The sequence below is a fragment of the Thamnophis sirtalis genome, unplaced genomic scaffold, assembly GCF_051295495.1.
Source record: "Thamnophis sirtalis isolate CommonGarterSnake01/CBP01778 unplaced genomic scaffold, rThaSir2_p1.2 scaffold_4, whole genome shotgun sequence".
In the NCBI taxonomy this organism is placed as follows: domain Eukaryota; kingdom Metazoa; phylum Chordata; class Lepidosauria; order Squamata; family Natricidae; genus Thamnophis; species Thamnophis sirtalis.
The window spans coordinates 108,025,641-108,097,128 of record NW_028261384.1 but is presented as its reverse complement, the minus strand read 5'-3'; the positions used below and the strand labels follow the sequence as shown (position 1 = coordinate 108,097,128).

The following is a 71,488-nucleotide window of genomic DNA, read 5'->3' as shown; positions in this document are numbered from 1 at the left end:
TTATTTTCTAGGGTGAAGAAGACAAAGATTGCGGTGAGGGTTCTCTTGGATCACAACCCAGTTTGGACGCAATTGGGAAGTGTAGTGTAGGCAAGAAGGTCTTGGAGGTCGAATGGGAGCTTATTTTGATACAGAAAGCATATTAATGGCTGTAAAAATTGTTATCTGAATACACTGTTTGGAACATGAATAAGGGCATATCCAGGGAATTTGTAGGAGATCTAGGTAAAGCATATATGAGAGGAGTACTGATGAATATAGTGTGTGTGTGTGTGTGTGTGTGTGTATGGACACAAACAAAGGCAAAAACGAAAAGAGTTGGAAGAGGAAACCAAAAGAAAAATTTGAAATGTATCTAAATTGTGTTGTAGAGGAAGGAGGCACAAAGGGGACAAATTAAGGGTTTGGAAACAGATAGATATTTAGATAAAGAGGTAAGACCCCTAGCTAGAGAAGAGTTCTACTTGGTTAATTTATTTGGTTTTAATACATTTTGAAATCCTGCGGGTAATTAATTAATTAATTAAGATTAGGAACAATGTAAACTGCTTAAGTTTGTGTAACGGTAAGAAGCTGAGTTCAATGCAGAGATTTTACTGACTTTTTCTTTCTTATTCTTTTTTCTTTTCCCTGTTTTTTCTTTATCACTTCTTTTTTCTTTTCTTTTTTCGTAACTTACTTGGTTTTAATACATTCTAGACTGTGTTTGATAAAAAGCTATACCGGGTACGGGCTCTGGGAAGTCGGAAGGGGGGAAGGGAGGTGGGGTCATAGGGGGGAGGGGGAGGGGGAAAATATAGTTTGTGCCAGTTTTTAAAACAACATGAATGCACTTGTATACTGTTGCCTTTTTAAAAAAAATTTAATATAAAATAAAAAGCTGAATATATCGATGAATAGTAGAAATACACCGAAGTGAGGAGCAGAGGGAAAGAAGAGGGAGGGGCAGAGAGGGAGTGAGAGAGGTATGGAAGGAGGGTGAGATGGAAGGGAGGGGGAGAAAGGAGCGTTAGAGGGGAGGGGAAGTAGGAGAGGGGAATGTTGGAGGGGAGAAAGGAAAGTTGGAGGGGGGAGAACGAAAGGGTGTATGGAGGGTTGAAGCGCTATATTGGTTTTGTATTTTGGGGAATACAAGGAGGGTTGTGTTTATTGCTCAATGTTATATGGCCTCAATCAGGCACAGTATATATGTGAATGTATGAAATGAAAATGAAAAATGAAATAAAACATTTGAACATAAAAAAAGGCCTCCTTTATTTACTTCCTTAATCATTGGTTCTTCACTTTTCTGGATGTAATCATTCAAGCTGTGTTTTTATTCTTCCACAGTCTGCTTTACTTGTAGGAGCCCTTGACCATCCTCTGCTCTTAGTAGATATAATCGGTCAACATCACTTTTAAGGTGCAAAGCATGATTGATTGTCATAAGCTTCTTTTTTTCTGTCCAAATTGTCCAACTCCATCTGGGTCCAGTCAATTATTCCTACAGAGTATCAGATCAAAGGTGTAACCCAGGTATTTATGGCTTTTATGATGTTTCCTCCACTCAGTTTGGACTTTAATATCTTGCGAATTCATGAAATGTACTTGGCTGAAGTTAATTCTTTGACTTTACTATGCATTAAGTCAGAGGCCTCTAATATACCCATGTACTTGTAGCCCAAGCCTTCTTCTGGTTTTACTGCTTTTATCATTTCTTCATTCTCAAGTTCTGTTCCATCATCTTCTATGACCTTGCCTGCTTTGGTTGCCATTTTTGTACATTTGTCAATTCCAAACTGCATACCAATGTCTTGGCTAAATTCTTTTGTGCTTTCAATTAATAAATTCAGTTCAGCTTTTGTTTTACCAAACAGGTTCAAATCCTCCATGTACACCAAGTGCAAAATTTTCAGTCCTTTCTTTGCAAATTCATACCCATAGTTCATCTTCTTCAAAATGATTGTCAGTGGTAGCATTGAGAATATAAAAAGTAGGGGTGAAAGGGAATCACCTTGGAAAATTCCTCATTTAATTTCAACTTCACCCAGTACTTCTTCATTAGCTATAAGTTTCATTTTCCAGAGGTTCAAGTTTTCATGAATTTTTGTATGTTGCTGATGATGCCAAAGATTTTCAGGCATTTCTTGATCCAGCTATGGGGAACTGAATCAAACACTTTCTTATAGTCTATCCAACCCATGAACAGGTTGGTTCATCTTTTCTTTGAATTCTTTAGGATTAGTTTGTCAATCAGCAGTTGGTCCTTTGTTCCTCTTGAATTTTTTGCAGCATCCTTTCTGTTCTACAGGAAGCAAGTTATTTCTTTCCAAGTATCCATAAATTTAGTTTGCAATGATACCAGTAAAGGGGCTTGTATGTTGTTTGCAAACAGGTGATTGGACTATAATTTCCAGGATCCTTTCCTTTTTCTTGCTGAGTATGCTGAGTAGATGAGTATGTGATCAACAGTTTCATCAACTTCTTTGCAAAGTCTGCATTTGGCATCATCAGAGGATTTTTCGATTTTGGCCTTAATGGCATTTGTGCGGATAACTTGTTCTTGTGCAGCCAGGATTAGTGACTGGATCTCGGGCTCTTGGGTGGGAGGTCTTGGACATTACTCCCTCCTTGGCTTTTTCGGACTATATTCGATCAATTTGCTATATTGCACAATTTTTATAATTTTTATAAATTTGTAATTTTTTGTAATTTTTAATTGTATGGAGAGTGCGTGGTATGACTGTAGTTGACTGAATGATCCCACTTTTACTATGATATTGTTGTTTCCCTTGTTTTAACTTGTTTGTGGGGATTGATTGATTGTATGTGTGGTGGGCCGGGAGCACAGCTGAGTACCTCCTGCACTGAGTGCTCTGGCAGAGGCTTAACCCGGCCCTTGGATGTGTGTGTCGAAGGGCCTGCTGGTGAATCTGGCGGCCTGAGGAGAGGATGGAGGGACCATAGATGAGGGAGTGGGCTGGAACATTGGGGTCATATCAGGGAGGGGCAGATATGGCGGGAACTTCAGGGTGAGCCATTACCGGGGAAGGAGGGTTCCCTACGTCAGAGGGATCCCTCCTTCCGGCCCTGTTAGTTCCACTCCAAGGCCAGATGGCATGAGTAGTCAGGACCCTGGTCTCCGGTTGTTGTTGCTAAATGCCAGGTCTGTGGTTCACAAGGCTCCCCTCGTCCAGGACCTAATTTAGACGAGGGGGCAGATCTGACATGTATTACTGAAACCTGGCTGGGCCCGGAGGGAGGAGTTCCCCTCACTGAAATGTGCCCAGAGGGTTTTCAGGTGCTTTATCAACTGCGACCCCAGAGAAAGGGGTGGGGGAGTGGCCATTGTTATCCGAAAGTCCTTAGTTCTTTGTAGGATCCCTGCTCCGGAGCTTGTCGGGTGTGAGTCCTTGCTGATGAAGATGGACCTTGAGGGTCAAATGGGCTTGTTGTTAACATACCTGCCTCCCAACAGCCCTCCCCTCGCTCCTCAAGTCAGTAGCTGAGCTGGCAGTTGAGTTCCCCAGACTTATGATACTGGGGGACTTCAATCTGCCTTCGCTCGGTGAACACTCTAATGGAGCGCAGGAGTTCATGGCTTCCATGACAGCCATGGGCTTGACCCAAGTAATCCAGGGCCCAACTCACTCAGCGGGTAACACACTCGACCTCGTATTTCTCTCAGAGCAGTGGAGTTGTGATCTTGGTTTGAGGGGTAGCGAGATCTTGCCCCTGTCATGGTCGGACCACTTCCTACTGAGGCTCGACTTTCGGAGACCAATCCCCCACTATAGGGAGGAGGAGCCGATTAGGTGGTTCCACCCCAGGCGTCTTATGGATCCTCAGGGTTTCCAGATGGTGCTTGCTGTTGTGCCTGATACTCTCGCCTGGTGGAGACCTTAGTTGCTGCTTGGAACTCAGCAGCGTCTGAGGCTCTCCACCAGATTGCGCCTTTACAGCAGATCCACGGCAGTGGATCCAGGAGGGCTCCTTGGTTTACCGAGGACCTCCAGGAGATGAAGCGCCAAAAAAGATTCCTAGAGCGCCACTGGAGGTCCAGTAAATCCGAGTCAGACTGAGCACTATTAAAAGCTTGCATCGGAGCATACCTTTCAGCAATACGGACAGCTAAGAACACCTATATTGCCGCTCTGATTGCGTCCACTGAGTCGCACCCTGCCACCTTGTTTAGGGTAACCCACTCCCTCCTGAGTGGGAGGGTTGTGGATAATCCCTTACGAGGTAGAGCGGAGGAGTATGTCCAGTTCCTCACAGACAAAGTTGCTCGGCTTCAGATGGACCTGGACTCCAATTGCGCAGAGCCAGCCGAGGTACTGAGGGAGGGTCTTGAGCAATATCTCTGGACTGACTTTCAACTTGTTACTCCTGATGGACAAGGCCATGGGAGCGGTGAGTGCTGCCACGTGTGCACTGGACCCGTGCCCCTCCTGGCTGGTCCCGAACAGCAAGGAGGTGATGTGGGGCTGGATCCAGGCGATGGTGAATGCCTCCCTTCAGGAGGGCTTCTTTCCTCTGCCATTGAAGACAGCGGTGGTGAGACCCCTCCTGAAGAAGCCATCTCTGGATCCAGCCATTTTGAATATCTACCGTCCAGTCTCCAACCTCCCCTTTGTTGGGAAGGTTGTTGAGAAAGTGGTGGCCTTTCATCTCCAACGGTCCTTGGATGAAGCTGATTATCTGGATCCCTTTCAGTCTGGATTCAGGCCTGGCTTCAGCACAGAAACCACTTTGGTCGCACTGACCGATGATCTCTGGAGAGCCAGGGATGGAGGTCATGCCTCCGTCCTAGTGCTTCTTGACCTCTCAGCGGCCTTTGATACCATCGACCATGGTATCCTTCTGCGACGGTTATGAGAGGTGGGGGTGGGAAGCACCATTCTTCGGTGGTTCTCCTCCTACCTCTCGGACAGGTCGCAGTCGGTGTTGGTCGGGGGGCATAGGTCGATCCCTAGGCCCCTGAAATATGGGGTCCCACAGGGTTCGGTCCTGTCCCCCCTCCTGTTTAACATCTACATGAAGCCATTGGGTGAGATCATTCGGTGGCATGGGATAAAATACCATCAGTATGCGGACGATACCCAGTTGTATCTGTCCGCCCCGTGCCAACTCAGTGAAGCGGTTGACATGATGTGCCAGTGCCTGGAGGCTGTCAGGGTCTGGATGGGGGTTAACAAGCTTGCGCTCAATCCAGACAAGACCGAGTGGCTGTTGTGTTTCCCTCCCAAAAATTTGGCTAGTACACCATCGCTCAGGCTGGGGGGTGAAATTTTACGCCCCTCAGACAGAGTTCGCAATTTGGGAGTCCTCTTGGACCCACAGCTGACCTTAGAACATCATTTGTCAGCTGTGACCAGGGGGACATTTGCCCAGGTTCGCCTGGTGCACCAATTGCGTCCCTACCTGAACCGGGAGGCGCTCGCAACAGTCACTCATCCCCTCATGACCTCAAGACTGGACTACTGCAATGTGCTCTACATGGGGCAGCCCTTGAAGAGCATTCGGAGACTTCAGCTCATCCAGAATGCAGCCACACGAGCGATTGTGGGTGCACTTCGGTACACCCACGTTACACCTATCCTCCGCGAGCTGCACTGGTTACCGATTGGTCTCCGGATATGCTTCAAGGTGCTAGTCATCACTTATAAAGCCCTTCATGGTATTGAACCTGGGTACTTGAGAGACTGCCTGCTGCAATTACCTCCCAAAGACCAATTAGATCACACAGATTAGGCCTCCTCCGGGTTCCGTCTACTAGCCAATGTCATCTGGGCAATACCCGGGGGAGGGCCTTCTCTGTGACGGCTCTGGCCCTTTTGAACGAGCTCCCCGCAGAGATTTGGACCCTCACCTCTCTCCAGGCCTTCCCAAAAGCCATTAAAACCTGGCTGTGTCGGCAGGCCTGGGGTCGATGAGTTCCCTTCCCCTCTCGAATCGTGTGGTTGTTGGTTGTTTTAAATGCCCTGTACTTTTTGTTGTAGTTTTTGTGTTTCCCTTCCCCTCCTTGGGTTTGTGCACCGCCCTGAGTCCCGCTGGGAATAGGGCGGCATATAAATAAAATGAACCTCAAACCTCGACTCTGTTTCTTTCTTTAATGTACCTGTTGTTAACCATAACCAAGTTTGTTCAATGTCCACTTTATCTTTTTATTTTTTCCAGAAATTGGCCATGCAGTGCTTTGTTCTGCCAACTCTCTATTCTTGATTTTATCACATCTTTTCTGTATTCTTGTTTGGTCTGTTGGACCTTCAGTAGTTTTTTGTTCTTTACTTCAATTAATAGATGTTCTTGACTTTCTTTTAAATAATCAGCCAGCGCATGTTTTTCTTCTTCAACTGTTTGCTTCACTTGTAATAATCCTCTGCCACCTGATTTTTGGGACAGATATAGTCTATCAGTATCACCATGTGGATGTAAACTGTAGTGCATTGTCATTAGTTTCCTGGTTTTTTGGTCCAAAATGTCCAAATCAGCTTGTGTCCAGTTAACTATACCAGCTGTGTATCTTATAAATGGTATTGTCCAGGTATTTATGGCATTGATTGTATTTCCACCATTCAATTTAGATTTCAAAATTTTCCCAATTCTGTTGGTGTACTCGCACCTGACAATAGTTTTTACTTCTCCATGCTTGATGTTATGCAACTGCGGAATGCCTAAGTATTTGTAGGCTTCATTTTCATTTATTATTATTATTGTTGTTGTTGTTGTTGTTGTTAATCACTTATTTGACTATAACTATTGTTACTTCATTTTATGCGTAATATTCTAAGTTTAACTAAGTTTTATTATAGCATTTCATTACATCATCCTGTATCTATCCAATGGTAGTGCAATCTTATATATCTTGCCATTTGTGGGATGTGTGTTCTAATTGCAGTGTTCTAATCTTAGTATGTGCGATCTTGTATGTGCTTCTCTTGGCAACTTGTTTTTCACTGCATATCTTGTAAAGGCTCGAAACCCCTTATCTGTTCCATCCATCAACTTCCCTTTGGTTATCACTGATGCTTCTGCCAGAATTTCTATCATTGCTTCTGCCAAATTTTCTCCCTTTTCTTCTCTTATATTCTGGAATCTAAGGTAGAATTCTGATCTGTCGCTCTCCCATTCCAATATTCCACTTTTGTCTTTTTCAACCATGCTCAATTTATTGTCAATATCTCCAATTTTATTATCTCTTTGTTTATTCTTTTCTTCAATTTTTTGAAACCTGTCCTTATATTTCATCATCATTTGGTGAATAATTTCAATTGTTCCATCTGTTTTCCTGTTCTTTGTTCAATATTCTCCATTCTCTTTTCTATAATTTCTATTCTTACTTGTATTTTTGCATAATCATTTGCAATGTCAATTCCTTTTCTTTTTTGTGCTGTGACATCATCAATATTGATCTTTTCATCCAGATAGTAAACAACTGCCACCTATATAGAATCCAAGGCTTTTTTTATTAAGTTCCAAACAAGTTCACTGCAATCTTGTCTCTTTCAAGACCCACTTTCTTTTCACTCCAGTCTTGCTACTGATAGTACCCCAAAGGAGCACCTGTATAAACAATCCATGCTCTTCCCCCACTATCATTTAATAAACAAGCTGCAAGACCTTGAAATATAGATCAAATGCTCAAAGGAAAAAAAAAATATTTCCAAGCCTCCAAGCCTCTAGGTGGCAGTGTTACTTCCTTTCCTCTACTTTTACACCCCTCTTCATATTTCAAACTTAAGAGAAAAAAGAAAAATTCTTAAAAAGAAATAATGCAATAGAACATTGAAAAAGAAAAAGAAAGAAAGTCTTAGTCAATAAGTACTGGAAAAAGGGAGAAAGAGTAGAAAAAAAAGTCCAGTTTAAAAAAAATAAGAAGCGTTTGTAAAACACTAAATTTGAAGCTTTCCTTCCGGTCAAAAGCTGTCCCAACCTTCAGCAGCTTCAATGCTTGCTTCTCTGCTGCCCGAAAAAAGGGTTTCTCCTGGATCGATCAGGGACTTTGTGATGTCCCTGAGATCAGCAGGATGTGCCCTTCTCTATCACCATCTCTGTGGGAGGGTTTAGGTCCAAAAGGAAGCCCATAATGATCTTATTGTTTAGTTCTGGGAAAGCAAGGTCTTTTGGGGCTTTCTGAACATGTATGTTACCGGAATTTACCTGGGAAGTTCCTGTTTGTACTGTATTTTGTAAGTTTAATGTACATCTAAGTTCTCTGTGTGTTTATTTTGTATGTTTGTAAATAAAAAATAAAAGAAGAAAAATGGAATCAAGATCACATGAATAGTCTGTATTACTTCTAAGACCTTGGTAAGACCACATTTGGAATATTACATCCAATTTTGGATCAGGAGGGGTAGGTGGTTGTATTTTGTGATAAAGCCTGCTCATCGTCCCCACTTAACTCAGTTAAGTAGCAATAATAAAATATCAAGAATATAAACTTAATATCAAAAAATATTATTCACTGAAAACATATCCATATAATCAAAGTCAACATATTCCCCAATAATTCCTCAATAATGAAAAGGAAAAGTCATGCCTCAACCTGACATGTCCTATAGTAGCAGATTTTTTAAAAATTTGTTTACTAAGTGAAACAATTGTGTAAATACAATGATGATAAAGCAATGTAATCTCTTTTCCATTTTTCTGCAGACTTTTTCTGAGTTATCCAGTTACATTATTCTGGCTCCTACTCACTTTATTTCATCATCATCACCTTCCATGAAAAATAGAACAAGAACATGAAGATGTGTCAACTTTTTGTAGACATTATCTCAAATCCAAAGGTCAATCAATGGCATGATGCATTCTGTTGCCAAAATGTTTCCCCACTAATCAATCTGACATTTAACAATAACGTAAGTAGACCACTTGGAAGCAAACAGTCTATTGGGGAGTGATGATAAATTACAATGACAAAAGATGCTAAAGTAATAGAAAAACAAAAATAAAAAATAAACATAAAGTTAAATATGAATTTTAGTGATGATCAAATAAAATATAAATTTGCTTTTCTTCAGAAAGCAGCTATAGGTGTGACATGTGTATTCATCCAGTTCTCTCCAGTTCAAGTGAACTGGTAGAAGTAGCTGCAAGAGCCCCCCCCCCCCAAATTATGTGTGCACACTGCATATGTGCAGGAGGCAGCGCACATGAACAGATGCAGCACGTGAGAGTGAAGAGAACCAGTAAGAAAGGTAAGTGAATCCCATCTCTGTGTGAAATCCAGTTTGTCCACAAGCTAGTAAAGGTAGTAAGCACTGTTCTGTAGGAAATCTTGGAACCAATTTATGTTATCACAATGGTTACCTTTAAGTATTATTCCAAAGTTATTATTAAATAAATAGTTATATTTTTTAAAGAAAAAAATACCTTTTCATCTTTAATGACAACTGAATATTCAATGCCACAGCATTCTGCAAGGACACAGATGACACAGAAGATGTGATAAATTGGTTCACCGACAAATGCGCACCCGACAAAAGTGCCCCGACCAAACCACGGTGAGAAAACCGCGAGGTCGAATCACGCCCACAGAAACATGCCGACAAATGCGCGCCGACGAAAGCGTGCCATCAACAAACAACGTGAAAACAACGTAATAACTCTAACCCTAACCCTAACCCTAACCCTAACTCTAACCCTAACTCTAACTCTAACTCTAACTCTAACCCTATCCCTATCCCTATCCTAACCCTTACCTTATCCCTAATCACGCTTTGGTGGGCGCGCTTTTGTGGGCGCGCTTTTGATGTCGCGGTTTTCTCGCTGTGGTTTTGTTGGCACACTTTTGTCGGGCGCGCATTTGTCAGGTCACGGATGAATTGAAGTAGGAAGCTGACTTAGCAGGAGAAGGAGATGTATTCAGAGGAATAAAAAACATCTCAGTCCAGATGTCATATTTGAGAAAAGAGGGTTTAGAAAACGCTTATTCATTTATTTATCTGCTTGATTGCTTATTTGTTTAAAACATATGTATAGCCACCCATCTTTTCAAAAGTTAAAAGATATATACAATCATTTTTAAAACTATAGATTTCAACCAAGGAAAGCATAAATCATTAAAAACAATGAAACAACTGGTGCCAATTATTTCTAACATGACTTCTAATCTTCTTCCAATGCTTTCTGAAAAGACAGATTTTGGAGTCTTACAGAAGGCTTAAAGTTCCTACAAAACTTCAGTGGGTAAGGTTTTCCATAGAACAGGGCTATCATAGCAATCACACACTTCCTAGTTTCCCCTACATCAACATTATTTGAGAAAAGTGACCAGAAACATACCTATCTTACTTGACCTGATAGGATGGATAGATGTAGAATAGATTGCATAGAATTCTTTATTGGCCAAGTGTGGTTGGTCACACAAGGAATTTGTCTTTGGTGCATATGCTCTCAGTGTATATAAGGAAAAATAAAATAGAATATATTTATCAAGAATCATAAGATACAACACTTAGTGATAGTCATACATTACTAATAAACCATCAAATCATACTAGGAAACAAACAATATAAATTGTAAAGTTACAAGCAACATGGTTGTATCATAAGTGGGAAGAGATAGGTACTAGGAAGGATTAGAAGAAGAATAGTAATAGTGGCTTAATAAAAAATTTGACAGTGTTGTGGGAATTAGTTGATTAGCAAAGTGATGACATTTGGAAAAAAAAACCGTTCTGGTTTGCAGTGTCCTATAGCATCGTTTTAAGGGGAATCTTTAGGAAAAAGAAATATATTTAGGAAAAAATATATTTTTTCCTAAAGATATTTTAGAAAAAAGACATTCAACATATAGTGCGGCCCTGTGCCATATACATACGCAGGAATTATATCATTCATAAAGCAATTTCAGTGATGGAGTCAAAACTTAAAAATTTATTCTTGAAGAAAGTAAAAACAATTATTATCACTAAACATATCTATATGCATAACAGCCAATGTAGTGCATAGTTAAGGTGTCAGATTAGGAGTGGGGAGTACAATCAGACATGAAAATCAGCTGGGTGCCTTTGAGCTATTAACTGTCCTTGAATGGCTTTTAGTGCAGGCAATTTTTTTCTAATTTAATTGTATTTGTACTTTATCATATTTTCTTTCTCAAATTAAGACATTAAAAACCATTGATCCACCAATGGTAGAGGTTTATTGGGGATGATGATAATCATAATACACGTACACACATAACATAGACACGCAAACATATGTAAACATATGGGAAAGAGAGAGAAAGAGAGAAAAAGAAAGACAATGTTTTGCACTATAAGCAGGGATGTAAATATGCATGGAAGTTAGCTGGATGAGTTTAGACTTGTCATTTCTCTCAGCCCTATACTGAAGAAAGTCAAAAACATTTCAAAAACATTGTTCCAATACCTCAGGGGCTGCCACAAAGAAGAGGGACTCAAGCTATTCTCCAAAGCACTTGAGGGCAAAACAAAAAGCAATGAGTGGAAACTAATCAAGGAGAGAAGCAACTTAGAACTAAGGAGAAATTTCCTGACAATTAGAATAATTAATCAGTGGAACAACTTGCTTTCAGAAGTTGTGAATGCTCCAACACTGGAAGTTTTAAAAGAGATTGGATAACCATTTGTCAGAAGTGATGCAGGGTTTCCTGCCTAAGCAAGGGGTTACACTAGAAGATCTCCAAGGTTCCTTCCAATTCTGTTATTCTGTAAACTATTTTTCTGCCACCCAGTACTGGATCAACATGGTAGCTAATGGTCTTTAAATTTTAACGAAGAGACCACATACATATATAGACATAGAACACACCATATAATGATGTGCATGGACTAATAGTGATTGCCATTCTAAAAGTTATTGGATTCTAGCCCAGATTGCAAAAGTCAAATGTTTGATCAGATTTGTAGCCTTGAAAATTAACACCATGGACCTTTGCTCTGAACCTAACCAAAAAAGTGCTAGTCCAACCATATCAATTTGATTCACCTTTGAACAAAATTTCCAATGATTTAAGTTTAAAGGGCAAGAGATAAAACAGTTTACTTTACTTTTTTTGAAATCTGACAATCCAAAAGTGTATTTATTCATGTTCTGAAAAAATTGCTGATATTTCTTCAGGCAAGATTTGTCTTTAACAAATAAATGGGACAAATATTTTATTACAGGAATTATTAGCAAGAGAGTTTCTTTTCACCTTCCCATAGATACATTATAAGGAGGTGACATAATATAAAAGTTGTATCTGTCCATATGTTCTTCCCACCTTGTGCACTCTAGCCCAAACAAATTTAGAAACACGAAGTGGGTAATACTCTTTTTTTTAATTTTTTGCTTTACTTGGTAAGCTTGGCTGAATTGAAAAACCTACCTAGAAGATATCAGCATATTGATATGATGTTTTCTGTCTCTCATTCTCAGTTTTTCAGATCTTAATTTGATTGCTCACATTGGAATAGAATTCATTGTGCTACTTTGGAAGCACACAGTAAAAATTTAAACTAGGGGACTATATCTTCCTTCAATAAATTTTTCAAGAGTGTACACTAGTTCTGGGGTGTCAAACTCACATTGTCTCACGTGATGTATTGGGATGCATCATGGGATGTATTGGGACACATTCAACCCATGAGCCAAGAGTTTGACAGCTCAGTTTGACAGAATTTTTATCCAAGAATTTCCTAGTGAATTATGTTTGATTGATGATTAGAGTTGTCTGTAAAAAAGATACTAATATCTGCTTGTCATGATTTGGAGGGCAAGAATTTCTCTGCAATAAATCCAAAATTTTATTTATGTGACTAATGTTATTGAATATGTAAATATTTTCTATGCCCAGAATAATAGCATTGTCTATTCCAGACCCTGATATTTCTTGTAATCAGATATTTTTCTCAGTGCCTTAGTCCTATTCATTCAAAGGGTAACAAATGCCACATTTGATGAAGTGAAAAAACTACCAGAAACTGCTCTAGTACTTTACCAGAAATGTCGTAATACTGACTATTCAGGCCCAGAATGTACAAACCCTTTGGTAAGTTCTTCGAAGCTAAATTGGAGTATGTATATATTGGGACATTTTTTAAGAAAAAAAAGTTCATGAACTCCATTCTCAAGAAACCAATTTTCCTCCAAATCAAAATCCTTAACATGTCTATCCTTCCAATTCCCAACTAGGCTGTAATATCTGACTGGTCAAACTAATAATATCCCAAAAATTGCTTACTCCTGCATTAAGTTACATTTTATTATCTTGGTTTTTAGACAACAATAACGTGTGGAAGGATTCGACACTAATTCAAAATCAAACAAACTTAATGTAATATGTGAACTCAATAGCAATAACACTTAGACTTGTATACAGCTTCACAGAGCTTTACAGCCCTCTCTAAGCAGTTTACACAGTCAACATATTGCCTCCACAATCTGAGTCCTCATTTTACCCACCTCAGAAGGCTTGAAAGCTGAGTCATCTTTGAGCCTAGTGTGACTCAAACTGCTAAATCTATTTAATACAAGCAATGTACACACACACACCTAAATTTTGACATCTAAATCCATGAATCCTGGTTCGTGAACTAGATTATTTGATTAATTTCATAGAGCAATGAAAGATGGACAGAAACTACTTAACAATTTCTTTTTCTCTTCTAGTTTCAATTGCATGATTTTATTCAACTGTCCTTGTTTTCTTCCAGGAAGTTTCATTCTATATGGTTCCAAAATCATATATCTGTAGTGAAAAGCAATGTGATTAGATAATTTTAGAAATGTAAATTGTGCAATGAAAGGGGTGGTGTTAGATGCCTATTTCAGTTGTAAAACACAGCACTAAATTGAGAACAGGATCATATGCACATACAAGTATATAAACTAAAGCAAAGAGTTTCAATCATATCTGCTCAATTATAGAAATAATTTTGAAAAAACAAAAGTACAAATAGGCTGCAGTGTGGCATAATCCTTCACACATAACCATAAAAACTGAGTTCTTGTTGTGTAGTACAACAACCATTCTCCCCATCTTCTCCATTCGATATCAATTATGATATCATCCCCATTATTGGACAACACTGCCATTGGCTACTTTTAAAAAAAAATTCCCCTGCCTTATATTTGTGTAACAATTTTTTTTATAATTCTGGAAAAAACATATTGCCTTTCCATTAAAAAGAATTTCAAATTAAGAAACAAAAGAAAGAGTTCCTTTGCTATCAATCACCTTTCTCCCATCTCTGTCTGTCTTCCTTTCTCTCACACACATAAACACACAGGCATAAATATTTTGTTTTCCATAGCTTTCTTTATGAGAAGACTAAAATGCATTCTCATGCACCAGCTGTTCTTCTCCTTGATGCAGTTAGAAGCTCTGATAACATATTGAAACTTGCTGTCCAAAAGAAAATAAAGATGCCTGACTCCAGGAAAGGTATTTCACTATACATCTTAGAACTTTGTAGAAATGAGTTACCTGCAGGGTTCATCAGATATAAGCCTGAGCCCAAAATTTCTGGTGCTAAGCAAGAACATAGTTAAACTAGTTTTGCTCCATTTTATGACTTTTCTTGCCACAGTTGTTAAGGAAATCATTGCAGTTGTTGAGTTAATAACACAGGTGATGAACAAATCTGACTTCCCCATTGATTTTGCTTATCAGGAGGTTGCAAAAGATGGTTACATGACCTTAGGACCGTGATGGCGAACCTATGGCATATGTGCAGAGGTGGCATGTAATGATCTCTCTGTGGGCACATGAGCCGTTGCCCCAGTTCAGCTCTACCATGCATGCATGTGCAGCTCCCACCAGCCAGCTGGTCTTCATGCCCCTGATATGCATGCATGGGGGATGGGGCACATGCAGGGGAGGCTACATGTGCATGCATGAAGGGAAGGGGTGACTAGTCAGATATTTCAACCAAAAAACAATCCAATTCCTTTTTGCTGATATTGACAAGTTCTTAATCATTTTCTTCACCATTTCTGCTGTTATTACAAAATATTTCATTTCAGTTTCCCCTTTATTTTTATCCAGATCCTTTATTCAAGCTACATTTTTGCTGCATTAATATTATTTTTATTTATGGATTATTACACAATCGCCCAAATGTTTAAACTGGGTTGGGCAGTTTTGTTCACCTATTGAGTCCTTCTTAAGGACCTGGAATAGGCTTGAAGGTTTAAATATATCATTGCAGGAGGTAAGCTGTTCAACTAAAGTTCCATTTTGCAATTGACTGATGCTGATTTTGCCAATGCTGATGGGTTCTAGGTGGTGCTCCAATTGTTTTTGATTGCATCTAGAGTGTCCATTACTGTTACTACTATCTTTGCCTTCTGTTGCCACAGTCATTCTACTTCTTTTATTATTATTATGAAGTTTTTTTTTCTTATCTCTCTTTACCAATCTATGTTTGTATCATACAAATATTGATTGATGCCAGTATTAATCTGATATGATTGTTTGACTGGCAAACAAAATATATTTTTGTTTATAACAGGGAACAGAAGCCAAAAAAAATTTTCAGGAAATAATTGATGAACATTTGTTTCAATCTGAAGAAGTATGGAAAGGATATTTTATATGAATTGTAAGTCTTATCCATTTGGATGGGGTGGAAAATGAACTTCTAGGAATTACCATCAAATATAGCCAAATTCTATATCTAATCTTTGGGAGCTGCTTTGAGCAGATTTTAATAGGTTTCATGAGGCAACATGGGTTCTCTGTCAACCATTCAGTTGGCATGATATTATCCAAATATAGATTAATCAATCTAATTGAATGTGTGGATAACTTTGCAGGACAAAGGAAAGAATTACTGCAAATGAAATAATCAGAGAAGAGTAGAGGAAGCTCCCAAAGGCTAAACAGTTAGAGGAAGACTTAGAAAGGATCCACTCTAATTGCTAAAATGGTTAAAAGTGGTAATGGGAAATTTCTACTTTCAGACTTGTGAAATTGTTAATGTACCTTATAATAAAGGAGAATTCAATCATCTAGTCATGTGCTTTTCTTATAAAGGCTGACAATCAGTGATATTCCAAAAGTCCATGCTACTGAAAGCTGACAGTATATGTAAATAATAACTACATTGATTCCGCTTGTCTATGAAATTGCTTGAGAGTGAAAAGGGGATAGAAACAAAAACAGATATTTGATGGATAAGAAAAAGTTTTAGGGATCATCTCCAAAGACTGAAGGGAAATTCTCCTAAGAATTTTCTTTTTTTACTTTCATTTGCATCTTTTGTATTTCATAATGATTTCCCACATAAATGTTAAGTAAGTTGAGTCCTATATAGTTTATAGTTTATTTAATATTAGCAAAAACCAGATGGCAGTGGCAACATCATATATCCTTATATTTTCTGATATTTACCAAAAAGATCACTCATCTTGAAAGAGATTTATTTCAAATATGTTAAATATTCTTGGGTCTGTAAATTTCAAGAAAGATTCCTAATCCTTTTAAATATGGAAGCTATGCTAACATTTGTTCTCTATTTCTTTGTTTTGGGGATTTATTTTGGGAATCATGATCATGACCCTTGAAAATTTATTTCAGATTTTTCTTACTGGTGTTTTTAAACTTACTTTTCTTTTGACAACTGGGGAGGATTCTGCTTATTTAGGGGTGCAATATTCTGTTCATAGTTCATGCATGTCTTTTCATACCAACTTGGTATGAAAATTTCTCCTAATTTGAAAAATGAAGAGCAAGAGGAGGAATTCTGGGAGTTGAAGTCCACAAGTTGAAGTCCACAAGTCTTAAAGCTGTCAAGTTTGAACATCCCTGGGGTTTTTTTCTAAAGAGTTAGAGGTGCAAGGATCTTGTAACTTGACAGCTTTAAAACTTGCATGTTTCAAATGCTAGAGTTTCTGAGCCCACATTTTGGTTGCTAAGCAAGAGTGTTGTTAAGTGAGTTTCACCACATTTTACAAGTTGGCCACTCCCACCCAGCCACATGGCTGGCAAGCCACTCCCACAAAGCAGGCCACACCTACAGAAGAGATTTAAAAAAATATGAAACCCACTACTGGATAGACAGCATAACCAGTGGTGGGATTTAGACAGTTCACACCACTTCGGGAGAACCTGTTAACATTCTGAGTAGTTTGGTGAACTGGTTGTTGGAAAAAAATCATTAGGGCAGAGAACTAGTTGTTAAATTATTTGAATCCCACTACTGAGCATACCTACAAGATAGATTTGTAACTGGCTTACAAACAGTACTCAATGAGTAGTCTTTAATGGTACTACATTTACATGGAGGGAAGTAAGCAGTGAGGTACCACAAGGTTCTGCCTTAGGCCCAGTACCCTTTAATATATTTTTAAATGATTTAGATGAGGGAATAGAAGGGGAACTCATCAAATTTGCAGATGAGTCTAAGCTGACAGGAATAGAGAAAAACCCAGAAGACAAGCTCAAGATTAAAGACAGACTTGAACAATCCTTGCCTATATAAACATAAAAATAAAATCAAAATCATATGGATCATTTGTATCACTTTATAAATTCTTAGTAAAATCACATCAGTTTTGGTCACCATGTTACCAAAAATGTTTGGGAAAAGTGCAAAGAAGAGCAACTAAAATGATTAAAGGCCTGGAGACTAAGACATATGAAGAGTAGTTGCAGAAATTGGGTATGGTCAGTCTAGAGAAAAGAAGGACTAAGGATGACATGATAGCAGTATTCCAGTATGAGGGGCTGCCATAAGCAACATGAGGAGAGGCTTCAGTTGTAACTATGAATCTATTTTTAATAATATTAAGTGCTAAAATAAAAAAAAAAGTTTTCTAGGTATAAAAGGATTGTAAGATTCACCAAAGGAATGAAATTCCATAAAGCTTGTGGCCACATGTATAAACCATTTAAATCAACATAAAAGTTAATATTTACTCAGGTGCTTCTCTAGTGTCCCAAAGATAATGCAAAGGCTGAGATATGTTTGCATAGTCAGCATCTTTAGAGTTTGTTCAAAGGGAAAGATTGTATGGGTTTTACTAAAACCTTGTAAATCAACTCTCAGCAATTCTTGTTTTCCTCTAGCATCCTTTAGTGCTTTTTACAAACTTGCCTCATTAAACAGCATACAACTTTTCTAATTGACTTTTCTTGCAGATATTTGATCAAATATAGTAAAATTATACCATAGGTTCCAACTTCTGAGCTGACTGAGCTCACTAGAAATGTGGCAAAGATTCCTGAGAAATGTTGTAATTTAGATGATGATCACCAAGTCTCATGTACTTTAGAAAAAGTGAGTACTGTTTCTTCCATATATTCTGATCCTTTGCTTACATTCAATTTCCATTAGTGACTCGACACAATAAAAAGTCTGTAGATGAATTAGAGTTAGACAGGCAAGTGAACTTGGGCACAGAGTCTTCCACAAACATCTCAGCCAGCAAAAATTTATGTTAAATTCTATAATGTCAGAAAAATGAACTGAGAGCAGAAGCAAAACATTTAATCAAGTAAAACAACTAAGGGATTAGTTACACATCTTATATGTTTATGACAGTAATATAACCCATATGTAATCAAAACATACCAGTATCTGCACCTGTGTTGTTCATAATGTTTCCTTGTTTATAGATCTGTACATGTTTCCTTGATATATATCTCTGTAAATTCCAGGAAATCTTATTTTTCAGTGCAAATAATTTAAATACTTTCATTTACAATACATACTAACATCAGTCAGAGGAGGTGGGGAGGTGGGGAGGCAGAGCCTCACCACTGTCATCATGAAAAGAAAAAAAATGTAAAAGGAAAAAGGCAAGAGCTGAGGTCAGGCTGAACTAGTTGCTGCCAGAGTCTGCTTAACTGTTTAAAAAAGCCTCTAAAAAGGGCCCTCTACAGGAGGAAACTGGAGAACGACATCCCTCATCTAGTCTGACTTTAGGAGTTTTATGATCACTCAAGCAGAGTTAAACAAGATTAATCTTTTCACCTATGGTAAAGCCTATAAATTCCTGACATAGGTGAGGCACGTCATTCTCCTACCTCCTCCTGTAGAGGGTGCTTTTTAGAAGCTTTTTTAAACATTTAAGCAGAGTCATCCACGGTGACTCTGGCAGCAACTAGCTCAGCCTGACCTCAGTTCTTGCTGAGGTCCTTTTACATTTTTTTTTCTTTTCATGATGGCAGTCAAGAGCAGAGTTGAAATCCTGTCTGAAACAGCTGGAAAAGCTATGTGTGGGTCGGAGGGAGAGGGAGGAATTCAAACTTCATCCTCAAGTGTAGATCCCTCCCCAAATGTAATTTGATTGCAGGCAGAGCCATGTTGCCTTTTCAAACACACACACACACACACACACACACACACACCCCTCTGTGTGCATGTGTCTGTTTGAGAAAGGGGGAGGGAGGGAGGGAGGAATGAGGGGGAGGGAGAAGAAAAAGAATGAAGGAAACTTTCATTCATGTCGCTTTAAATCAGAACTGAGCATGCCTGGCTGTGGAATTCTGGGAGTTGAAGTCCACAAGTATAAAAAAATTTGAAACCCACCATTGTGTCAGTGCCTCACCAGCCATAAACCTCACCGCATGTCACTGACTAACATAATACTCCATTACAATACATACTGATATAATATTCCATTACATGCAATATTTCTGATCTATGTTTTTCAAACATATATTTCAAATTAGTTAGGTATCATTCATTTTGGTGGAACTCAAAAAATCCATTTATGCTGTTATTTGAAGCTGTATATTCTCAGTGGAAAAATATTAGTTTTCATTGTCGTTTTGTCTTTTTAATATTTTATTTCTGAGTAAAGGTTATATATTTATAAATCTGAAACTTTACAATCTCCAGCTACCAGGAGAAGGATATTGCAAAATCTCTATTCCCACCCCACCCCAGGGGAAGGATATGGTAAAATCCCCATTCTCTCCCCACTCTGGCGGCCATCCAGAGATGGTATTTTCCTGTTCTCCGAACTACACAAAATTTCTGCTACCAGTTCTCCAGAACCTGTCAGAACCTACTGAATTTCACTCCTGTTTCAGATCCTTTGCTGGAGGCAGGATGACCTAAAAGAAAATATTATTTTAGTGGCCAATCTATTTAAGAGTAATTACATTCCATGCAATTCAAAGCTGCAATACGCACATGCAAAGCTGGGATCCACAGCGGGAAGGATAATCTTGGAATATTTCAAAATGGAAGCTTTGGAAAATAAATGGTAATACTACTTTTTCTAGTATCATGGCAATCATTTTTCAAGCTCGTGGTTTGAAAAAAAATGATAAATATCTGGGTAATAGGAGGGAAGATGAATAAAAGGAGACCTGCTTCTACTTTCCAAAACAATGTTTAGGCAAAATATATGTGATATCTTTGGCATTTTAAAACAAAGCTGGTAATTCCAATCTTAAATCTTTGCAAATCTCTGAAGGGTTTTGCATTGACAAAAGTTGGTATGAGGGATTGTTTTGAAGCCACTATACAGAGGGGAATAGTTTTTCTGCAACTAAGTCTATATCTAGTATTCCTGGATAAGTTGAAACTAGAGATCAAAGCATCAAACAAGGTGATGCTTGTCTGAGTGTGCAGTTTGTTTCTCCCTCTGTCTCTCTCTCTCTCTCTCTCTCTCTCTCTCTGTCTCTCTCTCTGTGTGTGTCTCTCTCTCTTTGTGTTTGTGTGCTATGTGTGTATAAAAGGGAGAAGGGGAGAAAATTTATCAGCATTTGTATTTGATACTGGATATCAAAATGAGGTTCACATTGTTTTTATAATCACAGAAAACACACATACACACACAGACGTATATATGTTTTGGTTGATTCCAATGTTCAGAGGTCTCAGGGTTATTGAGGTAGCAATTCATCATGTACGTGCAAAGAAGCATGTGCAGGAAACTTCATTAGCATTTGGGTTACATGTAGCATGCACAAATACAAGGCAGAAATACATGATAGCTATTTTGATTTAACCTTCTCTAATAAAGGACATTGTTAATGTCAAGCTGTTACAAAGAAAAAAGTAATTGATTAGACATTAGGGATACCTTTGAATGTACCTAAACTTTAAATTAATCCTCAGGAACTTGCTGGAAGCTTATTTGAACCTTATGCACTTGAATTGAAGAGAATAGGCCAAACTACTGGAAGAAAATAATTGGTCTTGCAATTTTCTCAAAGGAAGGAAACAATTATGGAGTTAAAGTAAGTCTGAAACTAATAATTGAATTCCTTTTCTTCTTCTTTTTTCAAGCTTTTCCTAATCTTTAATCTTCCTGATTTCATCCCTAAAAGTTTGAACTAGCAGCTTGTAAGTTCAACACAATTGGGTCTAGCAATGCCTTGTTGAATAAATGAATTCTTCTCTCAAATAAAAAATCACCATCTCCAGAATTTAGTTACATGTTATTTCTTGGGAGATCATCTTCATCAGGATCAATAGAATTAACCTCTTCCCAGATAGACTGAAGCTAGCCTGAGAATCAGCTCATCTTCTTTAGACCTGCTACAATGCTTGACCAGTCTGCAGTCAATCTGGGTGACTTTGTACAACTACCATATTTTTTGGAGTGTAAGACACATCAGGGTATAAGATGGACCAAGGTTTTGAAGAGACAGATTTTTTAAAAAGTAGGTAGGTAGATAGAGGATAGAGAGGGGGAGAGTGAGAGAGAAATACAGTAGATAGGTAGGTGTTTCTGCTGGCACAGCACTTGATTAATGTAATTCTCATCAATCAGTTAAAGAGCTTTCCAAAAGGGAAAAAAAGTTTTTGCACTCTGCAAACCTCCCCAAAACAGCCCCTTTTTTTGCAAAAATGGGCCTGGTTTCCCCCCCCCCCCAAAAAGGCATGAATAGCCTTGGTGGGGGAACTTGCAGAGTGCTCTTGTGAGGTTGGGGGGGGGGCAAAAATGAGCAAAAAAAGGCAATTTCTTTGTGAAAATGGGCCCATTTTTGTCAAAAAAAAAAACCTGCATACATAGCCTTATGGAAGCTTATAGAGTGCTCCTGGTGGCCTGGGGGGCAAAAACAGCCCATTTTTGCTCATTTCTGCCCTCCCCAGCCCCCAGGAGTTCTTTGAAAGCCTTCATAAGGGTATGCACGGCCATTTTGATGAAGGGGCGGGGCTTTGGGAGGCAAAAAATGCTGTATTCGGTGTATAAGACACACCCAGATTTTCATCTTATTTTCTGAAGAAAAAACGTGTGTCTTATACTCTGAAAAATACGGTAATGCCTAACATATTTCTCACAATGACCTTGTGAAGAAACCTAACGGCATTCATCAAATACTGAAAGGATGTCACAGAGAAGAATGTCATGACCTACTCTTCATCAATTGAATAATGGATTTAAATTATGTGTGTGTGTGTGTGTGTGTGTGGAGGTTGTGGAAAGAACCAATACAGACTGTTTCATAAAAATAATTCCATTTGGAAAGGAGGCACCTGTCAAAGACAAGGGAGCATGCCCCGCATGGCTTCTTCAAACAGCCAAAGAAGGAACAGAAGGGGAGTTACATGCCGGGTTTTTCCAACAGCCAAACTCCTCTTCTGTTCCTGCAAGGCATGCTCCCTTCTCTTTCATAGTCACCTCATTTCCAATTGGGGGGATGCATGCTGAGGGAGGAAAAGGGAAAGAGAGAGAGAGAGAGAGAGAGAGAGAGAGAGAGAGAGAGAGAGAGAGAGAGACAGAGACAGAGAGACAGACAGACAGACAGACAGACAGACAGACAGACAGACAGACAGACTGACTGACTGACTGACTGACTGACTAACTGACTGCATCAAGCTAGACTGGGAAAGCTGACTGTGAGAGGAAGAGAAGCTGGATAAGCTGGACCCAGATGTTTCCCGGCCCCCTCACCCCAAAAGCACCAACGTCACACTTCTCCCTTCCCTGCTCACTCCCTTCTTCACATGGGATTGCCCAGTGGCAGAGAGGGAGAAAGAGCCAGCAGTGGCTGCTAGAATTAAGCGAAGAGTGCCACACAGAAATGGGAGCATACAGAAATGCCACCCTCTTCTCCCTCTCCATCTCTGTTGCTGGACAATCCCATATGAAGAATATAGCAGAGAGGGGTAGAGTGTGAGAGGGGTAGAGTGCTGCCTCTCAGAAACTGCCGATTTTGGCCCAAAAACGTCTCATCTTTAATGACAAATGAAGAGTCAGTGTCACAGCATTCTTTTGCCTCCAGAAGGCAAAAATTTCACCAACGAGTACGTCCGTACTGGTCAATACCAGCTGAAACCCACCCCTAGTTCATACACATATACAGGGTTCATCCGGTGTCCATTAAGAAGCCATTTAGAAGTCTAAATTTAGACTTCTAAAAGAGTAGCAGACATCATTTTTTTTAATAAATGAAACATTGACTAATACTTAGCATTGTCATTTTATATACCATCAAACTTAATTAATGCAAGTTTTAGCTTCATCAATTTTGATTGTCCTGCATATATGTGTGTCTGTGATGTTTCCAATCTGTTTCTTTTACTCCCAAATACTCCCTTAACAAGTCCATGCATTTTTTTTTTTGCAAAGGTTTTTTGGAAGTAGTTTGCCTTTCCCTTCCTAGTGCTTAGAGAGAATGACTAGTCCAAAATAATCAGCTAGCTTTTTGTGCCTAATGTGGGGGCTAGACTCCTGGTTCCTAGTTTGATACCTTAATCACTATGTCAAACAGACTGTCTTTAATGTTCATATATATGATTTAATCTGAAACCTATCCAATGTTTTAACCCTTACTATGAGAGATGATCACCAATATTTTTTTTTAATTATCTCTAAGAGTTAGGTTTGACAAAGCTGAAGGATACATTACATGACCTCCATAAAACTCCATATTTGTGAAAATCTCTCTGCCAGCCATGGTGGTCATCTTTTCTTTGGACCTTCAGGACTGACACACTTAGTGCTATGGTAAAGTGGGTTGGCAGTTTCATGGAGTTGGTAGAATTATTTAGCCATAACAACATTCTTTTCTCTGAGAGTCAAGGATGTTCAGACTGTACCTGGAGAGGCGTGACTGGGCAGCATCTCCAGTTGGCATAGTTGATTATTTGGACCATGTGATGGACATTTGGGTGCAGGGAAAGGGACATTGATTTTCCTTTGGTGGGGAAAACCTGGGAGCTTTCAGATTTGGGTTTTCCCAGATGTGCCAATATGCCAATAATATTTATTATATCTAATAAAATGGATCTTTGAGGAACTGCCTGCCCTGAAGTCTTACTTGGTTGGGAGTATTACTTGGAACCTTGACAGCAGTAGAGGCTCCAAACTTTTTAATAACTGGTTCTCTGCCCTAATGGCTTAGTGGGTAGGGGTGACTAGGGGTGGTGGCTGGGGGAGGGTCATGGGACTGAGGGGGTATAGCCAACTCTATGTCACTTGTGTGAGTGGTACCTATATGGAACATGCAGGATTCAGGTGGGAATCCAGGGGCCTCCAGTGGGGTGGGGAGGAGAAAATGAATATCCAGTGTGTGTGTGTGTGTGTGTGTGTGTGTGTGTGTGTGTGTGTGTGTGTGTGTGAGAGAGAGAGAGAGAGAGAGAGAGAGAGAGAGAGAGAGACCGACCGACCGACCGACCGACCGACCGACCGACCGACCGACCGACTGACTGACTGACTGACTGACTGACTGCATCAAGCTAGACTGGGAAAGCTGACTGTTAGAGGAAGAGAAGCCCAGGCCCCCTCATCCCAAAAGCAGCAATGTCACACTTCTCCCCTCTCTGCTAGCTCCCTTCTTCACATGGGATTGCCCAGTGGCAGAGAGGGAGAAGGGGCCAGCAGAGGCTGCTAGAATTAAGCAAAGAGTGCCACACAGAAATGGGAGCACACAAAAATGCCACCCCCTTTTCCCTCTCCATCTCTGTTGCTGGACTATCCCATATGAAGAAGGGGGATAGCAGAGAGGGGTAGAGTATGAGGTTGCTGCCTCACAGGAACTGCCGATTTTGGCCCAAAAACTTCTCATCTTTAATGATAAGTGAAGATTCAGTGTCACAGCATTCTGCAAGGACATGGATGACACAGAAGATGTGTTGAAATGCAGTAGGGATCTGTATTTCCAAGAGGAGATGGCCATGTACTGCATAAGGATTTGAAAACGATGACCAGCATCTTGAATTGCACCCAAAAAAGAACTAGCTGTGGTACAGAACACTCTTTCAATTCTCATTTAACCAAAGTCCTATGCTATGTTACACTTTGTTAAATTAAGAACTTGACAATCATGATCTACAAGCCTGTAGGAATTGATTGGAAATTAGAATGATAACAATAACATGCACACATACACATATACACACAAACATAGATATACATACAAGAGAGAGAGAAAATTCCATAAAATTATGTTTAATAAGACATCACCCATTTATATAGACATAGGCACACATCATATGACGATGTGCATTGCTATTCTAGTAGTTATTAGATTTTAGCCCAGAATAGCAAAATGTTTGCTCAGATGTGAAACCTTGAAATTAACATCATAGACCTTTGCTCTGAACACAAACATTCTAATCCAATCACATCCATCTGATTCACCTTTGGACAAAATTTCCAATGGTTTAAGGTTATAGGGCAAGAGAGTAAACAGTTCACTTTACTTTTTTGAAATGTGATAGGCCAAAAGTCTATTTATTCATGTTCTGGAAAAAAAATCACGGATATTTCTTCAGCCAAGATTTGTCTTTAACAAAGAAAATGAGCAAATATTTTATTACAGTAATTATTAACAAGTGTCTTTCTTTTGATCTTTCCATATGTACAGGATAAAGTGGGTAATGATTACCCTGTGTGATATAGTATAAAATTTCCATCTGTCCATGTGTTCTTTCTACCTTGTTCAGTCTAGCCCCCAAACAATTTGGAAACATGAAGTGGGTAATATTTGTTTCTTTGCTTTGCTTTGTAAGCTTGGCTGAACTGAAAAACCTACCTAGACGATATCGGAATACAGGTATAGTGTTTTCTGTTGCTCACTCTCAGTTTTTCAGATTTTCATTTGGTTGTTCAGATTGACATTGAATTCATAGTACTATGAATTCAATATCAATCTGAGTCCTCAGGGGACTGTATGTTCCTTCAACAGAATTTTCTAGACTATACCCTATTTTTTCTTAAAATCGTATGAATCTTTTGCATTTTCAACATAATTTGTATCCAAGAATTTCCCAGTCAATTATGTTTGATTGATGATTTGAGTTGTCTATAAAAAATAATAGAATACGCTTGTCATGGTTAGGTATATTTGGAGGGCAAGAAATATCCCACAATAAATCTAAAATAGTATTTATGTGACTAATGATTTTGAATGTGCATTTTTCATGTCCCAAATTATAGCATTCTTTATTCCAGATCCTGGCATCTCTTTTAATCAGGTATAATCCTGCAAAATTTACTAGATGCTTATAAAAATTATTAAGAAGTTATTTGTTCTGCAGAATTTGTTGACTTTAATTTATTTCTAAATTCTAAGCTGGGTCATATCTACTTAGTAGTAATATAGTGGACTATTAAGAAATACTAGAAGTTAGTCCTATTGAGACATCTAAACACTTGTGAGGAGGGGATTATATATAACACACACACACACACACACACACACACACACACACACACACACACACACACACACACACATATATATATATATATATATATATATATATATATATATATATATATATATATATATATATATGCCAAGAATACCATATAAGATGTGTTCAAGTAGTTTCTGGGAACTACATTATAAGTATTATCACATTTATTTCATTACAAGAGACAACAAACTTTAAAACAATTATTTTTTTAATTATTTTATTGCTAGATATGCAAAAAATATTGGAGTACATCTGAGCATTGCAGTATCTTCTCTGTTTTTGCAATGTGTTAAATAAGTTTAGAAAACATCAATTTGTTCTTGCATATGGTATGATACCATCAGTTTCTGAGTTTTGCATTACATGCATTACTATCTTTTATTTCATTACAAATGAAATCAAATTTTAAAACAACACTAATTTGTAATTATTTTATTTATATTATTGGGCAGACTTACAAAAGAAAAAGACAGACAGAGAGACAGAAAGACAGAAAGACAGGCAGACAGGCAGGCAGACAGAGAGAGAGAGAGAAGAGAAGAGAAGAGAACATCCAGAAGATTACAAGCTCTTTTCAATAACTTTGGAATACATCAATTTGTTCTCACATAAAATAATATATCATCATACTCAATTAGAGTCATTTACCAAAAGCACAAAGAATAATAATTCTTGCTTGGAATAATGTGTAAAACGTGTTCACTACTTTCCTTACAGATGATCATCATTGGACCATCAGACTAGCCTCTCAAATATCAGCTAATGATTTTGGTGCCATGTAAGTCTGCCAATAAATTGTGTCATCAATTATAATAATAAATAATAAAAGATACACTATACACAGAGTGAGAATAATAATATAGTTAAGGTTTACAATAAAAATGGTCTAAAACCACAATAAAATTGCAATTCTTCTCCCCTGAGGAAAAAAAAAAGGTCTCTGTAATTCAGCATTTTTGATATATCTATAGTACCATGACCTTGAAAATCTCATGGTCAAGGGAAACAAAGACCTTTGAATCCGGGCATTTTTCAGGGCTTTTCTGCACCCACTACAACAGAAGAAAATAAATAATGTTCAAGTTGAACTGTGGAATCCATGGTGCTTTGATGCAGTGACGTGCGGTGAGGTTTATGGCTGGTGAGGCACTGATGTCATCACAATCTTTTTATTAAAATGCCTTTGTAACACAGGGGGTTTTAATAAAAGGATCCATGCCGTTTTGTCCCATCCTTGCACATTTCAAAGGGGTGGCAGGCAAATGCGTATCGCCGAGGACCTTGTATGGTGACCACCAGTGGCCAACAACAACAAAAAAGAGATGTGGGGAGAGCAAGGAGCCGAGGAGTTCCTTGTTGTGTTTTCCACAAGGGATGACTGTTCCTCTGAGGGGGGGGAGAGAGGGAGAGGAAAAAGAAGAAGAAGAAGAAGAAGATGATGATGATGATGATGACAATTAAGTATCTAAAACCTTTTGAGTTTGACAATATAATACGTTATCCAAAATTATAAATAGTCTTATTTTCAGATGCATTTCTTTGCCACCTCTGTTATTTTCTTTTTAAAAAATCAGACTTGCTTCCAATTTGTGCCTTCTGGCAAACTACAGTTTTCTTGGCAAGAGATCTAGCTTGTCATTGCTTTCACCAAAGGTCTGAGAAAGTGTCTTTCCTTCCTTCCTTCCTTCCTTCCTTCCTTCCTTCCTTCCTTCCTTCCTTCCTTCCTTCCTTTCTCTCTTTCTTTCTTTCTTTCTTTCTTTTCTCTTCCTTTCTTTCCCCCTGATTTGTTTCCCTCTCTTTTCTCTCTCATTCTCTCCCTTCAGCTCTCTTTCATTTCTCTCTCCCTCTCCCCCTTCTCTCTCTAATTTGTTTCCCTCTCTTTTCCCTCTCTCCCATTCTCTCCTTCCAGCTCTCTTTCATTGAGCTCTCTCTCTCTCTCTCTCTTTCTCCCCTTTCCTTTTCATCTCTTCCTTGCGTGTGCAAGCAAAATACTTTTTCTGGGCCAGGATCATGGCGGCAGGATCAGTGGAGGCGCTGCCACCACTGAGAAGTGAATACCTGGCTGTGCTGTGGAGAAGAGCCACGCTGTGCAGGAGACTCCTTAGAGCTACACTCAGGTCAGCATGAGCTGCCATCCCATTCTCCTCCTTCCTGAGCCAACATGAAGGGGACCGCAGCTCATGCTGCCCTGAGTCTAGCACTGAGGAGTCTCCTGCACAACGTGGCTCTTCTCTGCAGCACAGCGGAAGGAGTTGCTGTCCCTGCCACCATGATCCTGGTGTATTTTGCTTGCACATGCAAGAAAGAGATGAAAGAGAAAAGGGGAGAAAGAGAGAGAGAGAGAAAGAGAGACAGACAGAGAGAGAGAGAAATGAAAGAGAGCTGGAAGGAGAGACTGGGAGAAAGGGAAAAGAGAGGGAAACAAATCAGTGCTAAAAGCCACCCCCCGTCTTCCCTCCCTTCCTCTCCACAATCTTCCCCCGAAAGCTTTTTCCCAAATAATACCAGCAGCCGTTTCATCTCCACCAAAGTAGATACATACACACATACATGCGTGACACACAAACACACATACACACACGCACACCAAACAATAAAATAAAATAAAATAAAAAATGGCTAATGGAGAAAGAAGTGAGACCTCCAGAAAATAAAAGAAGCAGGAAGCTGGCTCATCCCGTAAAAAGGGAAATCAATGAAGAGATGAAGGTACATCTCTGTACTCCCCTTTTATTGTCACTGTATTGCAAGCGAGAAGGGAAGAAAAAGGAAAGAGGGGTAGCATTGAGTCACATGAAGAACGAGTGCCCTCTACTATGAGGCAGAAGAACTGCGTGCCTCACCTACCTTGGGACTTTTTAGGTTTTTAACACTCACTTAACTCTGCTCGAGCGATCATAAAATGCCTTAGAAGTCAGACTAGACTAAATGAGGCACACAATTATCCTGCCTCATAGTAGAGGGCACTTTTTAGAGGCTTTTTTAAACAGTTAGGCAGTTATTCAGGGTAAGGCAGCAGCTTGCTAGCCTCACTTCAGCACTCGCGTTTTTCCTTTTACATTTTTTTCCCTTTTCATGATGACTGTGGCCTCCCCTGCTTCCCCTGACTGTGCGTCACTGCTCTGATGATATTATCTAGTTGGGCAATAAAATGTCTGCAAGTGAACAATCAAGCTCAGAGACCAAGGACTCTATTGTTGAATATACTGCTATTCACAGATTGTATTTTTAATAATCTGTACTTTTGTCCAGTGTTTTAGTCTTATTTGCTCAAGCTTTACCAAATACCACACTTGAGGAGCTGAAAACGTTGTCAGCAAATGTTAAAGCTATTCACCAGAAATGTGTTGATAATCAATATTCAAGCCCAGAATGTACAAAGCCTTTGGTAAGTATTTGGAAGCTAAATTGGATACTACAGACATATTGATTAACTAAATACTTAAAATTCTGTTTAGCTCCTTGTTGTCTACACACTTTTAAGAGTAAAATTGTTGTCTACATACTTTTAAGAGTAAAATTAGTGCATTAACCCTATCCATCTTCTATCCATCCTAAGAAAACAATTTCTCTACGAATCAAAATAATTAACATTTTTTGTAAAAAGATTTTTTTTACTTTTCCTTTCACATTCATTCTTAGATATACATTCTTATAATTGTTATTTAACATATGTCAATTCATATTATTTTTCTGCCTGTATATTTACATTTTGATATTTTCTTATTTCCCCTCCCCCTATTTAAGTCATGTGTCATCTGAGATTCTTATTTCATGTTTTGTTCCTTTTTCTTTCTATTTATATCTTTTTTCAAGTCACTCATAAAATCATCCCTATGTCCTGAAGTACACTGATTCCTCCTTTTACTTTATTCTCAATGACAGCTTATTCATTTCTGCACAGACACAGTCTTAATATCTTCGTTATTACCTCCCCTTCTGATCGGATTTTGTCTGCTTTCCAATTTGGTGCAAATACAATTCTAGCTGCTGTTATTATTTGTGCAATGAAATATGAATCTTCCTTATTGTATTTCTCTGGTAGAATACCCAATAAAAATATCTCTGGCTTAAACTCCATTGGTTTATTTATCATTTTCTCTAACCATGTTTGTATTTTAACCCAATAACTTTTTTGCATCCCTACACATCCACCAAATATAATAATACATTCCTGGCAATTGGTGACATTTCAAACTTTTAACTGATTTATCCTTAAACATTTTTGCTAATTTTTCAGGTGTCATGTGCTATCTATAAAACATGACATATAAATTCTCTTTATATGTCATTGCCATTGTTACATTATAATTCCTTTTCCATAGTTGTTGCCATTTTTCTAGTTCTATTGTGTATCCAAAGTTTTTTTCCAAATGTTATCATTGTTTCTTTAACTGCTTCTTCTAGGTATATTCTAAGTAGATAACTATACAATTTTTTAATCATTTTTTTCATCTATTCCCATGAGTATCCTAATTCTGAGTTTTCCATATTAAAACCACACTCTTTAACACCTTTCTCATATCTTGTTTGTATTTGCACTTGTTTACACCTTCCTATATCAATTCCTTGTTCTTCTAATTCTTTCTTCTGTTTTAGTTCTCCCTGAACTGTTAATATATCTTTGAATCTAATTACCTTTTCATACTAGTAGTATTCCCGTGTGTCAAAGCCTCTACCAAGGAGAGCCACATTGGTACTTCCATATAGTGCTTTTCTTTTATTTTTTCCCATACTGCGTATAAACCATTTCTTACATAGTGTCTCTGAAAATAACCATGTATTCTATTTTTCCCATACCACAAAAATGTGTGCCAAAAATGTATATTGTGTCCCTCCAAGGATAGTAACCTTGCATTTCTTAGTAATAGCCATTATTTTATCCACATAAGAGTTGCTGCTTGATAGTATAATTCCCAATTTGGTTCACCATATCCACCTCTAATCCAAGAATCTTGTAGCATTCTTCTATTTATTCTCCCTTTCTTTCCTTGCCAAATATATTTTCCTATTGTTTTATTTAGTTCTTTGAAGTACTTTTTTCCGGTTTTATTGGTATTGTTTGAAATAAAAATAATATTCTTGGTAATATATTAATCTTAATTACCACTATTCTACCCATTATTGATAGTTGTAAGTTTTTCCATTTCTCTATATTCATTTCAATTTGATTTTTTAGTTTATAATAATTATCTTCCTTAATAGTTACACATTTCGAGGTCAAATTCCCAAATATTTCACTTTTTTTACCATTTGAATATCTAATTTGTCCATTATTTCTCTTTTCTGTTTTTCTGTTATATTTTTCACTAAAATTTTTGTTTTATCCTTATTAATTTTTAATCCTGCCACTCCTCCATACTCTTCTATTTGTTCTAGTAGTTTTGGACCTGTTTCTATTGGATCTTCAATAATATGTACTAAGTCATCTGCAAATGCTTGCAATTTATATTTTTCCTTTTTAACTTTCATTCCTTGTCTTATCGTTCTGTTCAAAACTTCTAGTGTCAATATGAATAATAGTGGAGATAGCGGGCACCCTTGCCTGGTCCCTTTTCTAATCAGCACTTTTTCTGCCATATCTCCATTTACCATCACTTTAGTTCTTTGTAAATAGTTTTAACCATATTTATAAATCCCTCCCCAAAATCCATCATTTGCAGTTGCATTATCATGAATTGCCAATTTATATTATCAAAAGTTTTCTGTGCATCCAAAAATAACAATGCCTTTTGTTTCCGAGGGTGTACTTCATAATATTCTAATACGTTCAATATAATTCACATATTATCTCTAATTTTATCTCTTGGTTAAAAAACCATTTTGATCTAAGTGTAACAATGTTTTAAGTCTTTCGGCTATTATCAATGCAAAGATTTTATAATCTACTTTTAATAAAGAAATTGGTCTATAATTCTTTATTTGCTGCAAGTCATTCTTCTTTTGGGATAAGAGTTATATAGGTCTCCAACCAAGAATCCAGTATTTTTGCCTCCATTGAATACTTCTAGCATGATGTTACTTAGCACATATTGTAATGTTTTATAAAATTCCACTGCTAAACCATCGGGACCTGGTCCCCCCCCCCTCTTTTTTTAATCAGGAAAGTGGAAAAACAAAAGCGCCCAAGATAAATCCACAGCTAGTGTTTTGTCTTATGTAGCAGTTCTTATCATTAGTCTATTTATCAAACCATGTGTTCAATGTTATTTTTTCTTTCTGTTGCCACTAGATGGCACTGTTGATTCTTAAAGGACTAGTTAGGAAAGAAGAAAAATTTCAGAGCTCAATTTCTCCAAATATCAATATCAAAAATTTAAAAACTTTACTGACAATCAACTCTATCCAGACTGCTCTCTATTTCTTCAGACCATCCTCCCAAAATCTCACCCAGATGTTTCAAGCCACTTTCTTTCTCTCTTTTTGTGAAGCCGCCTTGACTTTTGACAACTCGCAATGGCTGTCTTCCTTCCCATCTGGGTTGAAAGCTATTGCAGATGTTCAAAGTGATTTGTGGTGCCCCCCTTCACTTCTGCCCGTGCTCTCATTCCTCATTGTCCCTCCAAGACAGTTTCAAGCTCGAATGAGCCCCCCAGAGTGTTAGGATATTGTAGCTCCTCCGGAGCCCTGAAGTTCGTTTGCATACTGTTGAGACACTGGCCCCTCTCCAAATCATTAACATTTCTGTCCTTCAAACTTTGAAACAAGTTTCACTATCTGCCTTGTCTTGCTGTGATACCCCCAACACTACTCATGAGTGCATTAAGCTACATTTTATTAAATTGGGTTATCAGACAAATTACAGATGGCGAGGTCATATGGTATTCCAAAATAAAACAAACATAACACAATGTGAGGACTCGATTATTATATCCAAAATTCATGACTTTGCCTCTTTTTACTGGAAGTCCTATGCAAATGTAATCAATAAAGACAGAGCTACTTACTTTTTGGTAAGTATTTTGTACCTTTTAACTTTGAGACCCCCCCCCAATTTGGAAACTCTGAGATCTATACAAATTCAGCTTTCAAAATTTACCAGATAGCATGGCCATTGCTGTCAATTCAAAGTATTCAAATGATCCGCATACCTGGAGATTTCAAATGTTAGAAATATTGCTTTATTTCAAGAAAATAGCAATAAATAGGTAAAAATAATGTTCATAGTATGAAATTCATTAATTTGGTTTGTTAGAATCTTTTTGAAAGATTCTAGTTTTGGGAAATTTTTGAGATACAAAGGTAATGAAGGATTCTTTATTGAAAAGAGAACTATAAGTTAGCACCTAGTTCTCTAGTAAAAGCTAGTTTAGCAAAATAGTTTAAAATGAAAGATGTATTTAAACAGAAAGAAATTTACAATAATAACTTTGACAATTTGAAGTATCATGCATTTGTGTACATACAACTATATACATTATATATGAATCAGGGGTGGGTTTCAACTGGTATGGCCCAGTATGGCCATACCGGATGGTGAAATTTAGCATGCCTTCCTGTACCCATTGGTCAGGAGGCCCCATACCAGAATGCTCATTTGCTCTTTCTCTCGCCCCGCCCATCCTCACCATGCTGCCAAAATGTTCTCAGAGGAAGAACCAGAAGAAGAAAAAACTGTTGAGTGGCTGGGGTGGGGTGGGGGGGAGGATGTTGGGGAAGAGGGAAAAAGCAGAGGTGCTGCTAGAAGAGTGTGTGCATGTGCACAGGCTGTGGGTTTTAAAAAAACATCTGAGTGAATCCAGGAAGAGGGAAGAGGCAGAGGGGCTTTAAGGTACTATAGGAACACACACTTCTAGCCCCTCTGCCTCTTCCCTTTTTCTGGATTCACTCAGATGTTTTTAAAACTCACAGCATGTGAACAGCACACACACTTCCAGCCCTTCTGCCTCTTCCATCTTCCTGGATTCACTCGGACATTTTTAAAACGATGGGTAGAAAAACACTGCTTAACAAGTTTTTTTTTAAAAAAAAACATTTCTTATCTTTTAATGTGTTCTTTGAAGGAAAAGTGTGTACAGATAAGCAAGCAGAAAACATCTGATCTCCCATATATGGATCTAGATTCTAATCTTATATGACCTGGTTTAAACAAGATTTAATGGAATATGGATATTATATTATGTTTTATTGTGAGCCGCCCGGAGTCTTTCGGGAGTGGGCGGCATACAAAACCAATAAATCTAAACCTTATCTTAATTAACCATATATATATATATTATAAATTACTGCTAAATAATGCTTATTTAGGCAGCATATTTTTCTGTTCTCTAGGGTATAGTTTTCCTGGACCTGCTTTGCCATGATGAAGAGTTTTCCAAGAAATATGGAATTAATGACTGTTGTGCTAAGTCTGATCCAGAAAGGCATGCATGTGTTTTGTCCCATAAAATTTCAGCAATCGGAAGTGTTTCTCCCTTTGTTCGTCCTACTGCAGAAGAAGCTTGCCAAGCATATCACAATGACAGAAATGATGTTCTAGCCCAGTAAGTCAATTGGCTAAAGGTTGCAGCTTAAAATCAGTAGATCTTGTTTAAGTGAATGACACATACTGATTCTTAATTTCATTTATCAAACGCAAACAATATATGAACTTTATTGACTATTTCCAACAGGGTATTCTTGCTTACAGTTTCATTCAACTATCCCTTGCTTCTTCCAGGAAGGTTCATTCTATAACATTCCAACAGCACATATCTGTTGATGCAGTGCAGGGCAGTTAGATAATTTTGGAAATATTAACGATGGTAAGAAAGATGTGATGCTATTTTATTATGTCTATTATTTCAATAAAAGTGAGTATAAGAACATGTGCACAGACATATATACTAACTAAAATGAGAAGATTTAATCTTCATTTGCCCCATAGTAGCAGCAATTTAAAAGTACAAGGATGTTGCAGTGCAAACAAAATTCCGTCACCATATTATTTTAGGTTTATTGTTGTGTACGTCTACTATCCATTAGATAGCAAATCTGAATTTTTTCCTCATTAGGTTATTGGAGAACAGCACTGTTGACTAACTTTAAAAAAACTTTCATCTGTCTATTTTTTTTTTATAATATAAACACACAGACACATGTTTATTTTTTATAGCCATCTTTATGAGATCTCCAGAAGAAATCCAAGAGCACCAGTTACTGTACTCTCTGCAGCAACTAAAAGCTTTGATAAAATATTGGAAACTTGCTGTAAAGAAGTTGAAAAAGATACCTGCATCGAAGGAAAGGTATTTTACTTTGCAACTTGAAATTTTATAGAAAACAATTGCAGTATTTACTCCTTCAAGATTCATCATAAGTTGTTTTATATCAAGTGAGGCCATTGCAACTCTAAGAATTCTGTACAAATATAAACAATATAAATTATATTAAAAATAGCATAAAGATATAAAATGTAACTGTAAAATGCCTTTTGCAATTGGGAATTCACCCAAGATGCAATTATTATTATTAATCTCTTTTCTTATATATTTTTTCCCAAGTTACTGGACAATAATGCAAAATATTTTCTTTTCTCTTTTGGTTTTGTAATAGGCAACAGTGGTCAGAAACAAAGCCAGGGAAATTATTGATGAACAGGAGAACACTTGTTTCAATCTGGAAAATTATGGAAAGGAAACTTTATATGAATTGTAAGTCCAGTTTATTTGAGATTGGAGTGAGGAATGAAATCCTAGGAACATGCATCAAATATAACAATATTCTTAAAATAGGCTTTGGGACTGTCTTGAGCAGATTTTAATAGGTTTTAACTATTCTGTATCCAAAACAAATTTATTAGTGACCTTGGGGAAAGTCACAGTACTGCATAGCAAATAATTAAACAAGAAAAGAGGGAAATCCAAGGCTTAACAGTCAGAGGAAAATGCTTAGAAAAGACCCACTCTAAACTAAACTGAAGGTTAAAAGGGGTGTGGTACTTTGAATTCAGACTTGCGAAATATTGTTGATGTAGCTATAAAATAAAGGAGAATTAATTCATCTTGTCATCTGTCCTATCTGGTTTATCTGGAAGAGTAGCAACCAGGCATATTCAGAAGAGACTCTGGAAGTGAAAACTGATAATAAGCAGACAATATCTTTTTTGATATTATTGACAAAATGTTCATTGATTCTGCCCTTGTCTATGAAATACCTCAAAGGGGAAAGCGGGTAGAAACAAATTAAGCTATTTGATTGATAAGAGAAAGTTCCAGGGATCATCTACAAAGACTGATGGAAATAAAGAGGCTTTTTATAATTCTTCAAGTTTTATTTATTCAGAGACACAAGACATTTCAAAATAGTGTGAATAATGACAAGGTTTGGCCTCAACAATTTTCTATTTTGACAATCTGGGAAAGACCTGTAAAGGTTTAATAAATTAATATGTTGCTGTAACCAATTGTTTTAGATAGTGCAGACGAAAAGCACAAACTTACAAATACTATCTTTAAATAACAGAATCTAACAAATCTGAAAGTACTTCTCCCACCCTTTATTTATATTTTCATGGAAAATACAGGGGATCCCTTCTGAAGTGATTCACACTCCCCTTTTTATTTATGTGGGCTGAGATGGTTGACTAGATTATTGTCCCCCAAATCCATTCCCATATACCATTATATCCATATACTTTTTGAAACAAACAAAAGATCTCATATGTGGAGCTTAAATTACAAGGAAGGAAGGAAGGAAGGGAGGGAGGGAGGGAGGGAGGGAGGGGAGGGGAGGGGAGGGGGGAGGGAGGGAGGGAGGGCGAGCCACCATTAGGAATTTTTATGTATAAATTCATATATACTTTTATACTACAATAGAAATGAAAGATCAGATCAGAAGCATAGTTATGGTTTCATTTAGAAAGGACTTCACTTGAAAACATACATACATACATACATACATACATACATACATACATACATACACATACACACACATACATACACATATATATGTATGTATGTATATATATATATATATATATATATATATATATATATATATATATATATATATATATATATATATATATATATACATACATGTATGTATGTATGTATGTATGTATGTATGTATGTATGTATGTATGTATGTGTTGGCTGGTAAAAAGTGATGTGGAAATATTTTGAAAGATATGATTAAATACTTGGAATATTCATAAACATCAAAGCTACAGTGTTATCACCTGTGTTATCTTGTGGTCAAAAGTCAGATGCTGGCAATTGGCATGTATATATGCTGGTTGCACTGTCCCAGAGCAACCAGCATATATACCTTTTGTGTCTTTCTGACAAGCAAAGTCGATGTAGAAGCCAGATTCACTTTACAATCATATTGCTAAGCTAATAACAGCAGAGATTCACTTAACAAGGAAGTTTGCAAAATAGGGCAAAACTGACTTATCAACTGTCTCGCTTAGCAACAGAAATTTTGAGTTCAATTGTGGTCATAAGTTGAGGACTAGCTGTATATGATATTGTAGAAATAATGTACATTGTAGATATTTAATGTTTGCTTTGAAATAACCCTAATCCTTTATTTTTGCTTTTATTTCTAGAAAATTTATTCAGATAGCAGAAAAGTTCATAAATGCTAATCTAGAAATTTTAACCCATATTGCTAAAGAAGTTGTACACATCCATGAAGCAACTTGTAAGGGGGATTCATTGGGGACTTTACTTGACAGAGTAAGATGTATTTCTTTTATTTCTGCTGTTTCAAGCCTATGATATATGGATATGAAAGTGCTAAGAAGGAGGCTCTTTTGTGTTCAATTGTTTGATTTTATGGAGCTGGGTTTTTTTTAAATTCAAAACATTCAAATGCTTTTAAATGGATAAGGCACTCATTCAATGAATATACCCAATATAATGTACAAAGTCAAGTGGTGGCTTCTTAAACACTCTATCTCAACCTCAATATTTTTGTTTTGTTTTAGTTTGGTTTTGACTTGGTCTTTTCTTCTAGTACCATCTTTTGAATTTTTCACATTTCCCTGGTGATGTTTCAAAGTTCTTATCTTCCAATGTCCTAAATTCTTAACATTGTACTTACACACACACACAAACACACACACATACGTGTGTGTGTGTGTGTTTGTGTGTGTTTGTGTGTGTGTGTGTGTGTGTGTGTGTGTAGGTATGTTTTTATTCTGTTTAAACAATTGAGGATTGCTACTATATAATATATGATTATAGATAGGAGACTTCTTTAATTTCTTGGCATAAGAATAGAGAGACCCAGGTTCTGGTTCTCCTTGAGGCACATAAGCTGGCTATCTGATCTTCAACAAGTCACATTTTCCTAAGCTCAAACCATCAGGATATAACAAAAAGCAGATCCTGCAATCAAGCAGATAGAAAAAAGGTGGAAGAAAAGGAGGAGATAGCTGTGATATCATAAATAACAAAGTTCTTTAACTAAAGAAGTGGAATTGAAACAAAAAATAACAGCTTCTAGAACAGCACAAAAACATCAGAAAAATGCTGTCTGTATAAAAGCTTGTTCCAAAGAAATAGCCAGACAAGCATTAAAGGATGCCAATACTATGATATCAAACATGAGCACCAGCTCACTGCAAGAAACAAACCAATGTATATACAGCTGCAGTTATAACTTAATATCTGGGGTGCAAAATTAATAAATAAGAAGAAAACCAAATGGCACAGCACCAAAATAGAAGATCACACTGGAAAATAAAATTGGTAAGCTGTAAGATCAGATGTAAGGAAGCTAGAAGAGATGAAAGAAAAACAGCTGAAGAACAAGTAGACCAAAGAGTACCTAGTCAAGAAATGCCACTTTCATCATCACTAGAAGATGAAAGAAGCACTTGAAATAATAAAGCAGCAATAACATCTATAGCTAAAAAGATCAGCAAATACGAGAGTTGAATTGCAAACTATAGGCAGAATCTCGAGTTTCGATCCAACCAGAAACATTTCTACCAATTCATCAATGAAGAAATGGAAGTAAATCAGTCAGTAACTACAAGGAAGAAACAGTACAACTCTGGGCAGAAAAACAAAAGAACAACTTCTAATTCACAAGATGATTCTGGAAAACTGCAGAACAGAGACCAATTTCAATGAAGCATGGATTGATTACAGGAAAGCATTTGATTTCTTGCCACATGACTAGATAATCAAGTGCCTAGAAATATCAGGAGTCAGTAGAAACATCAGAAGGTTTGTGCAAAGATCGATGGAAGGCACAGGTGCTGATCAATGGTGCTAGAATGGGAGAGGAATAGAAATAGGAAGATTAAAAAAATAATGACAAATGAATCATACCCTTCATCTACACAGTGTCATTGACAGAACTTCCAAGAAAATGGGTGACCATGGAATGTTGCAAGTACATCAGATGGTTGAAGAATAAAAAAGGGTATTGCATTGGAAAAATATCTGAAGGATAGTGAAAAACATGTACTGAAGCTAGTGTACTAGGAAAGCATACAGAGTACAAGAAAGATCAAATGCAAATCTTTCATGAGAAGACAAAGCATAGCATTGTCAGTATATACTTCCTCACTGACCCGAGGTGGTACAGTGGTTAGAGTGCACCACTGCAGGCTACTTCAGCTAACTGCTAGCTGCAGTTTGGCAGTTTAAATCTCACCAGTTCAAGGTTGACTTAGCCTTCCATCCTTCCAAGGTAGTTAAAATGAGGACCCAGATTGTTGGGGGAAATATGATGACTCTGGAAACCACTTAGAGAGGGCCGTAAAAAGTAATATGAAGTGGTATATAAGTCTAAGTGCTATTGCTATTTTTTTAAAAAAAAAATAGCAGGGAAAGTAGATAATAACAGGACCTGGAAATGGCTAAGATCAGGAAAATTGAAGAAAGGGGCTAACTCTGGCTGCACAAGACCAAGCCTTAAGGACAAATGCATACAAAGCCAGAATGTGAAGATAATAACGGATAGCAAATTCCATCTCTGCAAAGAAGCTTAAGAAACAATAGACCACCTACTTAGCTGCTGTAAGAAGATTGTCCAAATTAACTACAAGCAACAACATGATGAAGTATGCTGATAAAGCATGACAAAGTAACAACAATAGTACCCTGGAAGATCTGCAAGAAATACCATTTGCCTGCAAGCAAGAACTGGTGGGACCATAAAATAGAGAAAGTCAAAGAAAATGAAGATGCTAAATTGCTCCTGTAGTTACAGGTGCCTATCACATAAATAAAATAGAATGATTGTAGCAAAAGCAACCAAAGGTAATACCAATAATATTGTAATAATGTAGTAATAGGCACCTTGGATACATATCCCAGGTCCTTGGAAAGGACTCAGTAGGTAGACAAAAATTCCAAATCCAGTCTACCTATTTGGCTGACTATGTCAAATCAACAACAACAATAACAGCAATAATAATATAAAATTAATTAATTAATTAATTAATTAATAAGTTAAAAGCTGAATATAAGAAAGAAGTAATTGAGAAGCGAGCTGAAAATTGGAAAAGCAAAGCTATGCATGGCCAATACTTGAAAAGTATTGAAGGCAAAGCTGACCACAAACTAACTTGGAACTGGTTAATATCAGGAGCATTGAAAAAAGAAACAGAAGACTTTATTTTGGCAGCTCAAGAACAAGCCTTAGCCACAAACTGCATGAAGGCAAAAATTCGACATGTTACCACCAACAGCAAATGTCGCCTCTGTAATGAGAAAGATAAGACAGTCAACCACTTGATCAGTGGATGCAGCAAAATTTCACAAATTGACTACCTACAACGCCATGACCAGGTTGCTAAGATCATTCACTGGAAATTGTGCCAAAAGTTTGGATTTGAGTACAGCAAAAACCACTGGGAGCATCAGGTTCAGAAGGTTTTAGAGAATGAGAAAGTCAAGATCTTGTGGGACTTCAGAATTCAGACTGACAGGCACTTGGCCCACAACACACCTGACATATCAATAGTTGAAAAGAAAAAAAAAGTATGTTTCATTGACCTGGAGATGCATAAATTGAAGATAAACAGCAAGAAAAAATCACAAAGTACCGGGACTTGGTTAGGGCTCGAGCTGTTGAGTTACCAACCAGCCCCCAAAGGCTGTGAATCTCACCAAAGATGATGATGATGATGATGATGATGATGATGATGATGATGATGATGATGATGATGATGATTGTAGAATTGTATCACAGCGGCCAGTTGTTTTGCCGGATTTGGCATTGATTACTAGTCGGGCCCCACCCAGGGGCCTAGGACGTTGTAACGTATTTTCGTAATATGCGTGCAGATCCAAGCAGTGCAGCTTTTTGCATTTGACTGATGGTGATTTTGTCAATTTTTAACTGTTTTAAATGTAATTCCAGTGCTTTTGGAATAGCACCCAATGTGCCAATTACCACTGGAATTACCACTGCTTGTTTGTGCCATAGTCATTGAATTTCAATTTTTAAGTCCTGGTATTTTGTGATTTTTTCATGTTCCTTCTCATGATCTGGAATATCTCAGTATATTTTTATGGAATAAAAAAATGTTGGACTCCTTTGATGAGACCTTGCTAGTATAATTAAACCTCCAACTTAGCTCTCATCTTCTTTAGAGCACAGAAGCCCGACACCCATGTCAAGGTAATTCGCTATACCTCAATATTAAATTTATTGTTATTAATTACATTTATTATCCATATGACACTATATTTATCAACCATTAATAAATAGTACTATGAGATAGATCCATAAAATATTTATTTATAATAAATAAATAAATTTATTTAATATATTTATGTCAGAGTAAGATCTTTTGAAGAGTTAATTGTTCAGAGTTATTAATTTTCTCTGGAAAAAAGCCTCAAAGGGGTTTTGCAATAATCCATAGTTCCACAAATTATAACCCACCCGTCTTTCTTTAAAGGACCAATTTCTCTCTTTTCTTACAGGCAGACCTGTCAGAATATGTCTGTAAGCACAAAAATGATATATCTCATAACCTTGATCATTGCTGTGAAAAGGGCCTGGTGGAAAGATCACAATGCATTGTTACTATGGAAAATGACCCACTATCTCCTGATCTGCCCACACCATCTGGAGAAACCTTTAAGGAGACAGCATGTCAATATTATGTTGAACATGGAAGTATAAACAAGGAAAGGTACGGTTTAGAGAATTCCACACTATTCCACACTAACTGGTGGAACTAGACTCTATGGAAAAACATACAGTCTTGTTCTCTGAATGAATAGAAAAAGCTATACTGTATCAGATATAATAAGGCAATGGCTACTGGAAGAAGAACATTGGCTATTTCCCTCTAAGCAGTGATAGGCTCCAACTAATTTAACAACTGGTTCGTCCTAAAGACCGGGTCGGCATGGCTGGAGGAGTCATGTGACTGAGTGGACATGGCCAACTTGGAGTCTCTTCCAGCAAGGTGGGGCAGCGCACTAAGGCCAAAGAGGCATAGACTGGAGCCTTAGACTTACCTCTGTGCAGTAACAGCAATGGTGATTCTCCAATGTCTCATCTCTTGCTGGGTCTTGCTGTCTGACAGCCAGGATGTTTTAAAAAAAGGTTTTGCAGCAGGAAATGGCAAATGGCTACTTCCAGCCACTGGATCCTGCTCCAAGACACTGGCTGTTAAATATTCACGCAGATGAGAGAGAATAAGTAGGCTAATCTAGAGATAAGAAACTGGAATTAAAAAACTGAGGAATATTTTTAATTCAAAACAAATATAAGAAGCAAAAGGGGGGGGGGAGAAAAATTAATAGTTAAGAAGCTAAGTGATCCTGGCAAACTCAATCTGGTATAAAGAAGAATTGATCTTGGAAAAGATATATATTTGGGCAATATTGTTTCCAGTTGGTGATAAAGCATGATGGGGAGCTGAAGGACATTCACATGCTTTCAGTTCATATCATAATTTCAAATGGCTGATTAGAAGGACTTCTTCGAAACTAGAATAGCAAAATGACATTTTTTTTACAGATTACTAAAACAATACATTTCAGAATATGGAATATATTGTCTCCTTTTTGTTCCTAAAAGTATTTTCTGATCCCATTTTTCACCTGTTTTAGCTTCCTCTTAGCATTAATAAGAACCCACCCTGAACTTTCTCAGCTGTTTGATCTGGAAATTTTGCATAGATATGGAGACACGTTGGAAAAATGCTGCAAACGAGAAGACAAAGTACAGTGTTTGAATGATGGGGTGAGTTCCTTTGTCTCTGTCCAGGGGAGTTCCTGTTGATTCCCTGCTCACCCTTGACCAACCCTACCCACCCCTATTGTAGCATTATTAATAATTATAAGAAACTGGAAGACAAATTATTGTCAGAAAAATAATTTGGGGTTGCAATTTAAGCCTGGGTTGTGCAAGAATAAATAAAACTGAGATCAAACAGTGGTGAGGTAAGGAGAAATATTTATTCCTAAAAACAAAATGTTTGCCTTTAGGGGCAGAATAGAGAAATGAGATAAATAACATAGATAAATAGGGGGGCACTTGTCTTGGGTGTGGAAGGGTCTATGTGCTGATTCTATGGTGATGTTTGAGGAACACATGTGTGTGTGGGGGGGTGCTATGTTTACAGTGTTTATTCTTATTTGTTTGCAGACCTTATCCTTTGATATGTGGATTAGGTCTGGTTAACGTATTTGGAGGTTTGGGGAAACTTGGGTAAAATATTTTCCCCCTTTTGCTAGTTTTACTTGATTAATTACTTTCAGCTTGACTATCAATTATCTAGTGGAGACACTGATTCTCAGACCATTGTGGATTTTGTCAATGTTTTAAGAGAAGACGGAAATAGTATAAAGAACAAAATATATTTTGATATAAAACTTCTCACGTTAAGGATTCAAGACAAGTTCTTTATTAAAAGTCATGCTAGAAAGGAACATTTTAGCCCTAGGCCATGTGCGAGGCTGTTTATTGGTTTGTTCCCAGTTTTGTTTTGCAATGTTTTATATTGCTTGAAAAGATGGAAGATTTATTACACCAAAAGTCAGTTTTTTAGATTATTACAATGTATACTGACTGAGTGGACCAGCCCTCGAAAAATATTTGGAAATCATAACTGTTGTAAAATATAATAGCCAAGATAGTTTTAAGGTATTTGTTTTTCTGACTATATTACACAGGCTTTATATATAATGCCTGCATTGGTTGCATTTTCAGGCCAAATTTTGGTTTTTAGTTATTATAAGTCCCTACATATCACTTCATCCTATTTAAAATTATCTGGTTATATCTTCATGTCAGTTTTAGAGATCCTAAAATATATCTACGAAATAGTAGGTTCAGATGGTATAAATGTGGTATAGTATTTTCTATGGTAGCACTCTATAGAAAGGAAGTATAGTTAGTGATATTATGTACTTAATATAAATGACTTTATATTTGTTCAGAATGGAATTAGGCATAAAGGCATTGGTATGATATTTTTAAAAAGGGAAACATTGATCACAGACTTACTCTAAAATTATGATGATCATTGCAGGTTTCTAAAGATTTCTGAATTTTGAATACAGGTGGCAAGAAAACAAATATGGAAAGAAAATATGTGGGGAAAAACACCTAGATCTGAAAGGGATATATGGTACTGGCCAGATTAGAAGATATATTTTGTTTGCCCCTTTCTTTATAGTCATAATGTTTGCATACTTAATGATTACAGCAAAAACAAATTATGATCTTTATCATCCTTTACCATTCATATTTTCCTTTAACATGGGGGAAAACCAAAGTTGCCAAGTCCATCTTCAACTGTCTTTAATATCTCTTGACCAGAATAAGAATTATTTGTAAATTTCTCCAATTTTCTCCCAGCATTATTTATATTGATTCTTCCTAGATGTGCCTATTGTTATTGCAAATATTTTAAAATTTTTATTCTCTTTCAGGAAGAACAAAACAGATTATACGTTAAGAAGATTAGTGATATTGTGAAGAATAATTGTAACAATTATAAAGAAATAGGAGAATACTTCTTCCAAAATGAGTAAGTTTTCCTTGAATGATAAATTTGCAAATGTTAGAATTCTTTATTGGCCAATATGATTGGACACACAAGGAATTTGTCTTTGGTGCAGATGCTCTCAGTGTACATAAAAAGACAAGATACATTCATCAAGAATCATACGGTACACCACTTAATGATAGTCATAGGGTACAAATAAGCAATCAGGAATAAATCAATATCCATATAAATGATAAGGATACAATAAGCAGAACCATTTGTGGATGCAGAATTGTCTATTTTCAGAAAGATTAAAGAAAATAATTATCCAGAAAATGTTTAAAATGACTTGAGGTTTTCCTGTACCTGTAGAGATTTTCAGGTTTTTTCAAATGAATATTCAGAAAATTAATTTCTAAAAGTTTTGCTGCCTATTAATAAAGGAGAGGTTGTAACTATGAGCTTACTTTTAATAGTAGTAAAATGCTAAAATAGTAAAGTTTTCAAGATATAAAAGGATTTTAAAATGCATCAAATGAATAAAGTATCATAAAACTTGTGGTCACATGTATAAACCATTTAAATTAACATAAAAGTTAATATTTACTAGGTGCTTCTCTGGTGTCCCAAAGAAAATGCAATGGCTGAGATGTGTTTGCATAGACAGGATCTTTAGATTTTGTACAAATGGAAAGATTGTATGGATTTAATAAAACCCTGTAAATTAATTCTCAGCCATTCTTTTTTTCCTAGCAACTTATAGTGCTTTTACAAACTTGCTTTAATCATCAGCATACAACATTTCTAATTAATACGTAATATTAATATCTACCTTTTCTTTCAGATATTTGATCAAGTATAGCAAAATTATACCACAGGCTCCAACTTCAAATCTGATTGAGCTCGCCAAAAAAGTGGCAAAGCTTGGTGAGAAATGCTGTAATTTAGATGGTGATCAACAAGTCTCATGTGCTTTAGACAATGTGAGTATTGTTTCCTGCATATATTCTGCTCCTTTGCTTCTAATTCATTTCCATTAGTGTCACATCACAATAAAAAGTCTGCACATGGATTAGTGTAAGGCATGCTATCTTCAAGTGAACTCAGGTACAGAGCTTCCACAAACATCTCAGCAAGCAACAAATTTATAATGACAGAAAACTATAATGACAGAAAACTGAAATGAGAGCAGAAACAAAACAGTTACCGGTAATCAAATATAAACTACTAAGGAATAAGTTACACATCTTCATAAATGCTTATGACAGTAATCTAATCCACATGTAATCAAAACTTATCTGCACCTGTGTTCATAATTTTTCTTCATTTATAGATCTATATGAGTTCCCTTGATGCACAGAACTCGGTAAATTCCAGGAAATCTTATTTTTCAGTGCAAATAATTTTAATATTGTCATTTGCAATGCATCTAAAATAAGGTTTTACATCCATGCTTTCCAATGTATCTTTTTCAAACATATATTTCAAATTAGTTAATTCAGTGTTGCTGACTAACAGGGTACCATCCATTTTGGTAGAACACAAAAATCAATTTTCAAAATATATTTATATCTTTATTGGAGGCTGTGTATTTATAGAATTAAAAATAACTTCATTAAATTCCACTCCCACATTTGAACCATTATGATAATCAATTGTATCTTTAATTTGAAGATAGGTAATTGGCTCTTTAGATTTCCTATTACTAATAGGCCATATTTCATAAGTGTTCCTGGTAGCGCTATACGAATATAATCACAATCACATTTTTCATACATATCTCTTTCAAATTACTTAACTTCCAGTTGCTGACAAACAGTGTATCATCCATTTAGTTTTAACTCAAAAATCCATTTTCAAAATATTTTATACCATTATCTGAAGCCATATATTATCAGTGGAGAAATATTGGTTTTCATTGTCAAAATTCTGATTATGTCTTTTTAATATTTCATTTATGAATAAAAGTTATCTTTATAAATCTGAAACTTTAACATCTCCTGCTACTGAAAAAGCAGGCAGATAAAACATTTTTGTAAAGCAAGTTACGAAGTCAATTCAGTACATGTAATTTTATTTCTTGTTATACCTTGGGATGAATGGGAATAGATTAACAAACAGACAAGTAGATAGACAGAATCAGCAGTTATTTAGGGCACATCTTAATGAAGGAATGTGTGTGATTTTGAACATTCAGACAGAAAAAAGCTATTAATTTAGCCAGACTTGCTTTTGACCTTTCATGCAACTCCTATAGCATCAAATAAAGGCTTATGCTTGAAATGTTATCTGCCTAGCTTAGATCTTATAATAGTGTCATATCCTGTAACTGAAGTAGTTCTTTGGATTATTTCTCCCCACCCCCCTCTCTCCTCTCAGACCGATAAAGTGATAGGATCTATTTGCAAATGTCACAAAGGACATTACCTAAACAAACAAATTGATGATTGCTGTCATTCCTCCTTTATCAACCGTTGGCAATGTATCAGTAACTTAGGACCAGATCCATCCTATAATCCTCCTCCATTCCAACCTAAAGCACTGGATGCCCCCGAGAAATTGTGCTCATCTAATGAAGCGACTGTTCAGGAAAGTAAGCAAGGGTAAGGAAATAGTCATTTTAATCTAATATATTGTTACAGGTTTTACATCAAACAAGACATGATACTTTACACATCTGTAGTTCCTGGATGCATCTTATTGTATGCTAGGCATGAGTTTATTTAGATACCTCCCATATCTTAGGATAGCTGTCTCCTCAAAATATCTTTGGTGTTTTATTTAGTTATTTATTATATTTTATTTGTTTGTCAAACATGTCCAAGATAACAAGCATAAGTATGAACATAAAAATGAACAAAGGAAGTAAATACAGATAAATGGGACAATAAGACAGTGACAGTGAGCATGCTGGTGCGCTTATGCATGCCCCCTTTATGGTTCTCTTAAGAATGGGGTAGAGATTGAAGCTATAAGGGTTTGAGGCTGTAACAATGGAGTTGGGTAGAGCATTCCAGGCATTGACAACTCTGTTCCTAAAGTTGTATTTTGTGCAATCGAGTTTGAAGCGGTTTACCTTAAGTTTGTATCAATTGTTTGCCCATGTATTATTGTGGTATTTATCTGACAGTATTTGTTTTCATCTCTTTTCTTCTTTTCTTCTGTTAAAACTTCTAATTTCATCACTGAGAGTTTACACTAAAAAGTATATTGAAAAAATAATTCTGTACATATGCATGAACTTATTACTCAATTTTGGGATCTAGAAAAGAGTGAAATTGTGAAGGTCTTAGTTTCAACAAAGGATTTAATAGTTATTGTTTGTCTTGCAGTTTGCTAAGTGACTTGATAAAATCCAAACCTAATATCGAAGATGCAGAGCTTGCCGTTGGAATCCTAGCTTTCCGTGAACTTCAGACAGATTGCTGTGCAGCTGCAAACCAAAAGGAATGCTTTGACACAAAGGTATACCTTAAACAGGAGAATGGATGGGGAAAGTTTAATAAAGTGTTCTGGCTTATTGCTGCCTCCAAATGTACATTTCCTATCATCAAATAAGTTCCAGTTTGGTGCAATAAGCTATTACTCCAGGGATGTCAAGCTCAATTTCATTGAGGCCCACATCAGGTTGTGTTTGACCTCGGGGGGGGGGGCATGGTGGGTGTAGCTGGGATGGGCATGGCCAGGGTTGGAGCACGTGTGGTGGCCAAATGCAAAGGATTCCCACAGACCCTCCCTCACTCTCATTATAATCTCCCTCCCTTCTTCCCTCCCTTCCTTCCTCCCTCCCTCTCTTCTTTCCTTCTTTCCTTCCTTTTCTTCTTTTTCCTTTCTTCTTCATTCTCCTTTCTTCTTCCTTCCTCTTTCCTTAGTTTTCCTTCCATGCTCTCTTCCCATCTTACCTTTCTTTTCTTTGTCTTTTCTCTTTCTTTTTCTCCTTTCCCATCCCTTCTTGCATGTTCTAATGCAAAAGGGGAAATATTTCTCCTTTTATTTTATTTATGTTTTTGCTTTGCTAGCCCTCTGCCAAGGAAAACGGAGCTCCGGGGGACCCCTGAGCCATGTTTCTAGCTGCAACAGCCTCCTGCAGCCCTCTGCAGTGAAAATGGAACCAATCACTGCAGGCGGCCATTGTGGCCAGAAACAGGGCCCACAAGGGCTGCATGAGACCCTCCCAAGCTCAATTTTTATTGGCAGAAGCACCATGGGGCAGTCCTTTGCTGTTTCCAAGGTGGCCCCATGTGGTACATCAAAGCACCCATCAGCCAGATCTTGTCCACAGGCCTTGAGTTTGACACCCCTATATTACTTTACCTTTTCAGTTGGCATATGTAAAAGAAAGGAAAGAGATATAAGGATTCCCGCCCTGATTTCCTCCTCTTTTGTTATGCAGACCAATGTTTGATCTTGTATTTTAAATATGTTCTCCGAGAATTTAGTCAACCATCCATTTATTATTAAGGACTCTGTGACATCCGTATTGTGAAAAAGAGTAGCATATATTGTGTTGGTTTATGAGATAACTCATCTCCATGCCATCCATCTTAGTATTGATTTTTTTTGTCATTTTAAATTTATAATTAGTACAGTTTTAATATATTAACTATTAGTAACATTTGCAATTAGTAAGGATATACTGTCATAATATAAGCAGATATGAATCTCACTGTAAAAGACATATCAAATTTAATTTGTGTACAAGCTGCATGCATTTGGATGGAATGTAGCTATCAGAAATCTAGCCTACAGTCTTCAGAGACATCTAAAATTTGATAGTAAAATGAAATCTATGTATTAGAAGATAATTCTGCAGAATTGCAGTAAAAAAAGAAAAAAAATGAAATTTTGTCCCCTGTATTATGCAATGCAAATAGATAACAGTCATAAAAAGTTCCCAACAGCTTCAAAATAGAAAGATTGTATATGCGCATTACCACAGAAGTGTTGCACACCAAAAATCCACATCATGCCTGCTTTATCCTTTTCTATCTATCTTGTAGTAAGCCAGTTTGCACCCAGGAAATTGTGAGTTCTAATCCTGCCTTAGGCATGAAAACCAACTGGGTGACTGGACCATAGGGTTGTTGTTGTGGGAAAATGTGCATACATACACACCCACACTGAGAGAGAGGGAGGGAGGGAGAGAGAGGGAGAGGGAGGGAGGGAGAAACAATGAAATATGTGTATGGCTATATATGTAAGTGAAGCAAGGTGTATGACTATATATGTACATATATAGTCATACACCTTGCTTCACATACATATATACACACAATGTGTGTGTGTAACTGTACATAGATAGCCATACACCTTTATCTTCTTGTGGAATGAGAAATTGACAAAACCGTACATATATACACCTTTATCTTCTTGTGGAATGAGAAATTGACAAAACCGTACATATATACACCTTTATCTTCTTGTGGAATGAGAAACTGACAAATCTAAGAAGCATGTCTCCATGAATATAGGCATGATGGATTTTAGGCGCACAAGCAGAATTCTATTCATAACACTGACTGTTAGGAAGAAAACAATTAATTTATTCAACCAGGTGATTGATATGTGTGATTTAGTTTATTCAACAAAATTTCAGATTATGTTTTTTTTTTCTTTTTCAGGGTCAAAAACTGGTTGAACGGATCCAAAGTGGTCATATAATTGAGTAACTACTTTAGGTGAGCTAAGATGGAGATATAGTTTGTACCTTGACGTTTTTGTGATTTTATGCTGACGATTCTTGAATGGGATAGATGCAGGGGTGAAATCCTTCCGGTTCAGCCTGGTTCGGTTGAACTGGTAGGAACAATTGTCCCTGGTTCTGCAAACTGGTAGTAAAAAAAAAAAAATCCTAGAATCATGCAGCTCAGCTGTGAGCCATGTGATTGTGGGAAGCTTTTTTTTTTTGCTTTTTAAAGCATTTTTTCCTGCCAGTACAAGTGAATTGGCAGGAAAAAATGCTTTTAAAGTGGAAAAAAAGCTTTTTAAAAAACGTTTGAAACCATTTTTTCCTGCCTCTTTGCCTGAACTGGCAGGAAAAAATGATTTAAAAAGTGAAAAATGCCCACCTAGTCACATGACCCCCTACCAGCAAGCCAGTGGGCAAAAAAAAAAAAAAAAGATTTCACTACTGGATAGGTGTCATCCTTGTGCATCAAAGATACAAATGTATGAATAAACATGTATTCAGTAATGATATTCCTTAGCTTAATAAAACATGACTCTTCTTTCTCTTCAAAAAATCCCTTCCTTATTTTGTAAAATCTATGGTGAATTAATTTATTTTCTATATTCTCAAAATCTTTTAGTTTAAGATAGTATTTCTCTTTGAATTTATAATAGACCATAACAAATAACCATGTTGGATTATCTATTTATCCAGCTGCTATGAAGTATGTTGATAATTTCTGCTTTGCAACACATAGATTCTAATGCAATGTCACTGTTGTTCTTTTAGCTTCGTTTCTTTTTGCATTATTGTCCAAAATATATGATTCATGTAAAAAATAAGCAATGGCATTGTCACTAAACTATTTTTTCCCCATAATATCTCTCTCAAAATTCAATTTCTCCCCTTAATTCTTGATAACTGAGTTTAAATATTCTGTTTGTATATCTTTGGCACTAGAAATAACAGATTGATCCTATTCTTTTTTGTAGCTTCCTCACTGGAAGGATGCTGAAGATAAAGTATCCACACGTTCTCAAACATCCTTGGTTGGTACGTGTCAGCCATCTAATGCCAAGGACAAAAATTAATTCTTATGAAAATGTCACTCTCTTTAAAATGAAAATGAATAAAGTCTTCAAAAAGAGACATTGACTTACCAATTAATGCTAAAAAGATATTGTATCAGCGTGCATCTGATTATTTGTTTCCATGTATGGATCTGTGCCCCTTCAAGGATCAACTGCCTTGTCATGGCAAAGGGGCTTGCAAAGCTCAAAGAAGTTATGAGCTACGCCGTGCAGGGCCACCCAAGGTAGACAGGTCATAGCAGAGAGCTCTGACAAAATGTGATCCACTGGAGAAGGATATGGGAACCCACTCCCGTATCTTTGCCATGAAAACTCCATGGGCAGTATACTACTGTAGGCAAAAATCCCTCAGGAAAAATGGAGTAGCCTTCATAGTTAATAACAGAGTAGGAAAAGCATTACTGGGATACAATCCCCAAAATAACAGAATGATGTCAGTTCAAATCCAAGGCAAACCATTCAACATCACAGTAGTCCAGGTCTATGCCCCAACCACTGGTGCTGAAGAGGGATGAAGTTGACCGCTTCTATAAAGCCCTACACTACCTTCTATAATTAACACACACAAAAAAAAACCTATGTCTTTATTGATGGATTGGAATGCTAAAGTAGGAAGCCAAAAGATAACTGGAAAAACAGGAAAGTTTGGCCTTGAAGTACAAAATGAAACAGGGCACAGACTGGTAGAATTTCCTCAGGACAATATAATGGTCATAGCAAACATTCTTTTACAACAACCTAAGAGATGACTCTACAGATGGACATCATCAGGCAGTCAACATAAAAATTAGATTGACTGTGCTCTGCAGCCAAAGATGGAGAAGCTCTATACAGTCAGAAAAAAAACAAGAGCAGGAGCTGACTGTGGCTCAGATCATGAGCTTCTCATTGCAAATATTATCAATTAGGGAAAAGCTACTCAGGTATGAACCAAATCATATCCATGGTGAATATGCAATAGAGGTGACAAATAGATTTAAGGAATTAGCTCTGATAGACAGAGTGCCTGAAGAACTATGAATGGAGGTTTGTAAAGTTGTACAAGTGGTAGTAACTAAAACCAATCCAAAGAAAAAGAAATGAAAGAAAGCAAAATGGCTGTCCCAGGAAGCTTTAAAACTAGCTGAGGAAAGAAGGGAAGCAAAAGGCAAGGGAGAAAGAGAAAAATACACCCAATTGACTGCAGAATTCTAGAGAATAGCAAGAAGAGATAAGAATGCCTTTTTAAATGAAGAGTGCAAAGAAATAGAAGAAAACAATAGAATAGGGAGGACCAGAGATATCTTCAAGAAAATTGGAGATATGAAGGGGACATGTTATACAAAGGTGGGCGTGATAAAGGACCGAAATGGCAGGGACCAACAGGCAGAATAGATTAAAAAGAGATGGCAAAATTACACAGAAAAACTATACAAGAATGAGCTCAACATCCCTGATAACCAAGATGGGGTGGTTACTGACCTCATGCCAGACATCTTGGAATGTTAAGTCAAATGGGCCTTAGGAAGTCTGAGCAACAACAAAACTAGTGGAGGTGACACTATTCCAGCTGAGCTATTCAAAATCTTAAAAGACAGTGCAGTAAAAGTGCTATGCTCAATTTGCCAGAAAATTTGGAAAATTCAACAGTGGCCACAGGATTGGAAAAAGTCAGCTTACATTCCAATTCCATAAAGGGCAATGCCAAAGAATGTTCAAAGTATCCCACCATTGCATGCATACTAGCAAAGTAATGCTCTAAATCCTGCAAGTTAAACTCTAGCAATATGTGGACTGAGAACTACCAGAAGTATAGGTACGATTTGGAAGAGGTAGAGGAAGTAGAGATCAAATTGCCAACATATTCTGCAGTGGTGGGTTTCAAAAAATTTTAGAACCTATTATGTAGGTGCAACCTGTTTTGTGGGAGTGGCTTGGCAGTCATGTGATGAGTGGGAGTGGCTTAGTGGTTGTGTGACCAGGTGGGCGTGGACACCTTAGAAAATGTGGTGAAACTCACTTATCAACACTTTTGCTTAGCAACTAAAATTTTGTGATCATAAATTTCCTTCCTTCCTTCCTTCCTTCCTTCCTTCCTTCCTTCCTTCCTTCCTTCCTTCCTTCCTTCCATCCATCCATCCATCCATCCATCCATCCATCTTTCCTTCCTTCTTTCTTGTGTCTCTCTCTCCCTCTTTCTTTCCTTCCTTTCTTTTTCTTCCTTCTTCCTTCCTTCTTTTTTTATGTCTCTATCTCCCTCTTTCTTACTTTCTTTCTTTCCTTTCTCTTCCTCTTTTTCCTTTCTTTCTTCCTTCTTTCTGTGTCTCTCTTTACCCCACTTACTTCCTTTCTTTTTCTTCCTCCTTCCTTCCTTCCTTCCTTCCTTTTTTGTGTCTCTATCTCCCTCTTTCTTTCTTCCTTCCTTTCCTTTCTCTTCCTCTTTTTTCTTTCTTTCTTCCTTCTTTCTTGTGTCTCTCTCTACCCCACTTACTTTCTTTCTTTTTCTGCCTTCCTTCCTTTCTTCCTTCCTTCCTTCCTTCCTTCCTTCCTTCCTTCCTTCCTTCCTTCTTTCTTGTCTCTCTCTCCAACTTTCTTTCCTACTTTTCTTTTTCTTCCTTCCTTCCTTTCTTCCTTCTTTCTTGTGTCTCTCTCTCCAACTTTCTTTCTCTTTATCTCTCTCTCTCTCACACACACACACATACACACACACACACATATACATACACACAAACACACACACACACACTGTAAGCTCTAAAGGAGAAGGAAGTGTAAGAACTCCTGCCTTGGGAAGGGATTGGACTCGATTACCTCCATGTTCCCTTGTATCCCTCTATGTCTCATTTAGTCACAAATGGGACATAGAGCCACATTCACTTTGAAGTTGGTTGCAAACTCCATTCATCTCATGTGCCCTCTGGTCCCACCCAAGGAGGCAAGCAGTGGGGCAGGGGAAAGGGGGGAGTCTGTGGGTCCACGTCTCTCTATCTTCCCCACCTCGATGCTGTGCATCTGGCACAACTCACTGCCCCGCCTCCCCTGGGGCTTTGACTTTCTCTAGCAGGCAGGCAAAGGCTGTGCCAGGGTGGTGGCCGTCATCTGCCCTGGAGCTGCAGGCAAAGGAGAGGCTGGTGCTTGGGCCAACTGAGGTCAGTGGGACTTGGCTCCCCCCATGCCCCAACTCTGGGTGCCAAAACTTCAGTCCTGCCCCTGTGGGCTTCAGGCACCAAAGTTACCAGGCAAGATTGTGCAGATGCCCACTGCCCTGCCTGGCTTCCACAACAGAGGGCAAGGGAGAAACAGCAGTCAGAATGAGGTCCAGTGCAGTCCCCAGCCCTTCCCCAGAAGATTCCAGGACAGGGAGGGACCCTCCTTCAACCCAACTGTTTCTGGGGGGTGTAGAGCCCTGGGGGAGCCTGGCAGTGTAGGCGAGTCCTCCTCTCCTGTTCCTTCCTCAGCTGTGGAAGAATGTGGTGAACGTGCTTCCTTCTTTTTGTCCAATGGAGGGGGATGGAATCCATGTAGAGGAAGGAAAAGTAAGGGTTCACCCCACTCCATTGGAAACTAGGTGGCTGTCAAAGAACAGAGAGCGCATGCCATGTGGACTTGTCCAACATCTGAATCCTTGGACAAGCCAATGTGGTGCACGTTGCTCCCTTCTCTTTGACAGCCACCTCATTTCCAATGGGTGGGGAATCCATGCAGAAGGAGGAAAAATGCATGGATTTCTTCCCCCCTATTGGAAACAATGGGGCTGTCAAAGAGAAGGGAGCGCACACCATGTGGGCTTCTTCCAATCCTCCACTCCAGCAAAGGAAGTTGGTGGGCGGGGCAAGCCTGGTATGGACAAGTGGGACGAGTGAGTGAGCAATGACTAGGCAGGCAGGCAGGGAGAGTGAGTGGGGGGCAGGCCAGGGAAGGGAGCATTCAGGTAGAGGGTCTCTGGAAGATCAGGTATGGAAAGGCATGCTAAATTTCACCATCCGGTACGTCCATGTCAGTGTGTTCCAAACCCACCCATGGTATGCTGGATCATGGAGAAAGCTAGGGAGTTCCAGAAAAACATCTACTTCTGCTTCATTGACTATGCTAAAGCCTTTGATTGTGTGAATCACAATAAATTGTGGCAAGTTCTTAAAGAGATGGGAGTGTCAGGCCATCTAATTTGACTCTTGAGAAATCTATATGAGGGTCAAGAAGCAACAATGAGAACTGGACACGGAATCACTGATTGGTTCAAAATTGGGAAAGGAGTCTGGCAAGGCTGAATCCTGTTACCCTGCCTATTTAACTTATACGTAGAGCATATTGTAAGAAAGGTGGGGATAGATGAATGAAAAGTTGGTTGCCAGGAGAAGTATCAACAACCTCAGATATGCAGATACCACTCTAATGGCAGTAAGTGAAGAGGAACTAAAGAACTTCTTAATGCAGGTGAAGGACGAGAGTGCAAAAGAAACTCAACATTAATAAAAATAAGATTGTGGCATCTGGCCCTCTCAATTCCTGGAAAATAGGTGTGGAAGGACTGGAGGTAGTACAGATTTTATTTTCCTGGGCTCCAAGATCACCTCAGATAGGGACTACAGCCAAGAAATTAAATTATGCTTGCTTCTGGGGAGGAAAGCTATGGCGAATCTAGAAAGCATACTAAAAAGCAGGGACATCAAGACTACTGTTTTCCAATTTGCAATGTATGGGTGTGAAATTTGAACCATAGGGAAAGCTGAACGCCAGAGAATTGAACCCTTTGAACTAGGGTGCTGGAGAAGACTCCTGTGAGCCCCTTGGACTGCAAGGTGATCAAACCAGTCAGTCCTAGAGAAGATCAACTATGACTGCTCTTTAGAAGGGCCAGATCCTGAAGATGAAACTCAAATACTTTGGCCGCCTGATGAGAAGGAAAGACTCACTGGAGAAGAGCATTAGGCTGGGAAAGACTGAGAACAAAAGAAGAAGGGGGTGACAGAGAATGAGGTGTTCTGGATTGAGTCACTGAAACAGTCAATGTGAGCTTAACTGGATTCCAGGGTATGGTAGAGGACAGGAAGGCCTGGAGGAACATTGCCATGAAGTCACAATGGTCAGACATGACTTTGCGACTAACAATAGCAGCAATGGACCTGCATGACTTTGCGTCTGTCAGTGTATGTGTTTATGTGCAAGAAATAGTATGAAAAAGAGAAAATGAACAGAATCAAATTCTGGGTATAGTGAGAGGATTCAATAACCAAAGAAACAAAAATAAAGTAATAGTTTCTTCTCATTGTTTCATAATGTTTATTCTGGTCATTTAGTATCTCCTTTTTCCTAAAACAGACAGACAGACAGACAGACAGACAGACAGACAGACAGACAGACAGACAGATGATAGATAGATAGGGATGAATGGATGAATGAATGGATGGATGGATGGATGGATGGATGGATGGATGGATGGATGGATGGATGGATGGACGGACGGACGGACGGTAAGTATAAAATCAGCTAAGAATAGATGTTTCAGTAACAGTAGTTGGAAGCATGAGAAATACATCTGTCTCTTCATAAATTAAAAAAAATATATCATTTTTTACAAAATACATTTTTTACAAAAATATTGTAAAAAAAGTAAAGTTTGCCCATGCTTAAGCTTTCTGCTTCTGTAAAGCAGATCCTGATAAATTTACAGCAAACTGAATAGTTTTCTTGGTCAGAATGTCTATTTGGTGAAAATCCTTTTAAGTGAACAATTCCAATGCCTAATTTTAAAAATGACAGTTAATATACTTTGCAAAATGTCACCCATGACCCCAAATAATACACATACGATAAAAGTTTCAACCACTATGATTCATGCTTTGATATCCAGAGTTAACTAGAATGGTCATTTTGATATGGAGGACAACAAATCTCTATTTGAATGAAGGTGTATTATAAAATAGTATTAAAAAGCAATAATTAAATTCTGGGAACATTGAAAGGATTAAATAACCAACACAATAAGCAATACCTACTAGCCATAGTTTCATACTGTTTATTCTGATTGTTTACTCTCTCCTTCCTCCTAAAAGAGGCTTATATGTTTTCTTCCTGAATGTTAATAACTTTCTTCAGGTAGAGGTAGAGACAAAAATAATTTATAGGTATTAAAGATATTTTTTTTGAAAAGCACCCACTTCTCGAAATAACAGACACACCACAACAAAAGTTTCTTCCACTATGATTCATGCTGTCATACCTATGATTAACTTGGACTGTCTTTTTGATTTAGAGGAAAACAAAAGAGAAAAAACCCTTACTTTCCATGTAATTTTAAAGTAAATGAAAGCTACAAAAGTGATACACATGTCAACTCTGAAGCTGACTTGACTTCACTACTGGCTACAATGGTGCTGAGGGATAGGGAGGAGGAATAGAGATGGCTGATGTTTTGTAGCCAAAACAAAATAGTTTTGTGAATGAAGGACATTCCCACAGGTGACTGAAGAGAAGAGGAGTGAAGTTTGCAAGTAACCGGACAGCACCTTGATTGGACCATGTGATTGATTGTTTGGGAAAGGGAGAAATTTTTTTACTTTTAATTAGGTGAAAACCACGGGAACCTCTAGTTTTCACAGCCTGTACCAATATGATATATCCAATAAACTTGTTCTTTGAGGAAAGTGCTTGCCTTGGAGTTCTGCTTGTTATGGGTATATTACTTGGAACCCTGACAACATACCTAGTATTATACGTTGTACCAAAGCTATATACTCTTCTTTCCCATAGTTTTATATCTTTACTAACTAGCCTCATGTTATATTCATGTCACTACTTCATATGTAACCTCTTATTCTTTACATATCTCATATTATTATTATTATTATTATTATACAATTGTATCACAGCGGCCAGTTGTTTCACCGGATTTGGCATTGGTTACTAGTCGGGCCCCACCCAGGGGCCTAGGACGTCGTAATGTATTTTCGTAATATGCGTGCAGATCCAAGCAGTGCGGCTTTTTGCATTTGACTGATGGCGATTTTGTAAATTCTTAACTGTTTTAAATGTAATTCCAGTGCTTTTGGAATAGCACCCAGTGTGCCAATTACCACTGGAATTACCACTGCTGGTTTGTGCCATAGTCATTGAATTTTGATTTTTAAGTCCTGGTATCTTGCGATTTTTTCATGTTCCTTCTCGGCGACCCTGCTATCACCAGGTATTGCGATGTCTATGATTGTGACCTTATTTTTTTCAACCAGTGTGATGTCTGGTGTATTATGTGCCAGTATTTTGTCGGTTTGTATACGGAAATCCCACAAGATCTTGACCATCTGATTTTCGGTGACTTTTTCAGGCTGATGTTCCCACCAGTTTGTTGCTGTTTTAATATTATAATTTTTGCACAAATTCCAATGGATCATTTGTGCTACTGAATTGTGCCGCAATTTATAATCAGTCTGCGTGATTTTTTTACAGCAGCTGAGTATGTGATCAACAGTTTCATCAGTTTCTTTGCAAAGTCTGCATTTGGCATCATCAGAGGATTTTTCAATTTTGGCCTTAATGGCATTTGTGCGGATAGCTTGTTCTTGCGCAGCCAGGATTAGTGACTCTGTTTCTTTTTTTAATGTACCTGCTGTTAACCATAACCAAGTTTGTTCACTGTCCACTTTATCTTTTATTTTTTCCAGAAATTGGCCATGTAGTGCTTTGTTCTGCCAACTCTCCATTCTTGATTTTATCACATCTTTTCTGTATTCTTGTTTCGTCTGTTGGGCCTTCAGTAGATTTTTGTTCTTTACTTCGATTAATAGATGTTCTTGACTTTCTTTTAAATAATCAGCCAGTGCATGTTTTTCTTCTTCACCTGTTTGCTTCACTTGTAATAATCCTCTGCCACCTGATTTTGGGGGCAGATATAGTCTATCAGTATCACCACGTGGGTGTAAACTGTAGTGCATTGTCATTAGTTTCCTGGTTATTCGGTCCAAAAGGTCCAAATCAGCTTGTGTCCAGTTAACTATACCAGCTGTGTATCTTATAACTGGTATTGCCCAAGTATTTATGCCCTTAATTGTATTTCCACCATTCAATTTAGATTTCAAAATTTTCCTAACTCCGTTGGTGTACTCTCGCCTGACAATAGTTTTTACTTCTCCATGCTTGATGTTATCCAACTGCAGAATGCCTAAGTATTTGTAGGCTTCATTTTCTTTGCATTTAATTAATTGGCCATTGGGCATTTCAATTCCCTCACATGCAGTGATTTTGCCCCTTTTTATGGATACAGTGGCGCATTTTTCCATGCCAAACTGCATTGAAATATCGGTGCTGAATACTCGGACTGTGTTTGTCAATGATTGGATTTCTATTTCTGACTTTCCATAGAGTTTCAAATCATCCATATATAGTAAATGCGAAATTTTTTCAGCTTCTTTGGCTGTTTGGTAGCCTAATTTCATTTTTTTTTTTAAGATTACTGATAGTGGGATCATTGCGATGATGAAGAGAAGAGGTGAAAGTGAATCACCCTGGAAAATTCCTCGCTTGATATTAACCATTCCGTAGATCTCATTCCCTACTGCCAACTCAGTTCTCCATTGTTTCATCGCCTTTTCAGTAAAGGATGTAATATTTTTGCTAATGCCAGTTGTTTCTAAGCATTTTATGATCCAACTATGTGGCAGTGAGTCAAATGCCTTTTTGTAATCAATCCAGACCATATTCAAGTTCATTTTTCTGTTCTTACAATTTTCTAATATCATTTTATCAATTAGGAGCTGATCTTTTGTGCCCCTGCTCCTTCTTTTGTTGCCTTTTTGCTCTACTGGCAAGATGTTGTTTGTTTCCAAATAATCCATCATGTTATCTGCAATAATGCCTGTGAGTAATTTGAAGGTTGTTGGCAAGCATGTTATTGGTCTGTAGTTTTCAGGTGTTGTTCCTTTAGTTGCATCTTTCTGAATCAAGTATGTTTTTCCAGTTGTCAACCATTCATCAATTTGGCCCTTTTGTAAAATTTCATTTAGTTGCCTGGCCAATATTGCATGTAAACTGGTCAGATATTTGAGCCAGAAACCATTTAATTGGTCCTTTCCAGGTGATGTCCAATTCTTTACCTTTTTAACTCGATTTTTTGACCATCTCAGTTGTTATTTCTATACTTGCATTTGTTTGTTGCCAATGCTTTTCTCAAAGTCATGTATCCACTTTGCTTTCTTGTTGTAGTCCTTTGCATTTTCCCACAATTCTTTCCAGAATTCAACTGTGGCCTGTTTTTCTGGTTTTTCACTTTTGGTGTCACCATTCACATTAAGACTTTGATAAAAACGCCGTTGATCTGATCGAAATTGCTGATTTTGTTTATATTGGATGATTTGTGCCTCATATCTTTCAATTTTTCTAGCTGTTGCTGTTATCCGCTGTTTTACAATCTCTACAGCTTCATTGATGTTTCTTGTATCCAATCTATATCTTCTGATTAGCCGATCTATGGTTTTGTTGTTTTTAAGTTGTTGCTCATGCATGTTCTTTAAGTTACTAGCATCTGCCCTTAATTTTTGGACTTTTTGTTCTAATCGGATTATTATTATTATTATTATTATTATTATTATTATTATTATTATTATTATTATTTAGACTTATATACCGCTTCATAGGGCTTTCAGCCCTCTCTAAGTGGTTTACAATTTTTTTAGCAAATTGAGTCAGCAACCTGCCCCCACAGTCCGGGTCCTCATTTCACCCACCTCGGAAGAATGGAAGGCTGAGTCGACCTTGAGCTGGTGAGATTTGAACCACTGAACTGCAGATCACAGTCAGCTAAAGTGGCCTGCAGTACTGCACCCTAACCACTGCGCCACCTCAGCTCTCTGCACCCTAACCATTGCGCCACCTCATATCTCCCTCATTTTGAGATTTTGTTAAATACCTGGAATGCTCTACCCGACTCCATTGTTACAGTTTCAAACCCTCACAGCTTCAACCAAACTATCAAACTATCTATCGTGGACTTCACCCCATTCCTGAGAGGTCTGTACAGGAGGTGTGCACACCAGCGTGCCTACCATCCTTGTCTTACTGTCCCCATTGATCTGTACTTACTTACTTTCTTTTTTATGTTTATGTTTATATCTGTACCCTATTATCTTGTACATCTTTGACAAACAAACAAACAACAAATAATCCACCACCACTTTCTCTATATTTCCCTATCCTTTCCTTTCTGTATTTCTTCTGGAATTTGATTAGGTTTTTAAAAATATGTTAGCCCTATCATATAGACTGAATGAAGAAACCAATGTTATATAGATTAGAACTACTTTTATTATAAAAGCTATAATAACATAAGTCTAAATGGGGTTTCTCTCTCCGACTTTATCTTCTTGTGAAACAGGTAGTAGCTTATCTGAAATGGTTTCTCAGCTAAGATTCTTGGAATGGTCTAAAGCCCCCTTGTCTGATTTCTTTTACCTTGGTATGGTTTTCCTCCCTTTTTTCAAGGCCATTTCATATTCCTTCTGCACTAGGTGACCAAATTATCTTAAAATGTGTATATATTGTACTAGCCCAGTGGTGGGTTGCAGGCAGTACACCCTGGTTCAGGCGTACAGGAGCCTGCCCAGAGCACCTGGTACCATTCTGGTATGGTGCTCTGGAGGGCCCACCCATTTGCCCAAGCTCCTTACCTGTCCTTTAAGCCTTTGGCACTTCCCCGCCCGCATATGGCACCTGCACGATGCTCCGCTGAGCAGCTGGATTTTTATTATGTTGGTTATTCAATACTTTCAATGTTCCCAGAATTTTATTATTGCTTTTTAATACTATTTCTTACATATACCTTCATGCAAATACAGACAGTGAATATACATGTACACAAAAATAATCAAAAGCTTGTTGACGCCATATCTTTTAAGCTTAATTGGTAAGTCAATCTTTTATTTTAAGTACTTTATTCATTTTCATTTTGAAAAGAGTTATATCATGAGAAGTAATGTTTAGGCAAGAATTACATAGATTTTCTTGGAATTAGAAGTCTAATTCCAAGAAAATCTATTTAGAAGTCTAAATATGAAAGTAAAGAAGAAACCAAGATCCTTGAGAATATTTGGATACTTTATCTCCAGCATTCCTCCATTATGAAACCTAAAAAAAATCAGACCAATCTGTTATTTCAGGTATCAAAGATATAGACAAGCTAAATCATATCAGGAAAACTACTTGCTAGTAAAGCTCTGTTAAGCAATTCCCACAGTTATAAACTGAAAGGAAAATTCATAAGATGTTATGGAAGAAATGTATCATTGCTATTTTTTACTATACAAATCATACACATTACTATACAAATCATATTTTGGGAACAACAATACAAATGGCAATGAAGCCAAAGAAAACCCCAACATTATATAAGATCCTGTGTATTGCAAAACAAAGATCATCATTATTCATTATGGCAGCTTCATAAATAGATAATTCAACATGGCTATTTGTCATGGACTGCTATAGGTTCAATGGCATCTAAAAATATTAGGTTCAACTAAAGGATTTTGAGAATAAAGAACATGAATTAATTCATTCTGAATTTTTCAAAATAAAAATGAAATATTTCAAGGGGCTAAGGAGTCATGTTATACTAGATACACATTTATTCACACATTTTTATCTTTGACGAGGGAGTGGGGTTTCCTATCCCATTCAACAATCATCAAAAATCACTGAAAAATTGGTGTAAAGTTTATTTTTCTGAATTGACTCACCTGAGATTATTGCTACTTTCTGGTTAGGATATGATCCAATATTTTTTTAGCCTGAAATTGAAAATATACCTATTCTGAGAGTTTGCCAGACAAAATAAATGTCCACCCACTTAAATAATTTAATTGTGCTTTTCCTCGCTGTCTTTATTATGAACCGAAAGGCTGCTTATGTGCCTGAAATTCTCTTTCTTCATATTCATTGCTGTACTGAATAAAAATGTTGAAAATATTGGACTTTGCAATTCTACAATGTTAGAGACATAAAATATATTTCAAATCTAACTGTTCACATTCTTCTTTCCAATATATATGTGGTAATGCTTCTTATATTTGTCAGTTCCTTATTCAACACAAAGATTACAAAACATGTGTGACAATATATATAGCTAGCCATACCCAAGTTTGGGAAGCTGATGAGAGCTAAATAGCTTGAAATAGATCTATACTAGTCTCCCTTTATTTATTTATCAGCATAAATATAACAAAATGTAACAAAAAGGCAACAGTAAAAAAAATATTGGGTTTCTGTCTGGATGGTCTCTTGTGACGAGCCTAATGACAGAGAGTGGAAGTGTGACCTTCCTCCCATACTTGGGCATACCAGGGGTTGTGACTTTAAGTGTGTATGTATGTATGTATGTATGTATGTATGTATGTATGTATGTATGTATGTATGTATGTATGTATGTATATATATATATATATATATATATATATATATATATATATATATATATATATATATATATATATATATATATGTATATATATACACACACACACACACACACGTATGTATGTATGTATGTATGTACGTACGTACGTATGTATGTATGTATGTTATATTTGTGCTGATAAATAAATAAAGGGAGACTAGTATAGATCTATTTCAAGCTATTTAGCTCTCATCAGCTAGCCATACCCTTACTGGGAATTGAGCTTGTGCTGTATTGCCTCTAAGGCAGATGTGTTAACCATTGAGCCACAGAGCTCGACTTCTTATCAGCCAACCAGGGTGAACAGTATCTATTTAGATTTTACAACCCCCGGTATGCCCAAATATGGGAGGAAGATCACTACTTCCATTCTCTGTCCTTCGGCTCGTCACAAGAGACCATCCAGACAGAACCCAGTATTTTTTATTTTTTTACTGTTGCCTTTTTGTTACATTTGTTATATTTGTGCTGATAAATAAATAAAGACTTGAAAAAAATAGTCCAGAGTCACCCAGTCAGCTTTTATGAGAAACACAAATTTCCCCAGGTTTCTAGTCAGGTGCCTCAACCACTGGACCAAACCACTTTCACAGAAAGTATAAAGGATAAAACTAGTATGATGTGGACTTTTGATCTGCACCCTTCTTTTCAATAATGCACAAACACACAATGCTTTTACTCTGAAGTTTCAGTTTTATATTGTTTATTGCTAAAAGCTATCCTGGTTAATGAAAAAGTAGAAGACAACCAAATAAAGAACCGTTAATGTTGACTGCTATCCGTAATTATATCTGCTTCACCTTTTGAAACTACTTCAGCTTCAACCGCAATAATACACAGGCAAACAATAGATACAAACTAACGGTAAACTTCTCCAAACTTGATTGCACAAAATATGATTTCAGCAACAGAATGGTCAATGCCTGGAATGCACAACCCGAATATATTGTTACATCCTCAAACTCCTGTAATTTTAACCTTAAACTGTCTAGTTTGGACCTCACCCCTTTCCTAAGAGGTCTGTAAGGGGACATGAATAAGTGCACCAGTGTGCCTACCATCCCTGTCCTATTGTCCCCATTCATTCGTACCCATTTCCTGTGTTCATGCCCATGTTTATAGTTATACCTGTTATCTCATAATGTTTGACAAACTAAATAAATAAAATAAAATAAATGAAATATGAATGTTTCAGAATCTTTGATAATAGATGGTTGGATAGTTGATAGAATTCTAGAGGAGCATATGTAAAATACCAGATCCACCATTCTGCAGCATATAATAAGATAGAGGTCTGGAATGATTATATCTATTCCCATTTCTTTTACATAGGAACATGCCAATTGGGAGCTGTAAGAGTATTAGCTGACTGAACCAAGTTGATGCCTTCTTTATAAAGGAAAAAAAATAAATTTGGAGGCATGAGCAAGCCAGAACACTTTATTAAACTTTCCCCATCAACTCTCCTTTTAAAGATATACCTCTGATTCAAAGCATTCCTTTTTGTTTTTGGCTTTACAGCAAAAATTAAATTTAAAAAAATAAATAAAAAAAACATGGAGGCATGAGCAAGCCAGAACACTTATTAAACTTTCCCCATCAATTCTCCTTTTAAAGATATACCTCTGATTCAAAACATTCAGTTTTGTTTTTGGCTTCACAGCAAAAATTCTCGAGCTCACTGTAACTTAGGATTGCATAAATAAGCTCCATGTTTGAGATGCTGGGCATGGCTTTTATCAAGTAGATTAAGAAACTGAAAGAAAAAAACAATAATTATTAAAAACTCTGTTGAAGCTAAAGAACCCCACAATTTCATCCTCTTGTAGATCCCAAGAACTGAGGAATTCATAATTTAATACATATACAGAATTATTATTTTTTTCATATGGACTTTTGTAATATAAACTCCCAATGGTGAAATCAGAAAGTTTTATGGAAGAAAATATGAAAAGAAAATGGAAAAAAATCTTTAAGACATTTTAAGAGGTCTTGGATAGTTGATGGATCTAAGTTGCTATCTGATTTTATACTCAAGAGAAAACAATTGGACATAAGATAGAAGCAAATACTCCAGGAAAATAAAAAAAATGGAAGGGCAAGTGAAATGGCTTATAAAAGAGCCTGATATAGGAGGTAACTTAACAAAACCATATACAAAAAATAATAGAATGCACTGAGGAACTGAGGAGGTGTGGTGTATTATGTCATGTTTGATGTAAAACCTGTAACAAAATATTGAACATTTTCTTACCTTTCCTTATAATTCATCTTAGCCCCTTCATTAGATGAAGAACAAATATTTTCAAGGACAATCAGAGGAGATCTGAAATTAAGATAACTTAAATAAGAATCAAAGATCTTCTCAGTTTGTTAAAATTATAGCTATATCAACAAGAATGGTAAATGAAAAAGTGAACATTATTGATAGGGAAGACGAATAGCCATTTTATGGAGGTTTTATACAAGTTTTTAAACCATCATTATATTATTAAAAACTCTATTGAAGCTAAAGAATCCCACAATTTCATCCACTTGTAGATCCCAAGAATTGAGGAATACATAATTGGGGGGGGGGAGACCCTGATTTATACTATAACTCTCAATCTCTGTATATGGATATCTTTAAATTTAGTTTTAAATAATAAAACATATAGAACAATTTTCTGAAATACTTGCCTGACACCAGTCTTGTTAGTTGAAACTTGAGAAGCAAGACCATTGGTCCAACGATGGTCTTCTGTATAAATTGAAGAAAGACTAGGGTGTACTCTGGAAAATTCAATTGAAAGAACACACGGTCTCCTGGGGATTAAGCCTTTATACTGTGCTTCCAAAGTAGCACTATGAATTCAATACAAATCTGCATAATTAAATGAAGATCCGGAGGGGGGGGGGACCCTGACTTTTCAAAAGAGAAAATGAGAAACAAAAATATCATACCAGTATCCTGATACATTTTGGGTAGGTTTTTCAATTCAACAATTGCTACCAAGCAAAGCAAAGAAATGAATATTGCCCACTTCATGTTTCAAATTGTTACAGGGGACAAGGTAGGAGTGAACTTTTATACTATCTCATCCTGGATCTCAGGGTAGTTACCGCCCACCTCATGCTATTACCAATTGTAAGTGAAAGCAAAGACTCTTGTTAATAATTACTGTAATAAAATTTGTGCTCACTTTATTTTGAAAGACAAGTCTTGCCTTGATAAATGTCTGCATTTTTAATTTTAAAAATGGTAAATAGACTAAACTTATTACACTTCAAAAAAAATTCTTGTTGCCCTATAACCTTTGGTCCTTCCAAATATTGTCCAAAAGTGAATTAAATTTATGTGGTGGAATTAGCAATTTTGTATCTGTTTCAAAGCAAAAACCCATAATGTTAATTTTCAAGACTATATATATGAGGAAACATTTGACTTTTGCCATCCTGGGCTACAATCTAATAACTAGTAGAATGGCAATCACTACTACTTCTTGCAATCATCACATGAAATGTGCTTATGTTTGTGCCATCCCTTCATTGAAATGTAAAGATCATTAAATATCATTCTGATTCAGTACTGGGTGATAAGAAATATCTTATGGCTAAGAATGAGATAAAATGACAGATTTAAGTCATCTAGTTCGCTTCCATGCATAAAGGAGGAATAGAACTTGCATCTCCTTGCTCCTAGTATGGAATTCACTGTGTTTGTGTTTGTGTGTTTGTGTGTCTGTGTGTGTGTGTGTGTTGTTATTGTGTATGAATAAGATTATCATCATCATCTCCAGGCATTCCCTTATAATTGATAGATCAATTATTTTCAAGTTCTTGATTTCAAAAGAAAGTATAATAATGTACATATTTAATTAAATGTTTTACTCTCTTGGACTGAAAGTCACTGAAAGAGAGTGGTTGGCCCAAAATCATCCAGCTGGCTTCCATTGTGTAAAATATTAATTTCAGACTGACTCTAATTCTATTGCTTCTCCAACATTGAGAAGATTACTACAACATTTGTTTACTTCCAGGTATTTGGCCTTTTCTCTTTAATTTGTCAGAAAAAGTACATAAGGTTCAATCAAACTTTCAACAACTTCCTCTGGATTCACTTGAACCAGCTCTGGAAATCATGACTATCTTTCTACTGGTGTCTAAACTTCGATCATTTTGTTCTTCATAACAGCTTGGTGGAACAAATGCTCTTTTATGAGTATGTTAAATCAAACATGTTAAAGTCAGGTAGTTCTGCTTTGTATATATAACATGTTAGTATGACCCATGTCCTATTGTGGATGCAAGAAGATATATTGTGAAACACATAAAGGTTAAGACTATTTTCTTCTTCATAACTGCTCGGTAGAACAAATGCTCTTTATCTGAGAATGTTAAACCAAACAGGTTAAAGTGTGGTAGTTCTATTTTATGTGGATAACATGCTAGTACGACCCATGCGCTATTTGAAATACATATAGGTTCAGATTATTTTTTTAAAAAACACAGTGCAATCTTGTATTCAATTATCTTGGATGATTGGACTTTTGGCTGCTGCAGTCAATTTGATAATTTCTTTTTTGATTATACAACATTACATATTTTCAGGTAATCCCATTGAGCAGACCAAAATGGTAATATTTGTCTTGGGTTCTGCATGCACATTATCACATCTACCTATCACCTCTATATAGTTCCTGTGTGACCTATCATCTATCTACTAAATAAAAAAGCATTGACAGGTAAACCAATAGCAAAGTTAAACTTCAAAACTCTCTGTTAACAACCTACATTTTCTTTTCAGGACAAGCCAATGTTTATTGCAGTCAAAGACCAGAGAAAATTAACTCAAGGAATATCCAGCTAAAAATTTCAGGGGGGGGGAAACTACTAACAGTTGAACATGAACAAAACACAGCAGTCATGGATTCATATTATATTATAGTTAAGTCATATTGGGTTTTGTTTCTGTGTAACTGACAGATTGGATGCCAAACTAAGATATTTATTTTATATTTATTTTTTTAGTCTGGAACTTTTAGCTGGGTATTCAATAAACATTGAATAAACATTGGTTTGACTTGACAAATTTTCTTTTAAACTTTTCTAACTCACTTTAGATGTGTTAGACTCTGAAGACACATACAAAAACACGCTCCCTCAAAGCAGCAGCAGTGCATATGGATGAGTGTGTTAGGGAAAACTCATCTCTCTTTTTTTTAAAAAAAAAAAAAACTAAAGTAGCAACTTTCAAAGAAGGAAAATACCATTTCAGATCTTTGCTTTTAAGTAGGAAATATCAGTTCATTGAACAATCTGTTTAAGACATTAACAAAGAATTACTAATTGTGTCTAATTCAAAGTTGTGCTCACACCTTGGGACACAAAATTCTTTCAGTCTCCCTCAATCAGTAAAGATCAATCAACTTTCTTTGGTAGATGGTGTTCTTTTCTTATTTTATGCTCTGCACAAAGTGTTATGAAAGATACGGTGTACCAAGCTACAAAAATTTGGTAGGAGCATGATGAAAACTTTTTCAAGAGGATTCATCAAACACATCCTGTATAATAAAGAGGTATAAATATACATGGATTGTTTCAAGATTTTATATTTGCCCGACAAAGACTTCACAAGTGAGGTAGGTGAATCAGCAACATCATTAGAATGGAATTATTATAACCAGGCAGGGTGGCTCTCCTTCTTCGGGAAAATTCAAATTAGTACTTTAGTTAGTGCTCACAAGCTAATTCATACACATTGAGTCCACATGCTATGCCACACCATAGCATGATTAACTATGATTTATTCAATAATCTGCTGCAACACTGGAAGTCTTTAAGAAGATGTTGGATAGGATTTCCTGCCTAGGCAGGGGGGTGAAGTAGAAGACCTCCAAGGTCCCTTCCAACTCTGCTATTGTATTCTGTTCTGTTTGGCTGTTGTTTGTGAACAAGCAAGGAGGGGGGTCAGAACATACCCACTCAAGTGTTATTGATTCTTCATAGAAACCAAAGAGTTTAAAGTCAGATAGTTCTATTTTGTGTTTATAATATGTTAGTATGACCCATATTGTGAATGCAAGAAATATATTGTGAAATAGATTCAAGCTATTTTTTAACACAGTGCAATCTGTATTCAATATCTTGGATGATTGGACTTGTGGCTACCACAGTCACCACCTTCTTCACTTTTCCACCTTTCTATGGTGTCAACAAAATTGATCATTTCTGGAAGATTACATCTTGCTGATCTTGGGGATATCCCAAAATCTCCGAAAGAAGCAGGTTTAAAGTCTTCGTCTGGCAGTAAAAATTCCAGTCTTTTAAGGCTGACAAAGTCAGGGCAATTTGAAGCAAAAGTTTTTTAGCTGGTAAGAAAAATTTATTGTTTAAAGAAAAATGGACTGCCTAATTTTTTTAAAAACTAATTTAAATTAAAGAACAGACAAACTTAGCAGCAATTTTGATCTTTCTAATGGTTTTGGACAGTGGTTATCTTACTTTTTAAATGTTATTCACATGGATTGATTCTAAGTAAACCTTTTCAAATGGATAGATTACTCCAACATTTCTTCTGACTTTCTGTAAACTGGCTGTAAGCTAATTGACTACAATTACACTGTTTACATCTTGACACTTTTATTGCTTGGCTGTTCTGGCTTAAGATCTGATAAGATTGTACAGCTGTTTCCTTTGTAGTCTGCTTTCACTTGCGAATGTTTCAGAGCTTTTAAGAAAAAATACAACTGCATATAAACATGGCGTCTCTTCAAGCATCTCTCCAAGCGATACTTTCAGCTTTGAAGAGGGTGTTTGATACAGAGGACAGAATTCAGAGAAAATTGGATTATTTGGTATTTTTGGCAACAAATTG

At 37.1% G+C, this 71,488-nt stretch overlaps 1 protein-coding gene across 1 annotated transcript; it reads left to right on the top strand.

The window, feature by feature from the left end:
* Positions 1-25,773: 25,773 nt before the first annotated feature.
* LOC106539591 (serum albumin) lies at positions 25,774-52,272 on the top strand. The gene is made up of 15 exons (XM_087713712.1): positions 25,774-25,905; positions 27,269-27,329; positions 29,804-29,939; positions 34,823-35,034; positions 35,646-35,778; positions 36,086-36,183; positions 38,088-38,217; positions 42,433-42,644; positions 43,573-43,705; positions 45,400-45,497; positions 46,300-46,438; positions 47,835-48,058; positions 48,788-48,920; positions 51,077-51,133; positions 52,116-52,272. Exons 1-14 carry the CDS (start codon positions 25,821-25,823, stop codon positions 51,122-51,124), a joined length of 1,842 nt encoding a protein of 613 aa, XP_087569838.1. The 5' UTR covers positions 25,774-25,820; the 3' UTR covers positions 51,125-51,133; positions 52,116-52,272.
* The last annotated feature ends 19,216 nt before the right edge of the window (positions 52,273-71,488 follow it).

Excerpts from the sequence above, each read along its gene's own strand:
- LOC106539591 (XM_087713712.1), top strand. The coding sequence starts at position 25,821 with ATGAAGTGGGTAATATTTGTTTCTTTGCTTTGCTTTGTAAGCTTGGCT. Across the intron at positions 25,906-27,268 it reads TAGACGATATCGGAATACAG|ATGATCATCATTGGACCATC; the intron begins GTATAGTGTTTT and ends CTTTCCTTACAG. Across the intron at positions 48,059-48,787 it reads GTTCAGGAAAGTAAGCAAGG|TTTGCTAAGTGACTTGATAA; the intron begins GTAAGGAAATAG and ends TTTGTCTTGCAG.